This window comes from Pteronotus mesoamericanus, unplaced genomic scaffold (assembly GCF_021234165.1).
Source record: "Pteronotus mesoamericanus isolate MK-2021 breed Mesoamerican mustached bat unplaced genomic scaffold, CSHL_Meso_final scaffold_636, whole genome shotgun sequence".
Taxonomy (NCBI): Eukaryota; Metazoa; Chordata; class Mammalia; order Chiroptera; family Mormoopidae; genus Pteronotus; species Pteronotus mesoamericanus.
The window spans coordinates 3,741,632-3,803,755 of NW_026555324.1; the positions used below are offsets into that span (position 1 = coordinate 3,741,632).

General features: G+C 40.7%; 4 protein-coding genes across 4 annotated transcripts in view; 3 read left to right on the forward strand and 1 right to left on the reverse strand.

Annotated features, from left to right (window-relative positions):
* LOC129061511 (olfactory receptor 7A10-like) overlaps window positions 1-891 on the forward strand; it is a 6,421-nt gene extending 5,530 nt beyond the window's left edge. The window contains exon 2 of the mRNA XM_054562181.1: window positions 1-891. This exon is cut by the window's left edge and continues 49 nt beyond it. Coding sequence (XP_054418156.1) covers window positions 1-891 — 891 coding nt within the window.
* A 6,472-nt stretch (window positions 892-7,363) lies between these two features.
* Window positions 7,364-13,741, forward strand: LOC129061586 (olfactory receptor 7A10-like). The gene is made up of 2 exons (XM_054562293.1): window positions 7,364-7,473; window positions 12,802-13,741. The coding sequence occupies exon 2, from the start codon at window positions 12,818-12,820 to the stop codon at window positions 13,739-13,741; it is 924 nt and encodes a 307-aa protein (XP_054418268.1). The 5' UTR covers window positions 7,364-7,473; window positions 12,802-12,817.
* Window positions 13,742-22,858: 9,117 nt separating this feature from the next.
* Window positions 22,859-23,779, reverse strand: LOC129061585 (olfactory receptor 7A17-like). Its single transcript, XM_054562292.1, has one exon. It carries the CDS (start codon window positions 23,777-23,779, stop codon window positions 22,859-22,861), a length of 921 nt encoding a protein of 306 aa, XP_054418267.1.
* A 9,599-nt stretch (window positions 23,780-33,378) lies between these two features.
* Window positions 33,379-57,917, forward strand: LOC129061499 (adhesion G protein-coupled receptor E2-like). The gene is given in 19 exon segments (XM_054562160.1): window positions 33,379-33,409; window positions 34,297-34,347; window positions 34,611-34,630; window positions 34,632-34,734; window positions 36,367-36,519; window positions 40,619-40,765; window positions 40,959-41,005; window positions 41,127-41,204; window positions 41,578-41,755; window positions 43,829-43,873; window positions 43,876-43,938; window positions 44,132-44,355; window positions 44,568-44,747; window positions 52,278-52,475; window positions 52,741-52,976; window positions 56,004-56,070; window positions 56,466-56,557; window positions 57,518-57,686; window positions 57,771-57,917. Coding segments are annotated over 19 exon segments (2,229 nt in total).
* The last annotated feature ends 4,207 nt before the right edge of the window (window positions 57,918-62,124 follow it).

Sequence of the window (62,124 nt, forward strand, 5' to 3'; positions counted from 1 at the left end):
TTCCTTCTCCTGGGACTCTCAGAGGAACCAGAACTGCAGCCCCTCCTGTTTGGGCTGTTCCTCTCCATGTACCTGGTCACTGTGCTGGGAAACCTGCTCATCATCCTGGCCGTCAGCTCAGACTCCCGCCTTCACACGCCCATGTACTTCTTCCTCTGCAACCTGTCCTTGGCTGACATCTGCTTCACCTCCACCACTGTCCCGAAGATGCTGGTGAACATCCAGACACAGAGCAAAGCCATCACCTATGCAGGCTGCATCACCCAGATGTATTTTTATATACATTTTGCAGCGTTGGATGACTTCATCCTTACTGTCATGGCATATGACAGGCATGTGGCCATCTGTCACCCCCTTCACTACATAGTCATCATGAACCCTCGGTTCTGTGGACGACTAGTTCTTGTGTCCTGGATCATGAGTGTCCTGAATTCCCTGATAGAAAGCTTGATGGTATTAGATCTTCCCTTCTGCTCAGACTTGGAAATCCCCCACTTTTTCTGTGAACTGAAACAGGTGGTCCAACTCGCCTGTTCTGACACGTTTCTTAATGACATGGTGATGTATTTTTCAGCTGGGCTGCTGGGTGGTTGTCCCCTGGCTGGGATCCTTTACTCTTACTCTAAGATAGTGTCCTCCATATGTGCAATCTCATCAGCTCAGGGGAAGTACAAAGCCTTTTCCACCTGTGCATCTCACCTCTCCGTTGTCTCCTTATTTTACGGTACGAGCCTAGGCGTGTACCTCAGCTCTGCCAGTACACACAGCTCACAGTCAAGTGCAACAGCCTCAGTGATGTACACCGTGGTCACACCCATGCTGAACCCCTTCATTTACAGCCTCAGGAACAGAGACATAAAGGGGGCCCTGGAAAGATTCCTTGGCAGGTAGGCTTTCAAGGGCCAGCTGTACTAGGCTGAAAAAGTGCCCATGAGTGCAGGGTTCAAAACCTCAGAGCTCTTGCACACATTAATACAATCTTTGGACCCCACATAATTAGAAATTCTCATGCATCTCATGGGTTAACGTGAATTACTTTAGCCTAATTTATCCTCTTATGAGATATGTCATTCCAAGTAATTTGTCTATTGTTTTACTGGAAGAATAGTCATGAATTATACTACTCCTCTGGACTGAACCACACTCGGCTACTGAGGGCATTTACATGATTTTGTTGTAGAGGAACATGTGAGAGCACGGTTTTCACTTACATGTTCGTCATTATTTTCCTATAGCACTACCTTTACTGTGCTTCTTGATGCTGTAGACTTGAGCATGCTAGTAGGTTTTATAGCAGGGCTCCTGGTTTTACCTACTTCATCCTGTTATTCAGCTGTGTGTCCACATGCCTACCACAGCCACTGGCAAAAATCGACTGTCAAATAGATGTTTCCAAGAAGGGTCTACTAAGAAATATACATTTTACTAAATAGGCTGCTCTAATATGGTTAAGTAAGAAATGCCCTTAAATATGATGAAGCAAAAATACCCATACAATTTATTGTTATAGAAAAATATTTTTCACGCTGCACATCTACTGACTGAAGTTTGGAATATGATGTGCATGTGTAAGGAGTGAAGAATTGTGTGGAGGGTTTTGTGTTCTTTTTCCTGAACTACTTTCCTGTTTCAGCTTGAACACTTTCAACGTGCTCTCTATAAATGTGACTCCTTCTAGTGCTCTAAGTATAATATCTTCCCTGTTCTAAATGCTTTCAAATCCACCAAAAGGAGAGTGCGTGGCCAGTGTGACTATCATACATTGTATCTCCTTTACACGCAGGGATGTCTTCAGTCCATATGATCCAAGAATGAATCACCCAGGAGTTTAAATCCTGCCCAGTCATGTGAGGAAGGATCAGACATTTTTCTGCACAGACATGCATGTCCTGCCACCCTGTCCAGACTTCCTGGAAAGGAACCTTAATGGGCTCACTTTTACGCAGTTATTGAAATACATTTGAATAAAAGCATGATTGGGAATGCAGTCCTCCAATATTAGTAAAATGCTAACAGTAAGAAGTAGCAGATTATTACAATTTCCCTCAGTTCTGTTCACTTTCATTGCAGTAGCAGTTTGCTATTGCTGTGTACCAAGTCACCCTGAAAAACAAATAGTTTAATACAATTCCTTATTTTCTAATGGGTTTGTATAGGGGCGGGGTGTACTGGTCTCTGCCGCTCTCTCTGTTGAGTCTGCAGTCCGCTCTGGGTCAGCGGGGGTGTGTCTGCTGACCCTGGCTGGGCTTTGCAATACATTAGGGGCTCAGCTGTTGTGGCTGATCTAGGGAGGCCTTGGCTGGGATAAGTGAGGGGCATGGCCCCTCCTCCTCTGGAAGGCCCACCTGGATTGTTCACACGGCTGAGCCAGCGTTCAAGCGAGAGCAGCCAAAATGGCAAGGCCCGGTGCAACACGCTGCCACTTCCACCATATTTATCGGCCAAAAGAGATAAAGAATCCTAAATCCAGCCCAGATTTAGGGGTGGAAACATCGGCTCGGGCTCTGGGTGGGAAGAGCTTCACAGTCACATTGCCAAAGACCGGAAACAGACGAAGAAGTGGGGCCACCTCTGCAAACAGTCTACCACTTGTGTCACCTTCCACTCAGTCAAGTCTTATTTCTGAGTCACGCCCTCCCTACCAGCTGAATGATCTTAGAGAAGAAGGTGAGAGTAAAAATCTGTTTAATGAGCAGACGTGAAAGTTCGACTCTGGAGGGTCTTACCCCTCTGAATGTGAACACCCCCAGTCGTGCCCCTTGCCCCCAGCTTGCCATTTCTAGGCTGAAAAGAAATAAAACTTTCTTTTCAGATTTTTAGAGTCCAGGGTCTTAACTCATGGATTAACAGAGCTACGGGGCTGTTCCCTTCCTGGCACCATCTTCTTTGGCTTCCTCATGTAGACCGTGCTTTTCTTTTATTTCCCTGCTCTTAACATATTCATAATGATTTCCAGTCTGATCCTTGTATATGCTGGGGGTGGGGGCCTGTTTGGAGGAGGTGACATTTGAAATGCAGAGACAGCAGAGAAGTGGAATTTGAAAGAGGAGGCAGAGTTGCTGTTCCACTGTGAATATCCTGAATGTGTGGGTGAGGAGGCATGAGACTCTCTGGAGACTCAGGTGTCGGGCAGGGACGGCAGTGAGCTGGGGTGCAAGTGCCCGGGCAGCTTCCTTCTCAGGGGGCGGCAGGTTCTCTGACCACTAAGTATTTACCTACGGAGAGAAAAACATCTCTAATTTTTTAATCTAGTCTCCTTATGGCATTTTTTTGGTCTTTTCTTTCTTTATTGTTGTTCAACTATGGTTTTCCCCATGTTTCTCCTACACTCTCCCCTACCCACCCCCTCTCCCTCAATCCTTTGCCCCCTTTGCTTTGTCCTTGGGTTTTTTATACATGATCCTTGACAATCCTTCCCCTACTTAGTTTAATAATTATCTTCTGGAGGTCTCCTAATTTGTCAAGGCTTTTTAAAAAAAATCTTCTGCTGAGGATATGTTTATTGATTTTATAGTCAGAAGAAGGGGGAGAGAAAGAGACAAACATTAACGAGAGAGAGAAACATTCACTTGTTGCTTCTCTTTGTGACCCTACAAAGGATTGAACCAGCAACCTAGGTATGTGCCCAACCAGGAATTGAACCTGCATTTTTGGTGTATGGAATGACAATCCAACCAACTGAGGCTTTTGTTTGCAGCAATTACCAAAAATACAGATACGCTTATTACAATGGTGTGTTGAGTTCGGGATGGCACTAAGCTTCAAGTAAAGGAAAGTTCTGCCACAATAAATCCTTCAATAAATTAAAACTTTATTTATTTGCACTTCACGTGTGTAGAGTTAGGGATGGAGTTCAGGGCTATTCTGACCGTCTCATGATATTGTTAAAGAACTAGTCTTATTTTTTTATGCTCCATGATTCCCAGTGAGTGTCTTTTGCCCTTATGGCCACAGAATCGCTGCTCTACCTCCAAACACTCAATCTATCAGACACACAGGAAGTCTGGGAAGTCAAAATGAGGGATAGTGCTTAATAAATACAGAATTTCTGTTTGGAGTGATGAAAATGTAAGGTGGTGATGGTTGGACATTGTGTATGTACTTAATACCACTGAATGCACACTTAAAAGTGGTTATAATGAGAAATTCAGTTGTCTGTTTTTATTTTCTTGCGTCTTGTTGAGTATTTATGGAACTGCTCTCTTAAATTCTGTGTCATTTTCTTGTGTTCAAGTTTGCTTTCTGGAGATTTTTAAATATTCTTTCTAAGCTGCCTTGATACTTTGGTTAATCATGGTATTTTATGGGTCCCTTCTCTGTCAAGGCATGAATGTATGTGCGGCAGTTCTCTAGCAGATTACTAGGAAGAGGTCTTGCTATTATTTTCTATTAGATGGCACTGAATCCAAGTTTTTGAGCTCTGTGGAATCCCGAAGCCGACCCCCGTAGCTGCAGTCAGTGTAGCAGCAATGCTTGGTGGTGGGGGTGTCTGGGGTCAATTTGGCTGCCCTATTTGTTTACCCTCTGGGTAATGGTGAACTTGGACCTCCATGGGGTCCCCTCAGCGCCCCAATCAGGAATCAGTGACAGAGTACAATCTTTACTCAGGAGAAATAGTGATTCTATAGTAACCATTTTCGGATTTGCACATCAAGTGCTCCACAACCTGACACCAAGGGTGACAGAAGGTGAGTTTTGGGAGTCTCTAGCACAGCAGGGCTCAATGGCTTTTTTTCTTTGTCTGGAATGCCAACTGCTTGAGAGCTGCAGCTGAGCCCCTGTGCTGTGTTCTTTTCCAGGTCCCTCATCACTTCTCGCCTTCCCTGATTGTTCCTTTTGACCACCTTTAAATGCTTCACTGTGTGGATCTCGCAGGCATGCATGGAGATTGCACAGGGAAGCCTATGTTGAATTATAGCTGTTTAAACTGTTGAAATCTCTGGGGGAGAGATCAAGGTGATCTCTCACGCTTCCATTTCTCTGATGTCACTTCCCTTTACCCATTTTAAAGCCAGCAGTGTATTTTTACAGTGAAGCATTTTTAAACCTTGCTCTGATACCAGCTCTATATTTTTCCTTCCTCTTTCACATTCAGAGTACCACGGTGATTACATTAGCCTCACCTATGTAATTATCGCCAATTGTACCTTTTAAATTTATTTTTACTTATAGTTGACATACAACATTGTATTAATTTCCGGTATATAACATAGTGATTCAATATTTATATACCTCACAAGGTGTTGACTACAATATATCTAGAGGCACACGTCATTGTACATAGTTAAGACAGTATTACTGACTGTATTCCCTATGCTGTACTTTACATCCCCATGACTTAGGTTATAACCAGATGTTTATACTCCGAATCCCCTTCCCCTTCATCCTCCATCCCACACTTCTTCCTCTTTAGTAGCCATCAGCCTGTTTTGTGTATCTATGAATTTTTTTTTTTAGTTTGTACTTTGCTTTTTTTGGAAGAGATACCGTCTACCATTTCTCAGTGTGGATCAGCCACCTGAGCTCTAGATGTTACTCCAATCCATACATCGCTAGGCTTTTTTCCTGTTAAGGGATTTATTGAAGTATAATTACATAAGTGGAATATGATTAAAATATACAGTTTGATGAATAAAAACCATACAGAAATTAGAGTGCATACTTCATGTTTCCAGTTGTGAGTAAGTCAAGAAAGTGCACAATAAACTTTAATGGCTTCTCAATGTAATTGTTAAACCTGAGCCTCAATTTCTTTGTTTCTGAAAGTAATGTAGGATAAGAACAATAACTTCAGGTGAATATTTCAAGAAATAAATGAGATATATGGAAACATTTTGTTGAGTCCAAAACAACTGTTCAAAGTTAAAGTAGTGCCTATGTATATATATATTCATTCATGTACATTTTAATTTGAAATAAACACACATATACATACACACAGACTCATATATAATCTCATGTTTGAAAGGAAACTGAAGAGAAAGCTGAAAAGGATAAAAATGAAGTGAATGAATGTTTAAATTAACTAAAATTTAAAGATGTAGAAATTTAGACACGAAGATTTAAAGTAAATGGTAGTCATGGCCCGAGTTCAGTGGATTGAGTGTTGGCTTGTGAACCAAAGGGTCTCCGGTTTGATTCCCAGTCAGGGCACATGCCTGGGTTGTGGGCCAGGTGCTCAGTAGGGGGCGCACGAGAGGCAAACACGCATCGATGCTTCTCTCCCTCTCTTCCTCCCTTCCCCTCTCTAAAAATAAATAAATAAAATCTTTAAAAAAAAATAAAGTAAATGGTAGACATAAAATTAAATGAAATTCTTTTCTTATATCAATGTCTCAAAGGCATAAAATATGAAGCACACTGACACTTATGCAAGAAGAAATTCTCCAGCAGCCAGGGAGGCTCAATAGCTACAAACTGACTATACGTGTCTTCTACTTAAGGAGGCATTAGGAGGGATTACAATGCAAAATGCCTTTACCCAGGAGAGGCTAAAGGAATGAAGTGAGACACTTGATCTCAGATTCCTCAACAGAATTCCACTGGATAAATGTCTGTATTCAATTTTTAATGCTAACGTAAAATTACCACACTAGTGATTTAAACACATTTATGTTCTTACAGTTCCTGAGGTTTCATGGGGCCAAAATAAAGACATTTGCAGGGCTAGCTTTCTCTGGAGGCTACAGGGAAGAATCTATCTACTTTCTTATTCCAAGCTTAGATTACAATGCAAAAAAATCTAAATGCATTTCTTATAAGTAACAAGTATTTCATAGTGAGGGACTAGGTGACAGTTCTTAACCTGGGATGTGAGATTGAAATTCTGAGTTGTTTTGGCCAACGTGTCATGAGCTCAGTGTGTAACACTCAAGGTTTAATCAAAGGAACTTAGTTCCCCCTCTTGTTGATAAAAAAATAAATAAACAAATAGCAATTTTCTGTAGAGTTCAGGGGCTTTGCCCCTACCACAAGTCAGGATTTGGAGACTTGAGTTTCCTAATCCAGACTGGATCTTCAGTCTTAAATCTGGAAAAACTTTAAATCAGAGTTAGGATAAAGTGCTGGTAGGTTGTCTTCTGGAGGCCAACAGGTTTATGAGGAGGAACTAGTAAAAACTGGATTCACTGAACATCTAGCTGGCCTTTTGGGAACACAGAATCTCCAGGAGAACTTTTCCGTCTGTCTAGACCCACAGGGAAATCTTGTAATTAGATGTTGGAATAACAAGATGGAAATGCACCTAATGAGCAGACAAAGGGAGCTGCAAATAGCTCCTCATCTCCAGTCTCTCAGCGTGTGTGACCTTAGGCTGGATGGGACCGGCTTGTTTTCAAACCGTACGTTTGTCTAGGCGACCAATGCTTGTCTCCTTCCCGCTGTGTTGTCTGAGGAGAGAGCTTCAGTCCCCATCATCATCCATCCAGGAGGCTGGACTTTATTCCCTGGGAATACGTCCTCTCAGAGTTCCCAGTCAGGTGAGGCCAAGGGTGCAGTAGGTGCTCCAGGAAAGGGTCAGGGAGAGCCAAAGCCAAGCACGTTTACCTGAGTTCTCATGAAAACCATCGTCCTATGGTTGTTTCGTAGCCTGATTAACTAATTCATGATTTTTTTTTTCTTTTTTAAAAAATTATTGTTGTTCTGTAACGGTTGTCCCGCCTTTTTCCCCATTGCTCTCCCCTGTACCGTCCATCCCAACCCCCACAGTCAAGCCTCCGTGAGTCCTCTCTTTGTGTTCCTTGGCTTGCCCCTTCACCTTCTTTCCCCCTCCCCTCTGGTCACTGTCAGTTTGTTCTGTATTTCCAAGTCCCTGATTCTATTTGCTCTTTTATTTGTTTTGTTGATTACTTTCCCTTAGGTGAGACCATATGGTATTTGTCTTTCACCATGTGGCTTATTTCACTTAGCATAATGCCCTCTGTTCCATCCCTGCTGTAGAGAAGGGTTGGAGTTCTTCTTTCTGCTGCGTAGTATTCCTAAAAAGAGAAATAGAGATTAAACTCAGCAACACAGAGGTCATTGCTGACAACTAATTGATGGAAACCCAATTAGAGGTGGCAATGGGAGGCAGGAAGAATCTCAAGGAAAAGCAGACATGTACAAGGAGTTTTGCAGCTAAAGGGAGTAGGGAGTTTTGCAACTGAATAGAGTACTCGGCATGGAGAGGAGTCCAGCAAAGTGAGGGCAGGTCTTCTCTATTTCTGTCAGGGGGTATATTCAACACTGTTTCCATATCGATGAGACAGATCCGTATCCAACATACTTCTTGCAAATATTACCTTGCAAGTGTAGTCACGAGACATACATTTCGCAGTATCTTTTTTGCTCTGGGTATTTGAGTCACACGTGGAAGAATTTATTTGATAAGTAAAAGAAGGTGCACCAAATAGCTTAACTTTGCCAGTACTTCATTACCTGTGCCTGAATATGTTTGTGGGTTATTCATTTGTTTCCTTTATTGTAAGTTGTCTGCAAAGCCTGACATTTGCATAATGGGGTCAGAATGATTTCATTCCTGTTCTTAATTGCATTCTTCTGAACAAGGAATTAGAGGGGTTTTTCTCTAACTTTGTTGTTTGTCCTTGCGTACCTTTATGTATGCATATGTGGGGAATTGTATTTATTAAGAGTGTCGGCTCAAATCTATCACTCAGTCACATTGTATTCTCTCCATTGTTTTTCTATTTTTTACTTTTCTTACTGAAGAAAAATACAGCTGTTACTTTTATATTCTTCCCTTGTGAATCCTTGGTATAAACAAAAAAATGAAAGTGAATGTTCTTCTGTATACTTAGTGCTAATAAATCACCCTACGTACGTACTTCCAGTTTGTTCACATCTCTGTTGTTCTTTATTGTTCCTTTGGCCTTTTGTGATTAGCTCTGTTTTCAAAATTGTCATCATCTTCTACCATCCTCTGGAAGGCAATCTTTATAAAGATTTGACTAAAGATTACCTTTACCTTCCATAAGCTACATAACATTCTGTGGTGTTGCTGTGCTATTCACAGTTGAAATCTAATGTATACTTTCTCAATACATTGCTATTAGAACGATATATGAAAATACTTTGAGATTGTTACATTAAAACTCTGGTTCTCCACCAGAGGCAATACTGTTCCCCTAGGGGACACTGAGCAGTCTTAGGAGGCATTGTGGCTGTCACAAGGAAGGTGTCAGTGAAGTCCAGGTAGCTCTAAACATCCTGCAGTGCCCAGGAGAGACCCACCGCAGACAAAGACCTGGCCCAGGATGTCGAGGCTGCAGAGGCTGAGGAACTTGAGTTAGAGAACATAGTACTTGTAGTATTTATAGGTGCCTTCAGATTTGTTTTCCCAATGTTGTAACTCTTTATAGTTCTGCCAGAAAAAAAATATAGAGCACCGAATTGCTACCTGTTTAAAATTTCAACCCCAGTCAATGTGACACCTGTCTAAGATTGTTTTCCAGGCTGACAGGTATGAAAGAGTTTTTTTGATGTTTTACTGAACTTTTTCTGATTTTGATCAAAGTTTCATTTTGATGGTCTTTTTAATTAGAATATTATCCTGTGCTTATTATTCTTTCATTGTCAGCCTTTTAAATCATTTTCAAAAATTATTACAGTGGAGGGACGTAAAAGAGGGTAAAAGGGAGATAAATGGTGATGGAAGGAGACTTGACTTGGGCGCTGAACACACAGCGCAATGTACAGGTGACGTATTATAGAGCTGTACACCTGAAATCTACATAATTTTATTAAACAAAGTCATCCCAATTAATTTAATAAAAATTAAGAAAATATAAATAAAAAATAAAGAAAAATTGTTATTTCTCAATTGGCTTTGGTGGATGTTAGGCCATAAAAATGTTTTGCATTTTAGTTAGTTAAATATGATTGTCTTATTACTTCTGAGTCTCTTGACTGAATTAGGGTGGTTTGGCCCACCCATCAATATTAATGTGTAGTTTTCTATCTGTTCACCTGAAAAGGACTGGTTACTCTTCCAGTCACTAGGCAAGCCCTCAGATTTTATGTAACACGACTGAGGTAGGGGATCAACTTCATTTTCTTCCAGGTGGATATTTATTTTTCCACTTTTATTCAACAATCCAATCTTTCCGAGTATATTGAAAAGCAACCTTACCACGTGCTAAATGTACTTATATACAGAAGTCTAATTCTTGATTCATTTAATGAATAAAACTGAGCCTCTGCTCTTTGCCATAATGTCTAGGAACATTATACAGTGCCTTCTGTGTCTATGCCTTTGCCAGTTTAACTAGTAATGCATATTGGTAGTTATATCTTGTTTTCATCAGTTGTTGATGCTCCACTCAATTTTCTTTAACACAGTTGCTTTGAAATCACTCTGTTTAACCATGTTTTATTCTTCCTGCCATTCCTTTCATTTCATAACTTCACATTTACTTATATGTGTTCCTATGTAAGTGCACATATATACACACATTTGTGAAAATGTAAAGGTGAACAAAAGAGGTGAAGCCCTGCTTGTTCAGCTCTGGCATTGTGATGGGGAAAGCAGAGTATGGGGAAAGTGAACAATGTTTGCGTGACAATGTATTTGGCCTTAAATCACATGAAGACATTTACTCCGTGTAAAGGGACGAATTATCATGGCATATGCAGGCTTTATTGATCACATCCTGGGGAGGCTTTTGCCCATTGGGTGAAAACCAGTGCCTATTGGTTTGTCAAAAATGAGATGAAAACCCAAAGTCCAAGAAAAACAAAGAAACCACATGAGGAAAGTGAGGAAGGGATTTGTCTCATCTGCATTTAACCTTATAAAAAATGACTGGTCAATTAACTATAGAATAAGCACAGGAAAACCAGTCTTCCACTCGTTGATATTAAAAATATTTCCTTTTACAGACCTAGCTGGTGTGGTTTAATGGATTGAATGCCAGCCTATGAACCAAAGGGTCACTGGTTCCATTCCCAGTCAGGGCACATGCTTTGGTTGTGGGCTAGGTCCCCAGTAGACGGCTTGTGAGAGGCAACCACACACTGACGTTTCTCTCCCTCTCTCTAAAAATAAATAAATAAAATCTTTAAAAAATTTTCCTTTTGTAAAGTACTGGTTTATTTTGGTCAGTTTTCTCTTGGGATAGTCAATAAGGTGTTTCCATGCAGTATGTTGATAACTACTTTTGTGTTTTGGACAGATGTATCTTTTCTCCTTATTTTTTCTTGACTTCAAGGGTGTGTAATTAGGTTGGAAAGGTGCCAGAATCCAAAGACTTTTCTTCCTCATCTTCTCTCAGGGACCACCTGAGCTTGCTATCCATATATCTTTTTTCTTATCATGTCCACTTTATTCCTCTCTCCCTCTGCATTTATGTTTCTGTAAGTACAGGGCATAAAATGCATGGGCATTCCAACAGGGAACCCCAAGCTTATTTGTCCATGGGAGGCTTACCATAGGAATCTCGAGGTACTATGTCTAAATTCTTTTTGGAAAAGGAACTTGATTTGAGTTGTATCTACTCATAGCCTAAAAAGTGAGTGAGACATACAGGGAGACAACACAGATGAGGAGGCCATGGGGTGGGTGTGTGGGTGTGTGTATGTGCGCACGCGAGCACATGCGCTCTTGCCTCATACCCAGAGAGCAGTGCTCAGAGCAGGGGCACCGGGACTCATGTGTTCCAAGGTGACTTATAATACAGAGGTCAGGGCCCCATCAAGAGAAGGGACTAAGGAGGAGATCCTTTTCAACTCATGGATGCTTTTGCAACCACCTTAATAAAGTGCAAGTATCATTGAGTGTGTACAAGGGACCCTGTGTGACTTGAAGTTCAACAGCCAGGCAGGCCACCTTGTTTCTTATTATTTCTGATACCACCTCTTATTCCCCTTGACACATTGGCTCGCTGTGAGCCTTGATTTTCTAAAACAACCGTTTTTTTTCTGGGCGTTTGCACTGGCTGTTCCTTCTGCGTGGCAAACACTTCATTCTCCTTGGCTTTTCCCTTCGTCTTCTTTAAGGTGTCTGTTAAAGTGTTGCCTGTTGACAAGTCATGGCTAAACTCTATAAAAAAAGAACACCCTCAGCATGGATAGACTTGGAGAAACTTTATGCTAAGTGAAATAAGTACATCTAAGAAAGAAAAATACCACATGGTTTCACTTATATGTGGAAGCTATTGAACAAACTGATCTAACAAGCAAAACAGGGACAGATGGATAAGGAAAGAGGAGGATGACAGCTGTTGAGGGGGAGGATGGGGGCGGAGGGGTTGAGCAAAAAGGAAAAATGACTCATGGACATGGACAACTGTGTGGTGATAGTGGAGGGGAGGGAGATGTCGGGGGGTTAAATGGTAATAGGAAAATTACAATAAAAAATTGAGAGAAATAAAGAACACCCTCTATACTCTCTCCATTTAATGTGATTTACTTTTCTATATAACATGTGCACCATTGGATATGTTATATTATTATGTTTATATGATTATGTTCTTTGTCCATCATTAGTTTCTACAGGCTTCTGTTTTTCATCATTCCATACTCTGAACAGTGCCTGGACGTGGTCTAGTCAAGATACAAGTATATTCCTCAAATGCATGAACGATATTCTTAAAAAACAGGAATATGCATTGTGTTTGAAGAATGGGTTAATGGTAGAAAAGGAAATTCTAATGGGACATGGCACTAGACATGCCTTAATGGGAACCAGATATTACATCAAAATGGAAATTATTTTTCATATTCTAAAATATAAATGTAACATTTATTCTCAGTTACTAAGGCTTGCTAATGTGAAAATTAGTTATTCATCTTTTTCTATTTTTTTAGTAGTCACTTGTACCACATGGAACCAGGCAATGGTACACAAATTTCAGGATTTCTTCTCCTGGGACTCTCAGAGGAACCAGAACTGCAGCCCCTCCTTTTTGGGATGTTCCTCTCAATGTACCTGGTCACTGTGCTGGGAAACCTGCTCATCATCCTGGCCGTCAGCTCAGACTCCCGCCTCCACACGCCCATGTACTTCTTCCTCTGCAACCTGTCCTTGGCTGACATCTGCTTCACCTCCACCACCGTCCCGAAGATGCTGGTGAACATCCAGACACAGAGCAAAGCCATCACCTATGCAGGCTGCATCACCCAGATGTATTTTTATATACATTTTGCAGTGTTGGATGAATTCATCCTTACTGTCATGGCCTATGACCGGTATGTGGCCATCTGTCACCCCCTGCACTACATGGTCATCATGAACCCTCGGCTCTGTGGACTGCTGGTTCTTGTGTCCTGGATCATGAGTGTCCTGAATTCCCTGATAGAAAGCTTGATGGTATTAGATCTTCCCTTCTGCTCAGACTTGGAAATCCCCCACTTTTTCTGTGAACTGAAACAGGTGGTCCAACTCGCCTGTTCTGATACATTTCTTAATGACCTGGTGATGTATTTCTCAGTTGGGCTGCTGGCTGGAGGTCCCTTGGCTGGGATCCTTTACTCTTACTCTAAGATAGTGTCCTCCATACGTGCAATCTCATCAGCTCAGGGGAAGTACAAAGCCTTTTCCACCTGTGCATCTCACCTCTCCGTTCTCTCCTTATTTTACGGTACGAGCCTAGGCGTGTACCTCAGCTCTGCCAGTACACACAGCTCACAGTCAAGTGCAACAGCCTCAGTGATGTACACCGTGGTCACACCCATGCTGAACCCCTTTATCTACAGCCTCAGGAACAGAGACATAAAGGGGGCCCTGGAAAGATTCCTTGGCAGGTAGGCTTTCAAGGGCCAGCTGTACTAGGCTGAAAAGTGCCCATGAGTGCAGGGTTCAAAACCTCAGAGCTCTTGCACACATCAATACAATCTTTGGACCCCACATAATTAGAAATTCTCATGCATCTCATGGGTTAACGTGAATTACTTTAGCCTAATTTATCTTCTTATGAGATATGTCATTCCAAGTAATTTGTCTATTGTTTTACTGGAAGAATAGTCATGAATTATACTACTCCTCTGGACTGAACCACACTCGGCTACTGAGGGCACTTACATGATTTTGTTGTAGAGGAACATGTGAGAGCACGGTTTTCACTTACATGTTCGTCATTATTTTCCTATAGCACTACCTTTACTGTGCTTCTTGATGCTGTAGACTTGAGCATGCTAGTAGGTTTTATAGCAGGGCTCCTGGTTTTACCTACTTCATCCTGTTATTCAGCTGTGTGTCCACATGCCTACCACAGCCACTGGCAAAAATCGACTGTCAAATACATGTTCTTGTTCTTGGAACAAGAAGGGTCTACTAAGAAATATACATTTTACTAAATAGGCTGCTCTAATATGGTTAAGTAAGAAATGCCCTTAAATATGATGAAGCAAAAATACCCATCCAATTTATTATTATACAAAAATATTTTTCACGCTGCACATCTACTGACTGAAGTTTGGAATATGATGTGCATGTGTAAGGAGTGAAGAATTGTGTGGAGGGTTTTGTGTCCTTTTTCCTGAACTACTTTCCTGTTTCAGCTTGAACACTTTCAACGTGCTCTCTATAAATGTGACTCCTTCTAGTGCTCTAAGTATAATATCTTCCCTGTTCTAAATGCTTTCAAATCCACCAAAAGGAGAGTGCGTGGCCAGTGTGACTATCATACATTGTATCTCCTTTACACGCAGGGATGTCTTCAGTCCATATGATCCAAGAATGAATCACCCAGGAGTTTAAATCCTGCCCAGTCATGTGAGGAAGGATCAGACATTTTTCTGCACAGACATGCATGTCCTGCCACCCTGTCCAGACTTCCTGGAAAGGAACCTTAATGGGCTCACTTTTACGCAGTTATTGAAATACATTTGAATAAAAGCATGATTGGGAATGCAGTCCTCCAATATTAGTAAAATGCTAACAGTAAGAAGTAGCAGATTATTACAATTTCCCTCAGTTCTGTTCACTTTCATTGCAGTAGCAGTTTGCTATTGCTGTGTACCAAGTCACCCTGAAAAACAAATAGTTTAATACAATTCCTTATTTTCTAATGGGTTTGTATAGGGGCGGGGTGTACTGGTCTCTGCCGCTCTCTCTGTTGAGTCTGCAGTCCGCTCTGGGTCAGCGGGGGTGTGTCTGCTGACCCTGGCTGGGCTTTGCAATACATTAGGGGCTCAGCTATTGTGGCTGATCTAGGGAGGCCTTGGCTGGGATAAGTGAGGGGCATGGCCCCTCCTCCTCTGGAAGGCCCACCTGGATTGTTCACACGGCTGAGCCAGCGTTCAAGCGAGAGCAGCCAAAATGGCAAGGCCCGGTGCAACACGCTGCCACTTCCACCATATTTATCGGCCAAAAGAGATAAAGAATCCTAAATCCAGCCCAGATTTAGGGGTGGAAACATGGGCTCGGGCTCTGGGTGGGAAGAGCTTCACAGTCACATTGCCAAAGACCGGAAACAGACGAAGAAGTGGGGCCACCTCTGCAAACAGTCTACCACTTGTGTCACCTTCCACTCAGTCAAGTCTTACTTCTGAGTCACGCCCTCCCTACCAGCTGAATGATCTTAGAGAAGAAGGTGAGAGTAAAAATCTGTTTAATGAGCAGACGTGAAAGTTCGACTCTGGAGGGTCTTACCCCTCTGAATGTGAACACCCCCAGTCGTGCCCCTTGCCCCCAGCTTGCCATTTCTAGGCTGAAAAGAAATAAAACTTTCTTTTCAGATTTTTAGAGTCCAGGGTCTTAACTCATGGATTAACAGAGCTACGGGGCTGTTCCCTTCCTGGCACCATCTTCTTTGGCTTCCTCATGTACACAGTGCTTTTCTTTTTATTTCCCTGCTCTTAACATATTCATAATGATTTCCAGTCTGATCCTTGTATATGCTGGGGGTGGGGGCCCGTTTGGAGGAGGTGATATTTGAAATGCAGAGACGGCAGAGAAGTGGAATTTGAAAGAGGTGGCAGAGATGCTGTATCAGTTCCACTGTGAATATCCTGAATGTGCGGGTTGAGGAGGCATGAGACTCTCCGGAGACTCAGGGGTCGGGCAGGGACGGCAGTGAGCTGGGGTGCAAGTGCCCGGGCAGCTTCCTTCTCAGGGGGCGGCAGGTTCTCTGACCACTAAGTATTTACCTACGGAGAGAAAAACATCTCTAAATTTTCATCTAGTCTCCCTATGGCATTTTTTTGTTTGTTTATTTTAATAATTACCTTCTGGAGGTCTTTTAATTTCTGAAGTCTTTTTTTAAAAAAATCCTTACCTGAGGATATGTTTATTGATTTTATAGAGAGAAGAAGAGGGATAGAGAGAGAGACAAACATTAATGTGAGAGAGAAACTTTGATTAGTTGCTTCCCTATGTGTTCCAACCAACATTGAATTCGCAACCTAGGTACATACCCTACTGGGAACTGAACGTGCAACCTTTTGGTGTATGGGAGAATGTTCCAGCTAACTGAGCCATTTGTGTGCAGCAATTACCCAAAAAAAAAAAAAAAATACACTTATTACAACAGTGTGTTGAGTTAGGGATGGCACTAAGCTTCAAGTAAAGGAAAGTTCTGCCACAATATATCCTTCAATAAATTAAAACTTTATTTATTTGCACATCACATGTGTAGAGTTAGGGATGGAGTTCAGGGCTATTCTGACAGTCTCATGATATTGTTAAAGAACTAGCCTTATTTTTTATGCTCCATGATTCCCAGTGAGTGTCTTTTGTCCTCATGGTCACAGAATAGCTGCTCTACCTCCAAACACTCAATCTATTAGTCACACAGGAAGTCTGGGAGGAATAAGGGGATAGTGTTGGAGGGCACGAGAAGGGTTTTTCTTTTTTTATGTTTCTTGGAAGTGCAACATACATGTGGAAATTTATCATGTCAAATGTTCAACACACTCTCACAAACCTACTATATTCCTTGTAATTATAACCCAGGCCAAAAATAAGACATGTCCAGCCACGCAGTAGCTTCCTCTGTGCCTAGATCCAGTCACCTCTGCTGCCCACCCCCAAAGTTCGAACAGCACAGATTACTCCTTGCCTATTTTGAACTGCATGTAAATAGTTTCTGTGCCTGCCGTGTTTTGCTCAATGTTATGCTTGTATTGTTCATTATGTCAGTTTGTATTGAAATTTTTAATTAAAAATATTTTAATTAAAAATAGAGGATTTCCAAAGTTCTACCTCACAGACTTCCAGTGACATGTCTTTGCCAAAACTGTGTCACATACTATGGCAGGCAGAATCATGGCCTCCCAAAGACGTCCACCTCCTGGACCCCAACATTTGTGAATATCAGGCTACATGAATTAGATTGTGGATGAAATTAAGGTTTCTAACCAGCTAACCCTCGGTCAGGAGACTATCGTGGATTGTCTGAGTGGGCCCAAAGTAATCACGTTTCCTTAAGTGGGAGGGAGGAAGGCCGAAAAGTCAGCGCCAGAGTGGCGTGATGCAAGGAAGACTCGACCCGCCTTTGCTGACCGTGAAGACGGAGACGGGCGCCGAGCCAAGGACTGCTGTCGTCCTCCAGAACCAGGGAAAGGCAGGCAAGCACATCATCCTTCACTGCCCCCTGAAAAGAGCGCAGCTCTGCAGACACCTTGGCCTTTAATGAAATGAAGCATGTTTTGGACCCGTGACCTTAAGAACTGAACGATAATAAATGTGTGTGTGGTCCTTTTAGATATAATTGACCTTTAATATTATGGTAGTTTCAGCTGTACAACATAATGATTCACCAAGTAAGTCAAGTTACCATCCGTCACCATACACTGTAACAAAAAATGTTTTTCTCATGATGAGGACTTTTAAAATTTACTCTCTTGACAACTTTTGAATATACAGTACAGTGTTATTAAACATAGTCACCTTGCTTCCCATTATATCCCCAAAACTTACTGGTTCTATAACTGGAAGTTTGTGCCATCTGACCCTCTCCATCCATTTCTCCTATGTCCCCACCCCCACTATGGCAACCACAAACCTGTTCTTTGAGTCTATAAACTCTGCTTTTTAGACAGAGATAATATACAGTCCTTGATTTCTGCATCTGACTTATTTTCTTTAGCATAATGCGCTTTAGGTCCAACCATGTTGTCACAAAGAATAAAAATTCATTCTTCTGTATGGCCAAGTAGCATTCCATTGTATACATGTACCACGTCTTCTTCATCCATCGTCTATCAGTGGACACTTGGGTCTTGTTTTCTTATTCACTCAGCCACCCTATGTCTTTTGATCAGAGCATTTCATCCTTCTACATTTAAAGTAATTATTGATAGGTATGTAGTTACAACATCCATATCTAAAGAGTGGTGACCTCCTTCTTGGAGGAAAGAGGCCAAAGAGATCAGAATGCAAAGAGGTGTCCAGGACTAAATCTGGCACAAGTTTGCATTCTGTTTTTCTCTCCCAGCTCCAGGCAATTAAATCTCTTAGGGAAAAGCAAGACAAAAGAAGATTTCACTAAGAGGCACACGGGAATTCAGCTCCTGAAGCCGCAGAAACCCTTCAATGCTTCCATTAAATGCTCTCACGTGTACTCTACCAACCTCCGATCATGAGAAAACACAGTTGTGTCTTCCAGAGGTCTCATGGGTGGTCCCATCTCCCTGCCCTTTCTTGGAGTTATAACAAAGACACCCGACAATGAATGTTGTATTCCTGAATCTGCAGGAAGATCCTGGATATGCCAGAATATCCTCTTTCTCCCATCTGTCCTTTCTGGTGTTAGCCTCTGTCATGGGGCCTCCCTGCCCTTTCTGCACTGTTTCTCATTTCTCACTGTGTAGGACGTATCTGTTTACCTCACTCAACCATCTGTTTCTGTAGCCTCTACAAGTATTTATTAAGCCATTACTTTATGGTAAGCACTAAAATGTATTCTGGGGATGAAGAAAATAGTAAGATGTTCCTTCTCTGAAGCTCATAGTTTAGTCTTGGGCAAAGTCATGTAAGTAAATAAATGCAATGCTGTGAGGTGTTAGTATGATCTTGCTGAAATGAGCCCCAGGTAGCCGACTCTTCTTGCAGGTCAGTGAAGGCTCCCCAGACAAGCTCAGAGTTGCACTGAAGTGGGAAGGACAAGTGGAGTTATATTCCAGATGCAGAAGGAAAGAAGCACACAGCAGAAAATGCTACAGGAAAGCCATTGGGCAGTATAATGAAATGTTAAAGTGTATTTAGGAAATGAAAAATAGCTACTAGTACAGGATGAACAATGAGGGGCAGAAGATAGAAACTGAAACATGAGCCTAGTTATGTGGGTGGCCACCAGGTGACAGAGAGTCTTATATTCTGGTACAGGATTGTTGATTCTAAAATCAGTGGAGAGTGAGTGCAGGGTTTATGGCAAGTGACGTCCAGAATCAGGCCCACCCTGTGGGAAAGGTCATCCTAGAATAATGTGATGACCATATTATATCAAAGCCATAGATAAAATGATGAGGTGGAAATACTGTGATGGTAACAGGCAAATTCATAGAGAAAAGGAGATTATGGCAAGATGAGGTTACAGAAATGAGGGGTAATTGCTTCATAGATACAGAATTTCTGTTTGGTATAATGAAAATGTAAGGTAGTGATATTTGGACAACATTGTGAATGTACTTATTTGACTGAGTGCACACTTAATAATGGTTAAAATGGGACATTTTATGTTTTATATATATCACTGCAATAAAAAAAGAAAGAAAAACAATAGGAATATGTGGAAGAATTATAGGGGTGCATACTATCTTTGTGAATAAATATTTTAAAAATTTTCAAGTCAATATCCAGAATAGGGGTTGCTGGGTCATATGATGACTTTACTCTTAATTTTTTGAGGAATCTCCATTCTGTTTTCTATAGTGGCTGTACCAGTTTACATTCCCACCAACAGTGAATGAAGGTTCCTTTTTCTCCACAACCGCTCCAACACTTGTTTTTACTTGTCTTGTTGATAACAGCCATTCTAACCGGTGTGAGGTGGTAGCTCATTGTCGTTTTAATTAGCATTTCCCTAATAGCTAGTGAAGTTGAACATCTTTTCATGTATTTTTTGGCCATTTTTGTGTCTTCTTGGGAGATGTGTCAGTTCAGGTGCACCACTATGTTCACTGCAGCATTATTCACGGTGGCCAAGACATGGAGAGAACTGGAGTGTCCTTCGGTAGAGGACTGGATAAAGAAGGCATGGGACATATATACAATGGACTACTGCTCAGCCATAAGAAAAGATGAAATACTACCTTTTGCAACAACATGAATACGATGCACTTTGAGAATACCATGCTAAATGAAATAAGTCAGACAGAAAAAGTTAAGAAACATATGATTTCACTCACATGTGAGATATAAAACTGAAAGCAATGAATGAATAAACAAGAAAAAAAAAACCCCAACTCATAGACACAGACAACAGTATGGCGATTACCAGTGGGAAGACGGGTAGGAGGGTAGTAAATGTTAAAAGGGGTCAAATATACGGTGATGGAATCTGATTTGGCTTTCAGTGATGGGAACACAATGCAGTATACACATTATGTGTCATAGAAATATACACTTGAAACCTGTATACTCTATTAACCAATGTCACCCCAATAAAGTTAACTAAAATATAAAAGTCTCTTATCTTTTACTCCATAATTTGCCAGTCATCTTTTATTAGAAAGAAAACAGGGAAATGTTTTTATGGAATTTTGAAAGAATAACCATCCCCTCCCAAGATACACACACAATGTAAAGGAAGTTTGTCATCCATCATCAAGTCTACATGTTATCAGGGTGTGGGAATACGGTGGACTGACAGTCAGCACCCACTCCTCTCTCCCCTGGTCGGTGTACCTGCACTGCAGAGACACTAATTGGGGAAGTGTATCTGCACTCTCACTGGAACCCAGAGTTTTATGTGTGATTACTGGGTTATTTTTTGGATGTGCATACGGTGGACTCAGGAGGCAAAAGTGAGGCAGATTCCATGTTTCATCCATTCTGCGAATTGGAGAGATGATGAGTCATTTGAAAGGCGTGGAGGCAAATTACCACGTGAGAAGCTGCACGGGTGCTAAGAAGTGAGTGCCTGTCATTTATTCAACAAGCGCAGATCGAGCAGCACAGCAGGTCTTGAGCTGACACTTAGGGCAAGTACCTCCTAACACCTGGATTTCAGAAAACATGGTGTGTTCATGGAGTCAACAATTTCAGTGAAGTCCTTATGATTTCACCACCTTTCTGAGGATAGCAGAAAAAAGTCAACTTTCTTAGCTTGTCCATTTTATAATATTCTTCTGAGAGTCCTTCTATGTCATTGAAAAGTATACTAGCAGGCCGTGCGACAATTTTGTGAGCACATACAGAGATTCTGCTCAAAATCCTTTAAAGAGGTTTCTACTTAGAGAAAATAACCTAGACAGGTAAATGATCTGATACAAGAATGGACTGGAAAAGAAAACCCCATATCTTCCAAGATAGAAATCTGAGAACTGACATTTCAACCTGAAACACTGAGGACAATGGTAATGTTGTATTCATTGAAAAATAGTAGGCTAGTGGTCCACAGCTTTCAGTGCAAAATCTGTTGTATGATTTATCAACTGCAGTCACCCAGAAAGAACTGCTTATTGGATGTAAGATTTTGGTGTAGTTACGTGATTAACGATGTTGCTGGGAATCAGAATTTAAGAAACGTGGACTGTGCTCGCTCCTTTAATTGCACTAGAGAGGTTACAGAAAGAAAATGAAAGATAGGGATTTTAGAATCTCAGGTCAGGGAACAATCAGATAGGCAGGACATATACAAGACTGCACAGATCCATGCCTCGTTTCCCTCCTTACCTTACCCACTGGCAGTGCTGTGAGAGGGCTGGCCCATGACATTCTCTGGGGGCCCACTGTGCACATCTCTGTCCCACTCCTTGTTTATATTATGACACATTGGTTGCTTAACAGTGGCCACAGAGTACTCATACTGCAGAACCTGGCAACTGTTAGACATAAGTGCTTTTCTTTCTTTATTTTATTCTTACTATTTTTCATCATTTCTATTTCTTTCTTTATTCCATATCTCTATTATTCCTTTATTTCTCTCTCCCTTTCACCCATCCTTCCTCCTTTCCTTCCTTTTTTTATTTTTATTTTTGAGACGACTATTTAGAAAAGACAAAGTTGGCAATTGACAATATTTGCATTACTTTTATGATCTGTAAGTGAGGGCTATTATAGTAGGAGCTGACAAGGGATGTGTCCTAAAAGTAGTCCTGCCTATCAAAACATTAATAGAAAAGGAATAATGCCTATTTAGGGGGATTACATAGATTAGAGACAAAATAATAGAAGGGTCACAGATTGTAATTTTTATTTTTATCTTCACTGAATTTATGTTTTCAACCTGCCAGAGAGAGTTAGATCTTGGAGACTAAATGTGAATTACTATAGAGTTAATTAAATGCTGATTTCAGTTCCACATGTGCTGTCATCTTGAAATAGTTAACATTGACCTTCACTGTTGGTACACAGTCTTTGATATGGCAAATTATTTTTTTCCTAAAGCAGGTAATCTGAGAGGCAGCTGCTTTTGACAGGAGCAACAACACACTTTCATTCCTCCACCTTTCCTATAACTTAATAAGTACTCAGTCTCCTGCATTAAATATTTTACTGCAAAAATCAAGCATTAAATGTATTTTCTATACTCACAGAACACAATCAGGAAGCTCAACATTTTTCTAAAGTAAACACTGAAGAAGTGGTTATTTATAATGTATTAAAAAATAAGAATAGGCCATGTAAATAAGATACTCACAAATGCAGATATATTTCTACAAACTGATAAAATATTGTGACTTAATTCAAGTACTTTAAGCCATTACTAATGACCAACTCTCTAATCTGAAACAGGACACTGAACGCAGAGAATGTTTTTCAGCTGAAGAGTTTTTTAAGGGCCTGTTTTATGTCTTTGTTTTTAAGACTGTAGATAAAAGGGTTCAGCATAGGTGTGACCACAGTGTATGTCACTGAGGCTATGGCACTTGCCTTTAAATTTTGGGTAGCAGTAGAACCAAGATACACGCCAAGGCCTGTACCATAGAACAAGAAAACAACTGAGATGTGAGACCCGCAAGTGGAAAATGCTTTATACTTGCCTCCAGTTGATGAAATTCTCAAAACAGAGGTTATTATTCTGTAGTAAGAAAAAAGGATACCAGTAAGTGAAATAAAACCTAGAAGTCCAGCTGCAAAATTCATCACTAGGTCATTGAGGAAGGTGTCAGAACAAGCAAGGTGGACCATCTGGTTAAGTTCACAGAAAAAGTGAGGGATTTCCATCTTTGTGCAAAAAGACAGTCGCAGAGTCATTAAACCCTGTAGTAAGGAATCCAGAACACTCAGTACCCATGATGCCAGGAGCAGGATGCCACAGAGCCGGGGGTTCATGATGACCACGTAGTGCAGGGGGTGACAGATGGCCACAAACCGGTCATAGGCCATCACAGTCAAGACGATGGTGTTGAATCCTCCAAAAAGCATGTATAAATACATCTGGGTGATGCAGCCTTCATAGGTGATGGCTTTGCTCTGTGTCTGGATGTTCACCAGCATCTTTGGGATGGTGGTGGAGGTGAAACAAATATCAGAAAAGGACAGGTTGGAGAGAAGTAAGTACATGGGTGTGTGGAGGTGGGAGTCAGTGATAATAGCCAAGATAATGAGGGCGTTTCCAATGAAGGTGACTAGATACATGGATAGGAACAGACAAAAGACGAGTGTCTGCAACTTTGCCTCTCCTGAGAGCCCCAGAAGGATAAATTCTGAAACACGAGTTTGATTTCTTTGTTCCATGTAACTGATGAAACTGTTGGAACACAGACAAGAGCATCACAAGTTTAGCCTGAAGCAGTGATCAAGAAATTAAGAGAAATGATGTGATTGATGTTTAAAAAACATTTAATCCATTAACTATTACATATTTTTTTTAGATCTAGTGCCTTTAGCATATATGTCAGTGAACTGTACACTTAAAAATGGTTATAATGATAAATTTTGTATGAAAGATATTTTACCACAATAAAGAACATTAATGATATAACAGTAATTTCTTCCAAATATTTAAAAAAGAAATGGTACCAATTCTTGACAACTCCTTCAGAAAATAGAGGCAAAGGAAAGAAATATTTTCTAACTCATTCTATGAGCAAAACCAGGTAGAAATGTAAAGAAAGGCAAACTGTAAAATCATAGTTTTCATTAATGTAAATAAAACATAAAGTCTTCAACAAAATATTGACAAATTGAATTTAACAATGGAAGAGAAAACTATATACCATGGTCAAGCAGGATTTATTCCAGGAATGCAAGGTTATTTCCACATTCCAATATCTAATCCATGTAATTCACCACATCACAAGCTAAAGAAAAAAATTTATATAATCTTATAAATTAGGCAGGAGAAAAAACACTGAAGAAAACCAAACAGACATGATTCAAACTCTTAACAAAGTAGAAAAGAATCTCCTCAGCTTGATTAAGTATATCTACAAATGTCCTTCACATGTCATATTTAATAGTGAGAAACCAAACAATTTACTCCTACAACTGAGAACAAGACAAAGATGTCTCCTCTCATCACTCCTAATCTATACTGTACCAAAAGTCTTAGCTAGCACAGTAAGACCCTCCTCCCCAAAAAAGGAGATAAAATGAATACACATGTAGAAGGAAGAAATAAAGTTGGCTTTGTTCCCAGATGACATGAATATCTACATAAAGAATCCTAAAGATTAACCAAATAACTACTGGAAGCAACAATTGCAAGTTTGCAGTTTACAGTAGATGCACCAAAAATCAGCTGCTTCCTATTTGCTGACAATACTGATTGGGATAAGAAATGCAGGGAAAAACATTCTCATTTAAAATAGTACTCCCCAAAATATACATAAGTAGAAATCTAACAATATACACACAGAAAACTCCAAATTTTTAAGGAAAGAAATAAAAAGGGAGCTAAATAAATGAGACATATTATCCCATGTTGATAGTCAGACAATATTTTTAAGATGTCAATTCCTTCTATATATTTAATGCAATCCAAATGAAAATCCCAGAAAACTACTTTTGGATATTAAGAAACTGATTCTAAAGTTTACATGGAAAGGCAAAAGATCTAGAATAAGCAACAGAATACAGGAAAAAGAACCAAGTTGAAAGATTCACCCAGCCCAATTTTAAGACTCACTATAAATCTACAGTAATCAAGACAGCATCATACTGAGGAAAGAATAGACATGTAACTCAATGGAACAGAAAAGAAAGTTGAAAAGAGACCCACAAACACGCAGTAAACTGATCACTGGCAAAGGACCAGAAACAATTCAATGGAGAAATGATAGTCTTTTTATAAAAATAGTGCTGTGATAATTGGATATTCACATACAAAAATAAAAATAAACATAGACACAGACTATATATGCAGTTAAATATAAACTGCAAACTATAAAATTTCTGGGGAGAACATAGTAGAAAAAGTATGTTGTCTAGAATAAAAAGATACATTTTTGGATCCAACACCAAAAATATGATTTATTTAATTTTTTAAGGACCTTTTTCATTGCTTCTGGTGGGGGGTGAGAGAGAGAGAGAGAGAGAGAGAGAGAGACATCGACATGAGAGAGAAACATAGATTATTTTTCTTCTTGTACATGCCTTGACTGGGGATTGAACCCGCAACCTAGGCATGTGCCCTGACTGGGAACTGAACCCGTGACCTTTCAGTTTATGGGATGAAGCTCCAACCAACTGAATCACACTGGCCAGGGCAAAAACATAATTTATTAATGAAAAATTAATAAATTATTAATTTTACCAAATTTAAAAATTTTGCTCTATGAAAGACTCTATTGACAGTGTCAAAAAACAAGCCACAGATTGGCAGACAATGTTTGCAAAGCACATGAAAAGAGGGCCAAAGATCCAAACAGACATCTCACCAAAAATATATACAGATAGAAGATAACCATACCTTCTACACAGCTATTAGAATTGCTGAATTAAAAAAAGAAAAACAACCCTGATGATACTAATTGTTGGGAAGATGTGCAGCAGCACAAATTCTCATTCATTGCTAGTGGGAATACAAAATGGCTCAGCTGTTTTGAAAGGCAGTTTGGCAGTTTCATAGAAAGCTAAAGATGCTCCTACAATTCCAGCACTTACACTTCTAAGTATTTTCTCACCTGATTTGAAAACTTGTGTTCATAAAAAAACAAACAAACAAATAAACAAAATGACTTGCAAATCATTATATTAGCTTTATTCATAATCTTCAAACACTGGAATCAACCAAGATTTCCTTAAATAAGTGAATGGAGAAAAAAATATGGTACCTCTATAAAATAATTATGCAGAGTTAAAAAGAAATGAACTATCAAGCCACAGAAAGACAATGATAAATCTTAAAAGCTTCTATCTAAGTTATAGGTAAGCTAGTCTGAAAAAGTTACATAGTGTATATACTAATTATATATCATTCTAGAAAAGGCAAATCAATAAAGACAATAAAAACATCAGTAGTAGCCATAGAGAGGGACAGTTGAATAGATGAAGCACAGGGAATTTTTAGAGCAGTGTCATTATTCTGCATGATATTATAAATGTGGATACATGATATTAGGCATTGGTCAAGGAAACACCGAACTTTACAGCATGGAGTGTGAAAAAAATGTATGCAAACAAAAGAAATTATTTAGGCAGTTGCAGGGAGAGTCCCTAATGGAATGCAGAATGTGAAAAACAATCTCTCTTACAGATGTGTGAAACAACCTCGATGAAGGGGACAGAGGAGGAGATGCTGAACTATGACGTTTTGGAAATTGCTAGGGTTTGTAAAACTAAAGCCAACAGACACTGTAGGGAAGCAATACTATAGTTAATAGAGTTGCAGCCTAGGGGGTATTGTTAACCGTTTACATAAAACCCGCACTTCCTCTCCCCAAATTTCAGAATAAAATTTCAATCTTGTAACCAACATATAAGGTTCTTTGTTCATCTGACTGTCGCCTACCTGGCTAAGTTCATTTTTTGCTTTGCATCCTCCGTATCAGATTGTTGGTCAGATATTTTAAAATATCTGCAATTTTGTAAACATACCTACCTTGTAGCTTAACCCCACATTTCCTCATCTGCTGTCTCATCCCGGAGTGCTCATGCCTTTTGTCCACCCAGAACTTCAATAACTACTTCAAGACTCACTGCAATTGTAAGCTTGTCTGTGAAGCCCTCACTAACCTCACATTGAAGAGGCATCTCCTTTGAATACACTTCAGCAGATTTCAACTCAGGATATTGCATTTATTTGTCCTTACAGCTCTTGTCATACTACACAGTGAGTACCTTCAGAGAACAAACAATATCTTACTCATTTCTTTATGCCCAGAATAAAATTTACTGCCTACAATACATGAATTGCTGAAAAGGTTTGTTGAAGGACTAAAAGCACAAATAGTTGAATGAAGAGAAACAAATACTCCCAATGATGGGAAAGTAAAGACAAACGGAAAAACAAATAAGAATGCAGCTGAGGAATGGAAGACCAAATCTTTGATTAAGCACCCAAACCAAGGGAGGCAGATCAGAGAAACAAGATGTTTTAGTATCTCTAGAATGTCCCCCCAGAATCTATGTCTTTAAATTAACAGCACTTTTTAATGTATTAACCCTTTTGATGCCTTGATGCCTCCAAAGTAACTACCAGTGAAACGGGTTTCTCACTCTGTACCACATTCTCCCCACTCTTAAGAAGATGCAATGGCTCATTCAGATGTTCTTGGGGAACAGTCTGAGATCACTGATCCAGCTTCTTTCATGGATGGTTGATGAAGTTAGAAGTTATGCCCCCAAGAAGAGAAGGGAGACGGCCCTACTCATGAAGGCTTTGGAAGATCCAACTGTGTCTTCTTACAACTTGAGATTAGGAACTTAAACTTTCATGGATATAGCAGGAGCATTTAATTTGTATGGTTTTAGGGGCCGAATTCCCATGAGTCTCATTAATGAAATAGTCTTTTCTCTCTCTTTTTCCCTGAAGACACTTAGTTCTCTGGAGCAAAAAGAGAAAAAGCAGGGCAAACGTGTCCCAATTTTGCTCTTAGAGAACAGCTTCGGCGTCCCATGGTCACCCCTTACCCCGCTCAGCTTCGTTACCCCGGGAGGGGGTCAGCTCTGTAAAGTGCTCTCATCACTATGGCAGTGCCCCGCGGTCATTGTCCAATCCTCGATTTGGAAGAGAGTCTGGATGTCCAACAGCTCCTTTCCCCACCTGCATTCTCCGGTGTTGGCTCACAGCCACCAAAGCGCCCCTTCTCAACAGCGCTCCTCCTTCCCCCCGGCTTTTCCTTTCTCCTTCATTATAGGCAGTATCTGTTTAACATCACCTAACCATTTGTTTTTCCAGGAATTAGTGCCATGCGTATGCAGCGGTTACTATAGGGTAAGCCCTAAGCTATGCCCTGGTGATGGAAAAAAGTGTAAGAGAGTGTTCTTTTTGCTAAGGAGCTCACAGTCGAAACAGGGAAAGAGAAGTAAAAAGAGATGAATGCAATGGCGTGAGGTGCTACTGAAATGCGGTGAAAGGATCAAAATATAGTCAGTTCTTCAAGTGAAGAGTGTGCTTATAAGCTCATAATTGTACCAAGCCTTAAAGGTAGAGTAGGGTGTAAGCGCTCTCTAGGAAGAGGTATCAAGGAAATAAATGCAGAAGTTAATTAAACTGGAGGCTGTGCTCAAGATATTTCAAATAAATCATACTATTTGACCACCAAACTGGGATGAGAATGTAAATTAAAAGTTGGTGTGGGACAGGCAGACAGCATTTGAATAGAAAAGACAAATTTAGTATGGTGTCTCCATGAAAAAAAGTGACTGGCAGCTTAGCAAAGGCCTGTCCAATTTGTATAAAAACAACAACAACAAAAACAACAAAACAAACAAAAACTCCTCCAAACTCTAGTTCTCAGAAAGAAATACTTGACCTGAGTCACCAAAATGAAGAGCCATAATCTCTCACTTGACTCTCTGACCTGAGACAGTTTACTGACAACCCAGGTTCTCACATGATGAGGCCAGTCACCCTTGAGAAAAGACTGCAAAACTGCAACAAGTGCTTTCTTTACTCCTTTTCCAAACCTAACCCAAAGACACTAGGGCGCTGGGGTGCTGCTACTGGCCAGCTCACAATGGGTCATGAGGACTGTTTATGCTAATCCTGTCCCAGCTTCATGCTCAGTGAAGTGTATCGGTAGCTTGAAATTAGGTAAGTCGAGAAGAGTTATGCTATGGAAATTGGCAAATGCTATAATTAAGCACTATTCTTTATGTCCTTTGCATTTTCTTCCTTCTTTCCTTCCTTTCTTTTTGAGAGATACCTACCTAAATGTGTATCAAAATATTAGCGCTCAAAAGAGGCCTGTGGCCTTTTACCTGCATAATCATTAACTGGGTAATAGGAAATTGCTGTTACAGCATACAAATCAAAAAGCATATCACATCACAAAGCATATATTAGGTCCATATGCATCACTGGAGAAGTCGCAGCTGGCAATTGACAGAACACCCATATTGATTTAGGATCTGTGAGCAAGGGCTACTGTGGTAGGAGGTGCTGAGGGAAATTACCAGTGTCCCTGCCCATCCAACTATTAAAAGAATGGTAACAATGCTGCAGGAGACAGCACAGGAAGAACTCTGTGACCATGCTGCTGTTGTTGGCCAGAGGCTAGCATCCTGGTTCCCAAGCAATACCTTGGAACACTTGGATAGCATCTAGGAATGAGTGGCCAGAGGGGAAATAAAGGCAGGGCCTTCACCATTGCAATCTAGCAAAGAGCTTAATACAAGAGGCTAAAAGCAAAGGAAGACATGTTTCACCCACTGACCCAGTAATCCTGAGCCTGGTCCAATAAGGCTGCCAGGCATTCTGAACAACACAAGGAAACTGTGATAGTGCAGAGGGGAGCCCTTGGAAGTCTGCGTGTGTCACCTCCGCCAGCTGGGAAAACGAAAACCGTGCGACTGTGTATTCATCCCAAGGCCTAGAGGGGGGAAGGGGAGGGGTCTACTAACGTCATACAACATTCCTTAATACTTTTAAAGATGCGTTGGACCATCCAAGGAAGAGCCCAAGTTCATTGACGCTGTTTCGCTCATGTGTGATTGATGAAGTTAGAAGTTTTTCCTCTCACAAGGGCAGGCAGATAGACCCACTTTGTGAAAGAAACAATTCTGTTTTCTTATTACTTGAGATTAGGAAAGAAGGCTTGAATAGATGTAAGGTGGAAGCATTTTGAGTTTATGTGGCTTTAGGCACTGAATTCTCAAGAGCCTCATCAATGGAGATTCTTTTGTCTTTCTGCTCCCTGAGAGATTTGGTTCTCTGGAGCTAAAGAGGGAAACCAGGATGCCAGCTTGTGCCAGGTTTGGCTCTGGAAGCCTCCTTTGGAGTTCTTATCTCTCTGGACTCTTTCCTCCCATGGGGAGGTCACTTCTCCTTAGGTATTGTCTCTAGCAAGCAGGCAACCCCGCTAATAACTACTTCATTTATGATTCTAGAGGAAGATTCTGGATACACTAAAATATCTTCTTCTTTCTCCCCCCATGTCTTCTCTGGTATCGGCTTGCTGTCATGGGGCCTCCCCGTTTCAATAGCGTTTCCACTTGTTTTATTTCTTCTCATTTTGTCATCATGTTGGAATTATCTGCTTGTTTTACTCAACCATCTGGTTTTGCAATTTCCTACAAATATAAAGTAATTACTGTAAGGTAGGCACTAAAATATATTTTGGGGATGGATGAATAGTAAACCATTTTTTCTTCTCATAAGGAGCTCAGAGTCTAAACTGAGGACAGGACATAAATAAGGGCAACATAGATATAGCACTGCAATCCTATGACATGGATTCAAAAGTTATTCACCACTTCTTGAGAATAATAAATTCTTCACAGAAAAACCTATCATTATAGTGAATCTAAGAGGAAGATAGCAGTTATTTGAAGTGGAGAGTGGGTATGTACACACCAGGAAGAGCCCACAGAAGATTAAAAGTGGAGATTCATTAAATTGTAAGGGAACTTAGGAAATGAAAAATAGTTATTAAAATCTGAAGAAAAATGCAGGGCAGACAATGACTATTGAAACATGCGTCTGGCTATGTGGGCAGCAGCCAGATAACAGAGTCTTCTGTTTTGATTTTTCACTTTCATTTTATTTATTAAAAAAAAATTATTGCTATTCAATTACAGTTGTCCCCATTTTTCCTGCATTGCTCTCCCCTGTCCTACCCATCCCACCTCCTACATTCAGTCCTACCTCTCCTGCCATTGTCCTTGTCCCTGGGTCCTTTATACATGTTCCTTGACTTGACCCTTCCCCTTATTTCCCCTGTTACCTACCTCCCCTCCCCTCTGGTTACTGTCAGTTTGTTCTTTATTTCCACGTCTCTGGTTCTATTTTGCTCACTTGTTTGTTGATTAGGTTCCACTTACAGGTGAGATCATATGGTATTTGTCTCTCACCACCTGGCACTTAGCATAATATTTCACTCAGCATAATATTCTCCAGTTTCATCCATGCTGTCACAAAGGGTAGGAGTTCCTTCTTTCTTTCTGCTGTGTAGTATTCCATTGTGTAAATATACCACAGCTTTTTGATCCACTCATTTACTAATGGGCACTTAGGCTGTTTCCAATATTTGGCTATTGTAAATTGCGTTGTGATCATTGGGGTGCATACATTCTTTTGAATGGGTGTTTCAAGGCCCATTTTATTATTATTATTTATATAATAAATAAATAAATATTAAGGCCCTTTTATTTATGAATATTTTATTATTCACTTTCATTTTATTAATGCGATTTGTCGTACTGATTTTTTAATATTGGAAGGTATTTTTATTTTTTAAAACAACTTTCTTTTAGATTTAGAGAATTTTTTATTGTTGACGCTGTTACTGATGTCCCCATTTTTCCCTCCTTTGCCTCCCTCCACCCAGCCCCGTGCCCCTGCCTTCTGTGTCCATGGGCTCTGCATATATTCATGTATGTTTTTGGGCTAATCTCTTCCAGTTACCCCACGCCCCTCCCCTCTGAGACTTGTCAGTCTGTTCCATGTAGCTATGTTTCTGGTTTTATTTTGTTTGTCAGTTTATTTTGTTCATTAGATTCCGCATATGAGTGAGATAATATGTTATTTGTCTTTCTCTGACTGGCTTATTTTGCTTAGCATAATAATTTCCAGGCCCATCCATGCTATCTCAAAGCGTAAGAGTTCCTTCATTTTTACAGCTGCATAACAATCCTTTGTATAAATGTGAGACATGCAAATGTTGAACTGTTCTTGCATCCTAAGGGTAAACCCCACTGAATCATAGTGAATAATCCTTTTATTGTACTGCTAAATTTGGTTTTCCAGTACTTTAACGACAACTTTTTATCTATATTCATTAGGAATATTGGCCTGTAGTTTCAAGAAATATTTTTAACGATCAAATGGGGAGTTGTATAACTTACAAATTTAAAAATAAAATATAAGATTTTTCAGTGAAGTAAGTAGGATAGAAATACCAGCTCTATTTATCTTGGGAGTCTGATATGGAGACAATGAAACAATTTTATGGAACTTAAGAAAATTAAAAACAAAAATTAGATAAGGTAATATAATGTTGGTGGAATAGTGGAAATAACTAAATTTGCATGATTAATTGTTTTCACAAAGGAAGATAGGAAGGATATTGTTTTTTAGATATTTTAGTAGACCATATATTGTATCAGGAGCTTTACCTGTTTTATCTCATTGAATTCTCCTGACACCCTGGTGAGAATAACTATTCCCATGTGAAACAAATCTCAAAGGATGTGTCTGATATGATAAAAGTAGTAACTGGAAATTCTCTCACCTTATCACAACAAATGCTTGTTTGATTGGAATCACTGGAGTAAAAGCAATAGAGGAATGCAAGGATGAAAAAGAGTAACTCACATGACTCTAGAGCCAGGATGTAGAAGGCGCTCAGTGACTTTGAGCAAGGCAGTAGTCTCACTCTTGCTCAAACAGTACTGAATGGTATTATGGCCAGGGGCCAGCGTATTTTTTATATTATTTTAGAAAGACCCTATAAATACACTTGACATCAGTCTTTAATCATCAGGACTTAAGAAAAATCAGAAAGGAGGCTGGCAGTCCAAAGAGTAGTAATACTAAGCAAAGAATAAAAAGCAGAACAGAAAGTTCTGATAAGGCTAAATAGGTGGTGGAGAAAGGAAGAAGCATTCTGGCTCGCTCTTTCCCAAGTCAGTTCTTCTAAGCCGCATGTTATTTGCTTAAACGAGGAGGAGTATTGGTTTACAGCTCAAGATAAAATTCCCCCACTGCTCAGGCTTCATCTTGCTGCACAATGAAGAGCAGATATTGTGCATCATATACAAGTAGATATAATTGGGAAGACCTTTAATGAAAATCATTTGATTGTTCTTTATCTTCTTGCCGAAACGTCTGTGTCGTCTGTGTGATTACTAGCTTGCTGTTGCACAGTCCCTCAGAAGGGTAATAACAAGAAGGGTACTTTGTTTTGTTCTATTAGCCTCTTGGAGAAGAAAGTGGTTTGGACTTGTAGCCAAGGGAAAATTGGGGGCTTATTTTGGGACTTCTCAATTTCTTATCTATAATTTTTTGTTATTATTACCTATAAATATTTCTGTCCTTAAAATATATCCTGAGAAGTAATATGTTGCCTGTAATTTGCCTCCAAATAATCCAGTGAGGGGCAGGGAGGGTGTAGAGGTGTAGACAAAACAAAAGTTGGCGTAAGTTTATGGTTGTTACAGCATGGAGATTGATACACAGGGGTTCAATTGTCCGTTTTTCTACTTTTTAGTATGTTTGGAATTTTCTACTAACAGTAAACATTTTTTGAAAAGATCCTGAACTGTAAAGAACTAAGATTAGTACCTGAATAAGACAGCAAGATCCAAGGAGTTTCTTCATTAGATGTTTGTTGTAAAATGGGTGGGAATAGATGATCCGATAGGAGTGCCTATTCTTTTCTATTTATGTAGATTTTGATCCCTATACTAAAGAAGCCAGTTGCTTGCTACCGATGCCTTGGGAGGCTTCTGGAAGGGGAGAATCTTTGTCCCAGGGTCCTGTGGGAAAGTCCAGGAGTTCGTGCAGAGGGAAACACTGGGATGCTGCTAGAAGCTGTGGAGCCATAAGGGGTTGGGGGTCCACTTCACCAGATGGTCAAAGCTCTTTCTGTGGGTGCTCTGGATCTCATTTCTGAGCCATATCCACCTTCCCCCTTTCTCTGTTCTAGGGCTCTGTGTCCTATTAATATCGTGGGGAGCTCTTGCCCAGAAGTCTAGAAGTGAGTATGTTCGAATGAACCACACCCACCACCCGGAACCCCAGAAAAGAACTTCTCACAAACAAGGACTTATTCTTGGGAATGGTCTTCTTAGGCTTTGAGAAAGTGACTCTTCTCCTTTTCCAAACTTCCTGTCTATTACCAAGGGCTCTTCTTTGTATGAAGACAGGCATCTCTTCCTTCTCCTTCCTTCATCTCCTTTTCCCCAGCTGGCAGCTGGCATCTTCCAAGGGAGCTCAAACCTAGATGTCCGTTTCCCACAGCTTCCTGTGCTCGGTGCCCACTCCAATGCCCATTGTCTCAATGCCACATCCTGCCGCTGTGATCCTGGATTCACTCCTCTGTTCAGACAAACCATCTTTAGCAACCCCTCGGAGATCTGTACTGGTAAGAGGCTGATATAAAATAGAGGGGGACATCAGAAATTTGGAGACATCTAGAGTCCTCAGCCCTTGAAACAGCATTAAAATTCTTTGCCAAGGATAAGGGAGAGGAGTCAAGAAACAGGGTACTCAGTTCTCATGGTCAGGGGTACAGTGTTCAGAGGTCAGGCTTTGGAGCTGGACTATCTGAATTCCAGCTGTATGAGCCGCTGTGTGAGTTCAATCAAATTGCCTTACTTTGCAGCATCTCAACTTCCTTACCTGTAAATCAGGGACAATAATAATATCAACTCATCTAGTTCTTGTCTGCTTTAAATTAATTGATCCATATAAATGGAATCCATGAAGACAGAAAGCAAATGATAGGTACCAGATGCCGGGGGAAGAGGGGAATGAGGAAGGACTACTTAATGGTGATTTCTTTTGGAAAGATTAAAATGTTTTGGAACTAAATAGCATTGGTGGTTGCACAACACTGTGAGTGTACTAAATACAACTGAATTGCTCAGTTTAAAATGGTTGATTTTAAATAAATAAATTAAAATAAAATAAAATGGTTGATTTTGTTATGTGAATTTTCATTTCAATAAAAGAAGATAAATTAATAACATATAAAAACAGGATGCTGCCTTTCACTTGATAAGAAGTTGGTGCATTTTCTTGTTGACGTTGTTGCTGTACATTGGTTAAGGGCAGGGGCAGCTTGGCAAAGGAGGAAGCTCTTGCAGGGACCACTCAGCAGTCACAGCTTTGCGACATTCTACCAGCTCTAGCACTTGTTTGCAGAAAAGTCCTTTTAAGCCAAAATCTCACTTCTTCCATCCAAAAATAACCACTGTAACCTCTTGTCAATATGGCCATTTTCTGTCTGTAAAACATAATTTGTGAAATTAAAAGTGAACTTAAACCATGTGCTATCTAAATGAGTTCATACTATTATTATCCCCCACTCATAGGTAAGGAAATAGAGACTTTGGGAGGTAGCTTGCTCAGGCTCATCCAGCTAGTCATACACTGGAATTCAGATAGGGTTCATTTGAAGATGAGGAAGTTCTCAAACAATGTCCCGTAAGAGGCTCAGAGAAACCCCTTAAAAAGTTAATGCTGGTGCCATATTCTAAGTGAGAAAACTTGGGCCACGAGAGGTGAAGTAACTTGTCCAAAGCCACACAGCTAGAAAGTGGAAGAACATGGACCCCATCTCAAATTATAGCATGCCGAGTTGCTCATGAATTAGATGAAATAAGAAATATTCTTACTACGGAATATTCTATAGGCATGAAAATTATTTCTTATTTTCATATGGAAAAGTTGTCACAAGATATTTTATAATCCTGGAAGAATTTGCATAAACCTAAACTGTGGTCTGATTCCCTGGGAGGTGGGCATAGATGAAAAAGTAACACAGTTTTCATAATTGTTGAAGCTGAGCAACAGGTACATATCCTCCCTTTTTAAAATTGTTTCAGTGATTGCATATTTGTGTTCTTTGCATTTTCTGCTTTTCCAGTTTTCTTCTGTGAACACATTGTTTTGTTTTTAAAGAAAACACAAGGAGTAAAACCATTTAAAGCTGGTTGCTACCAATTCTGACCAGAAATTTGGTCCATCCTAGCAGTTCCTACTTGTGTTCCAGATATCAACGAGTGTGGCCCACCGTCATACAAGTCTTGTGGAAGCTTTGCAGAGTGTCATAATGTGGAGGGAAGTTACTATTGTGAGTGCATTTCTGGTTACGAGTTCATTTCAGGAGGCACCAAATTCAAAAATGAGAGAAATACTTGTCAAGGTGAGTAGTTTCCTGGGTCACGTGTTCCCTTCACCTGTCTCCCCATGATGCTCCCACACTCCAGTTCACCCAGCAAACTTTGAGACTGTCTTGGAACTGTTATTACTAAGCCTGAGAGCCCAGGAGAGGGCACACTTGGGTCTCTAAGGGGCCCATTCCTCCCACTTTCTGTTCTTGCTCAGGCTCACAACTCCATGTTAGGGTACATTTAGAAGGTTCTTTATTGTGACATAATATGCGATAGTTAAAGACTGGAAACAAATGACATGACATTCATTAACATATTATGGTAGGACCATACAATCAGAAATTTCAGAACCTTTCTGTGACTTCTTTTCTTCTTTTGGTGGACAGTCCTGTGAATTTTTACACATGTTCAGACTTCGGTTACCACCACCATTAGCGTCCAGAAGAATTAGTTCCATTATCCCAAAACACTTCCTCATCTTCTCCCTTTCTAGTCACTCCGACCTCTACCCCCTGAAAACCTTTAATCTGTTATTTTGCCTCTAAGATTGTCTTTTGAGAATATTATATAAAAACAGAATAGGACAGTGTATGTGAGTCAGGCTTCTCCCAGCCAGTGTAATGGTTTTGAGGTTCATCCAATAGTTCCAATAGTTCATTTCTTCTTATTGCTAAGTAATATTCCATTCCATGGCCATACCACACGTTGTTTAACCATTCACTCACTGAAGGACATTTGGGTCACTTCCTGTCTTTATGGATGACTATGACTAGAACTAAATGAGAAAGCTCTTGATAAACTAAATTGAATGATTTCCAAGTTCTGTTTTAAATGTTTAAAAATGCCGCAGAATTGTTCCGATAGTATGCCAGTAGCTTTTCTTCTCCCTGATCTCCCTTTTTTTCATCTCCAGCATTATTATACTTTATAAATATATGTTTATCTTAAAACTCTTCAAATCCCTTTTAGTAGTATTAAGACAATAGTTTCATCGTAGGTGTGGTTTGACTTCCTACCACAGCTCTGAGCTCTTCCCCAGGTCCTGCAAATAGAAGGATAAGCCCCGTCTCCTGGAGCCTTTCCTCCAGTGGTCGGAGCGACCTGCAGACAAGGGAAACATAAATCAAAGAGTGTGAGAAGGAGCAGTCCCTGTGCATAAACCACCCACTTCATGGGTAGACAATGCTCTCTCACCCCAGTATCCCAGTGCCTGGAACACGGAAGGCATTTAAGAAATGTGCATGAATGACTCACTTGAACGGGCTCTGTTGTTACAGTAATCAGAGCTGTGGTCACATGTTGGCCCTCACACTTGGTCTTGGTTTTTGCCAAGTATTTTGAGATCTCTGGTTTTGCTTTCTTCATGTATAAGTCAGGAATGATAATACCCACTCTTGAAGAGAATAAGTTTTTTAAAAACTGGATATTAAGTTGTTTACCCTATAGAATAGAGTTCAACACTTTTTATTGATTTATTTATTCTTAGAGAAGGGAAGGAGAGAGAAAGAGAGGAAGAGAAACATCAATATGTCGTTGCATCTTGCACGCCCCCTACTGGGGACTTGGCCAGCAACCTAGGCATGTGCCCTAACTGGGAATCGAACTGGTGACCCTTTGTTTTGCAGACTGGCACTCAGTTCACTGACCCACACCAGTCAGAGCTCAACACTTTTTATTAAAGTACAGTTAACATATATATTTTATTAGTTTCAGGTGTATAGCATAGTTATTCTACCTTTATATACCTTATAATGTGATCACCATACAAAGTTATGATATTATTGATTGTATTCCTTGTGCTGTGCACTGTATTCCCATGACTTATTTATAACTGGAACTTTATACCTCTTATTCCTCCTACAATCCTACCTTCTGAAACCATCAAATTGTTCTTAGTATCTATGAGTATGCTGCTGTTTTGTTTTGTTGGGCTTTTGTTTTTAGATTCCACATATAAGTGAGATGATACAGTATTTGTCTTTGTCTGACTTATCTCATTTAGCATAATACATTCTAGATCCATCCATGTTGTTGCAAATGGCAAGATTTCATTTGTTTACTGTTGAATAATATTTCATTGTACCATACAATACACTTTTAAGTAAAGCTTAACAGACTTAGATTAATTAATGACTTTTCAATGTATTAATCATTTTCATACTACCCATTTTTATTATTTATATAGTTTGAATAATGTTTTAAAATATTGGAAATAGTTTAGAGACAGGAGTGTGTAGTATTTACGAAGAGAAAAGTAGAATATTCACTCTTTCAACGGTAAGAAATGTGACAGCAATATATTTGCTTTAAAATGATTCCACTTTTTCAAAGATTTATGTAAATTTATTGGGGTGACACTTGTTAGTAAGATTATACAGGTTTCAAGTGTACACTTCTGTGAGACGTCATCTGTATATAAACGTCAATCTTGTTGGGAGCATTATCTATTAATAAGCTATTCACCGTCCCGGGAGGAGAGAAACCTCTGACCTTCAGGGCCTCCTCGTACTTCATTGTCTGGGTTAGAGATAGAAAAAGCCATAGTTAAATATTAACCAAGCTCCACTCCCCTGGTCTCTAAGTTAGCCAAAGAGGATCCAATTGCTCTCCTAATTAGCAAAGAGAGGAAGATGTGTTTGAAGCCAAATAAATTTGAAGACATCCACACTTACTCAACACTGTGACCACAGTCACATGGCTTCCTCATTTCTCACCCTCAAACTTCCCTGAGAAGAAGGAACGTCCCCTGCCTGGGGAGATGGCGGAAATGTCCAAGATGTTCTGAGGCCAAATAAATTCCCTCTAGTTGTGGCATTAAGGACAGACCTACCACCCACCCCATAGGCCGTGGGCAACCCTGAGGCTGCCCTGGGGCATAGAGCTGCGGCCGGAGCTGCAGGAGGTTGAAGAAAAGCACCAGCCAGTGGAGCTGACTAATTGCAGCTCAGGTCACCCATTGGACTCCTGAGGCAACGCTAAGAGCTGATGCCAGCACCACTTGGCTGGAAGCCATTCTCAGATTCCTGAATGGACCACTATATTGGTTTCCTATTGCTCATATAACAAATTACCATAAACGTAATAGTTGAAAACAAAATAAATATATTCTCTTAGAGCTTGGGAGGTCAGAAGTTTTAAATAGCTTCTTCTAGAAGCCCTAGGGGAAAATCTGTTTCCTGTCTCTTCTAGAGGTTACCTGCATTTCATGGTTCTAGGCTTCTTTCTCTCTCTTTTAAGCGAACAGCATATCTATCATCTCTTCATCTCTCTGACCTCCTCCCTCCCTCTCAAAAATTGGACCTTTGTGATTATACCAGGCGCACCCAAGTCCTCTAGAATAATCTCCCATTTCAATATCCTTAATCACAAAGTTTGAAAATTCTTTTGAATGAAAGGTAACATATTCATACATTCCAAAAATTAGAACTTGGACACTTGGACATCATTTTGTCTACCATACTCACCATTCATCAAACAACTCTGATCAAAGATATAACACACACACACACACACACACACACACCCCCTGCATGCACACACATACACTCACATTCACACTCACATAGTGCCTTCCTTGCCCACCTTGCTTGAATATAGAGACCAGAAAACGTCTTCTGTGAAAGGCCAGGTAGTAAATATCTTAGGCTTTGGGGACCAGAAGGTCCCTGTCACAGCTACTTAACTCTGCCATTATAGTTTGAAAACAGCCACAGACAAAATATAAATAAATAGGCATGGCTGCATTCCAATAAAACTTTATCTATGGATACTAATATAAGTTGAATTTTATAAAATTTTCATGTGCCATAAAAGATGGCTCGCTCTTTGGCATTTTTGGCCATGAATGTCAAATGGTTTTAAAAATATAAAAACCATTCTTAGCTCGTGGATTGTACAGAAACAGGCAGCAGGTGGGTTTGGCCTGGGGCTGTAGTTTGCCAGTGCCTGCGCTGAGGCAGTGGGAGAGCAGAGAGTGCCACCACAAGATGGTGCCCATTTCAGCTGTGATGGACTCCCTGATGCCCGGGCTTGAGGAAGATGGTGAAGGGTAGGAAGGCTGGGGCTGGCGGGTAGAAGGGAGGCCTTAGCCCAGCTGGGCTAGGGGACTGATCTCCTTTTTTATGTCTCCAGATGTGGATGAGTGCAGCTCGGGACAACACCAATGCCACAACTCCACCCGCTGTGTCAATGTGAGAGGCAGCTACAGATGTTACTGTCACCACGAATGGGTGGCTGTGTCCAGCCCTCTGAATGGTCTAACAACCACTGTCTGTGAAGGTATGTGGTACACACACACACACACACACACATACACGGACACCTGTGTGTGCACACACGTACATGTATCCAAACAACATTGGTGTGTGTGCACACGTGCACATTTATAAAAAGCAAGTACACACAGGCATGCATGCATGTGCACACCCACAAGATGCACATGCGCACATGCCCCTGCCTCTTTTCCTTGCAGAAGTCCCCCTCTCCTCATGGACACCACCTTCTGGAATCAAGAGTCAGGTGAGTGGAGGCTCAGCAGAAGACCAGGAAGCAGTGAGATCCTTGCCGTCTTTTGTCTCTATCCTCTCCCCAAGCTCCCTCTTCAGGATCTCTGACCAACCCCCATGGTCTGTCTTCCCAGAGCCTCTCCCGCTTCTTTGACAAAGTCCAGCAGTTATCTCAAGACTTCAAGCCAGCCTTGGCTGGGAACACCATCCAGGTAAATTCAGAACCAAGAAAGAGGCAAATATGGAAATCCCATAGAGACCTGGGTGGCTTTGGTAGCAGCTGGCCTCTCACCTGTGGTGGGGAGAAGGCTGGGGCACTCGGGTATCTAGCAGTACTTTTAACGTGCACTAACTTATGGTTCTTACCCTATTGCTGGTTTTGGACTTTGGGTTTATGTCATACTTGGAATTCCTGACCCAGGTTGACCTCTGCAGGGCTGAGATCTAGGCAGCAAAGGCCACCTGAGCTATTGTTACTCTCCAAACAGACAGTTCCTGGGGTCTGTTCTTTGGGGTTAAATAATCAGGGTCTTCATGCAGCCCCTCCGGTCTGTTGCCCATTGGCTTGTGTCCGCATCCCCCCAGAACCTCTTGCAAGAGGTGGGTGAGCTGCTGGAGACCCCCGGTGACCTGGAGACCCTGCCCCAGTCAGAGCAGCACTGCGTAGCCACTAACCTGCTCAATGGCCTGGAGGATGTTCTGAAAGTGCTGAGCAAGGACCTACCCAATGAGCCATTGACTCTGCGGGCTCCTGCAGGCACAGGTGAGCACCTGGCCTGCCCCAGGCTCCTGCTCCACCTGTCTGCCATCTGATTCCTCCCTCTCCCTCGAGACTGCCCCGTTGGAGCCAAGTGACCACACTCACATCTCAGGGTTTTATTTAAAATAAAACATTACTCATATAATGAAATAAAGCCCTATGAAACTAAGTCCTTCATTTGTTTCAAGCACAAAGCTTAAATTAAAAAAAAAATGAGAAGCAAAAATAAATATATGCAAACATCAATGATAAGTATATAGTTATATTACTTATATAATTATAACAAAATACCTGCAATTATATTCATAAAAATAATGTATTCAAAAATAAACACTGCATGCAAGTGAAGAAAATGCAATTACTCTTGAAATGTTGAAAATTACATAATATTTTATCTGTTTTAAGTATGACCTTACATAACATTACGTCAATGTTTCTGCTGTTGAAACATGTCATTTTTGTGTAATTTTCTCAGCTCTCTCAACACCTATACTGCCCAGGAAGTTGGTGAGAGAGGATTAAACACTGGTTACAAATATTTCCCTCTGACTCCTTCATCCTCAAATAATCTGGTCATTGCAATCATTTTATTAACAGTTCTATTTGTAACTCAAAGAAAGCATTCCCAGGCTTTTTTTTTTTTTTAACTTCACCATATGCAGATGGCAGTTACCAAGCAGACTTATCTTGATCAAGCGTGTTTTTTTGACAGTGTTTTTAGGATATAAATTACATACCGGGAACACGCCCTTTATAGTGTAGAATTCAATGGTTTTTAGCATAATCACGAAGTTGTGCCACGCAATAATTATGGGACACTTTTATCACCTTAAGAGGAAATGCCATACCTATTAGCTGATACTCCCATTCCTGGAACCCCTATTCCGTGGCAACCACTGATTGGCTTCCTATCTCTACAGATATACCTACTCTGGCCATTTTGTATAAATGGGATTGTATAATACGTGGGCTCATGTAATTGGCTTCTTTCCCTCAGCATGATGTTTTTGAAGTTCTCACATGTTGTAGCACATACCAATACTTCATTTCTTTTTATTGATGAATAGTATGCCATTATGTGGTTATATGCATTTATCTAGTCATCATTTGATGAGCATTTGGGTTGTTTTTGCTTTTTGTCACTTATGAATTAACATTCATGAACAAGTATTTGTGTGGATGTATGTTTTCAATTCTTTTGGTTACATAAGTAGGAAAGGAATTGCTGGAGCATATATTAACTCTATATTTAACATTTTAAGAATTGCTAAACTGTTTTCCAAAGTGGCCGCACCATTTATATTCCACCAGTAGTGTATTAGGGTTCCAATTTCATCACATTGTTGCCGACATTTGCTATTTTTTGAGTTTTTGATTGTAGCTATTCTACTAGGTATGAAGTGGTATCTCATTGCAGTTTTAATTTTAGTTACCTAATACCTAATGATGTTAAATTTCTTTTCATATGTTTATTGGAACTTTCTATATCTTCTTTGGAGAAATGTTTATTCAATCTTTTACCTAATTTTAAACTGGGTTATTTGTCTTATTATTGAGTGGTAAAAACTCTATACAGGGATGGGCAACTTACAGTTGTGAGTACATGAAACAGAGTTTATTCTTGTATTATTATTTATTAATTATTGTATTATTATTACTAATCTACTTTTACCGGCTCCTGTATATCCTGGGTACTAGACCCTTGTCAGACTGTGAATTGCAAATACCCACACCAGATTTAAAAACATTGTTGTATATATTTAAATTTTTAAAATCTTTGAATTAGAATCAGAATTGTCATTGCAACAGAAACCTTGTCTTGTTCAGGAGCCTTTTCCTTTTCTTGAGATAGATTACACAGTCTTAGCAGAGTGTTTTCCTAAATAAGTGCAATTTTGGGAGATAGTTTGGTTTTAACCTTTTAAAAATGCTAAAATGACAGTCTTAAACCAGCCACACTACCCTTCCTTTGTTACTTACATTTCATGCCATTTACCAGCATGCTGAAAAAGCGAATCCCAATTGCAAGAAATAACCTGACTTCTCCCATCCTTCATGCCATCACCACCACTACAGAGCTGTTCCTGAAGGTGCAGGAGGAGCAAGGGCTGGGAGACGTCACCTTGGACAGAGCCAGGCGAAGATGCAGTTGGACTGGGGTGTGGTGCAGAAATCCAGTGACTCGGGTAATGACTGAGGTGGGGAGGGGAAGGCCACTTAGTCCTTGCCACGGGACAAGACAGCCAGCATGGGACCCAGAGAACTAATAAAAGTTAAAAAATAAAATATAGGGTGGGGAGGCCCACCAGGTAGAGCTCGTATGAGAGGAAGTTGCCCTGGTGGGCACGCTAAGATGTCAACCTTGGCCTCGTTCTGCAGGCCCTTCTGTGGTGGGCCTCATCTCTACTCCAGGGATGGGCAAGCTGCTGGCTGAGGCCCCCTTGTTCCTGGAGCCTGAGAACCTGGCAGTTTTGCATGAGACACACAAAGGCTTGCTGCAGGGGGTCTCCACTGTCCTGTTCTCGGATGTCAACTCCGCCTTTCTGAGCAACAAAGACACCCAGAACCTCGGCTCCCCAGTCACTTTCATCTTCTCCCACCATGTAAGTGCTGGTGGGACTGGGCTGCAGGTGCGGAAGGAGCCTGAGTCCTGGACACAGTCTTGCCGTTCAGCTCAGGTGAGGCATTCAAGGGGCCTCCCCAAATAGGTGCATCGTCTCCCCAGGAAAGTCAGCCTGTCCAGGGTCAGCTTTGAGTCAGCACCTCTGAGCACGTGAACCATTAACCGGCTCACACCTGTGCCCTGTTCCTACAGCCGATGACCCCCGGACCAAGGGAGGAGGTGCTCTGTGTCTTCTGGGATCGTGGTCAGGACGGATGTGGTCACTGGGCCACCAAAGGCTGCAGGATGATGGGCACCAGAAACACCAGCACCACCTGCCAATGCACCCACCTCAGCAGCTTTGCCGTCCTCATGGCCCCGTACGATGTGCAGGTGAGAGACCTAAGAGGAGCCACGGGATAGAGATGCCTGGAATGGCAGAGACCTGAAAGAGATCCAGGCAGAGGGCAGCCAGTGAGAGCAGCTGCATCAAGGACCAAACTGTTCTCTCTGGCCACACGACACAGTTACTTCTTCTAGGGGATCACCAGGAATTGAGATTCACCCACGTGACATCACGAAATGAAGATCCACATGGAGATAAGGATGAAAACTCTTTTTAGCTATATGGATGGGCTTCATGGGCATTCAGAAAAACCCACCACTCCCCGAAACAATGTGTTCCTTGCTGCCACTTTGCTCTAGAATAGAATACATTGTGCAAGTTTTCTAATTTACATTTTTGAAGAGATAAAAATATTTAAAACTCAAAAGTAACAGAAGGGATAACATTGAAGTCCTTTCCCCACCCATGTTCCTCAGTGATCAGGGTCCTTCTTGAAGGAATCTCAGAAATCTCAGTTTCTTCTGAGCCCTCTTAGGGATATTTTATGTATAAATAAGCACATGCCTGTAATGTAGTTTTGTGTTCACTCACACCCTTGCATACTATGTTCACTCTCATGCATTTTTTTTTTTTATCCAGAGAGAAAAACACCAATGTGAGAGAGAAACGTTGACCAGTTGCCTCACAGATGCACCCTGAGTGGGGATCGAACCTGCAACCTCTTGGTGTACAGGACGATGTTCCAACCAACTGGGCCACCCAGTCAGGGTTGCATTCTTCTCACTTAAAATATTTGAGAGATTCTAAACCAGTACATAAAGAACTTTCTCATTCATTTTTACATCTATATAGCTTTCCATTCTATGGATGTTGTACACTTTAACAAATCTCTAATGATACCTATTTTCTTTAATATTTTGCTTATGTGGTGTTACAGTAATATCACTGGGGGAATTTGTTGTAATTTATATAGATATTGCCCCATTTCAACACATTTCTGTAGCTGCCCAGTAAATACCATTAAATTTTTAAGTTTGGAAACCATACTATCACTCTTGGATATTCCCCCTCCCACCCATGCAAGGTGTTTCTTTTAAGTGTATAAATTCAACTTTCTTTTATTTTTGAAAACTATGTCTTTAAATCTCATTTACAGTATTTGCTCTCATCATCCATTTGGTTTTCTTCATTGACTATTCCAGTTATGCATTTTGTGGCTCTCCATTGTCTAGCTTCCGTATTTCTTTTTCCTCTTATTCTTTTTTTTAACCTGTTTTCAATGTTAATTTTACTATTTTTTCCATTCTCACTCTCTATGTCCCTTAAAGTGAGTTTCCATCAGGGTTCATTCTTAATGCCTCCATAAACTGTGACTTAATTACTTGGTGGGTTTTTTCCTTTCATTTATTTAATGAACTTTTCTAATGCACAATTTCACAAGCCCTCCCTTAATGAGGTCTTGCATCTTTGCTTTTGTTTTTTTTGTTTTTTTTGTTTTTTTTTTTTTTTGCTTATAAAGGCAGTGTTTCCTTACCTATTGTGATTTATGGTCAGTAAAGTCACAATTTTCATTAGCTCCGTGTTAACAGTTATTTTGTGAGCCTTCCTTCCTTGAATTTTTTTCTTTTTTCCTTGTAATATTTTGTACAGATATTGTGTTTATTCTTTTGATTACTTATCTTGAAAGCAGATGATTTTTCCTGGGGGGGGGGGGTTATTTCCAAGGTATTTCTGTAAAAAAAAAGGTCAGGGTTGTATTACAGAATATCACAGAGATTTTATATGGGGTTTTAAGATTTATCCAAGCAAATGGAAAGGTCAGCAGTGAGGCTTTTGTGTCCAAAATATGCATTTACCTCCATAGCCGGAGTCAAATGTTTTTCTGCAAATATGGCCTATTTGTACAATTACACACTCAGCTTCAACTCCGCTAAATCTTTAAACTAATGAGTGTAAAGGAACTCCTACCCGCATCATCCCCACTATTATAGTCATGAAGCAGATTATTCAGATTTCCTCCTCCATGTACCTCTATTCAATGTTCCCTGATTTTAGCACCTCTTCCAATTATTCTCTAGCTTCATGGAAAACTGAAATGGTGCTGTTGTTTTTCATTATACTTGTGGCGCTTGGATTATTCCCAAGAAGAGGAGTGTGTGCATGTGTGTATGCACGCATGTGCATGTGCAAGCTATGGTTCACCATCTTCAATAAGAAAATAATTGACTTTTTCTTTCAGCCAAGGGTGTCCTTTAAAACCTGAAAAATACTAGGATTTGGAATGGGGAGAGATGGGAGAGAAGCAGGAGGGGGATACAGATAAATATATGTGCTTCGTGGTCTGTCTTATTGTTCACAGCCAGGAATATTATTCTTTTTTAGCTGACCTCATACAAATATTCATGAAGGTAACCTCAGGTAGTTGGGTGGGTAGGAAATGGTGCTAAAATTGAGCGCCACTTCCAGGAAAGCAGCATGTAAATGTTATAAGCTTACTGATGCATAAATTGCAGGATCAAAATACAATTATTATACAGGTACCACTGAGTAGAATAAGCAGTTCACAGGAGCTTTAGCTCCCTTTTAGACCTCAGACCCTAAAGGAATTAATTTTTAAAAAATCTTTATGGGTGCTTTATTCAGATAGCCAGTGATCTGAGAAGATGGCAGGTTATGTACCTAACAGACTGTCTTACATTCATTTCAAACTGACCCTATTTATAACGAGAAGAAAAGTGTAGGTAAGAGGTTTGGAATTCAGGGAGAAGGTTAATCAGATAAAAGCTGCGGTCCGGCAATATTCCGAGCATCCTTCCGTCGGTTGCGCGGCGATGCCTGATCTGTGCCCTGGGCGATGGGCGTCTCTCCCTGGGGCACCGTGGCTCAGATGCCACCTTGGCTGCTCGCAGTGCTGCGGGGCACACAGGCGGGGCTGCGGTGGCCTCCTGAGTGTGGGGGGGAGTCGTACCTTCAGTTCCTGCAACAGTAGCTTTTCACACACATTGATTGCTAATAACTAGCACATAAAAACGAAATTTCCCAGCGCGTGGGTCCCACCACCATCCTCCCGCTGTTAATCTGAACTCTCTCTGCTGCATCAGTTTCGTGGGGAAGTGCTCACTTTGCTGTTGAGCCTGTGTCTGAGCACCCGACCGTCTGGCAGGGGGTTCAGGGGCACAGTTAACCGCAGACCCACGTAAGGGGCACAGCGTGTGCAACAACAAGCTGTGATGCTGAAAGAGAGGGGAAGAGTGAAAACAACAACTGCCTCTCTCAGACCAGTCATGCTAGGCAGCCGGGAGGTGAGCTTAGACCGATCAATACCAAAGACTTCTTCTCTTTGTTTATATCAGGTACCACTTCATTTACTTCCTTTAATTTATACTCTATGAGCTGTGAATTATTGTCAGGTTGAAACAGCGGAGTGCTTTAAATTCTTCGCATCCGTGATTATGTCTTTAAAGGAGGCAGTCTACAGCTGCGCGATTTTCTAATACCATCTCTCTAAGTTGTCCTAGTTCTGCCTGATGGCTTGAGAGGTGGCATTCAAGGCTTTTGCCATAGCACAGGCTAATCTATTTATTTCTACATTCAAAGAGGTTACCATGGCTGGCATTACAAACATAGTCAAAGATACATGTTCAGCGGGGCTAAAAAGGTGCAAATCCCTGTTGCCATCAGGTGCCAGGGAGAGTTCCCGTCAAGCCCGCATGAGATGGGGTTTCTGAGGCACAAACACCGTCAGTCTTCCCAGGGAGCGCGGTCCCCCAGAGCTGTGTGCTGGGACACAGGAGTAAACAGTCCTTCCACATGTTAGAAGCCATCCTGCGGGCAATTTGAGGTGACCGAAGGCATAAGATACATTAGTGGAGCTGTTGCAATTTATCTCCGCATCTGGTAAAGGAACAAAATAGTTTTTAGTGCAGTTCTTCATAACATGGGGTTAAACAAAAAGTAATGAAAGAAAATAACTCACCGTTTCCTTTTTTTAAAGTATATTTTATTGATTATGCTATTACAGTTGTCCCATTTTTTCCTCCCCTTTGTCTCCCTCTGCCCTGCCCCCTCCCCCACCAGCATCTCCTCCCCCTTAGTTCATGTCCATAGGTCGTACATATTAAGTTCTTTGACTTCTCCATTTCCTATACTATCCTAACCTCTTGTCTATTTTGTATCTACCAATTATGCTTCTTATTCCCTGTACCTTTTCTCCCCTTCTCCCCCCATCCTCTCCCTGCTGATAACCCTCCATGTGATCTCCATTCCTGTTCCTGTTCTAGTTGTTTGCTTAGCTTGTTTTGGTTTTCGTTTTTTTAAGTTCAGTTGTTGAGAGTTGTGAGTTTGTTGCCCTTTTACTGTTCATAGTTTTGATCTTCTTCTTTTTCTTAAATAAGTCCCTTTAACATTTCATATAGTAAGGTCTTGGTGATGATGAACTCCTTTAACTACCTTATCTGGGAAGCACTTTATCTGCCCTTCCATTCTAAGTGATAGCTTTGCTGGATAGAGTAATCTTGCATGTAGATCCTTGCCTTTCAAGACTTTGAATACTTCTTTCAAGCCTCTTCTTGCCTGTAAGGTTTCTTTTGAGAAATCAGCTGATAGTCTTATGGGAACCCCTTTGTAGGGGACTGTCTCCTTTTCTCTTGCTGCTTTTAAGATTCTGTCCTTATTCTTGAGTAATTTAATTATGATGTGTCTTGGTGTGTTTCTCCTTGGTCCAATTTCTTTGGGACTCTTTGAGCTTCCTGGACTTGCAAATCTACTTCCTTTGTCAGATTAGGGAAGTTCTTGTTCATTATTTTTTCAAATAAGTTTTTAATTTCTTGTTCTTTCTCTTCTCCCTCTGGCACCCTTATGATTTGTATGTTGAAACATTTAAAATTGTCCCAGAGAGTCCTAAGCCTCTCCTCATTTTTTTTGAATTCTTGTTTCTTCATTCTGTTCCAGTTGAAACTTTATTTCTTCCTTCTGGCCCAAATTGTTGATCTGAGCCCCGGTTTCCTTCCCTTCACTGTTGGTTCCTTGTATGTTTTTCTTTGTTTCACTTTGCGTAGCCTTCACTTCTCCCTCTATTTTGCATCCATACTCAGTCATTTCAGTGAGCATCCTGACTACCAGTGTTCTGAACTCTGCATCTGATAGGTTGGCAATCTCCTAGTTGCTTAGTTCTTTCTCAGGAGTTTTGATCTGTTCTTTCATTTGGGCCATAGTTCTTTGTCTCAGCGTGCCTGTTATGTTGTAAGGGGAGGAGCGTTAGGTATTCGCCAAGGTGGAGCAACCCACTTTGCTGGGTTGTGGTGCTCTATGTGGAGGAGGGATCAGAGAGGGAACAATGCCACCCGTTCGGCTCTTGCCCCACTTTCAGTCATTTCCCCTGCAATCCACGAGCAAATTAGGCCTTTCTGGTGCTGATTCTCAGGTGGGTGGTTTTGTATATGTTCTAGGATCCTGTGGGTCTCTCCAGCAGACTCTCCTGTGAGGTTTCTCCTGCCACCATAACCCCCACAGGTTTTTACATTCAGGGATTTTTGAGGCTTTAGTTTCCTCCTCTGGAACCCTTGGTTGCATGGTCTGTCTCTCTCCCCAGTTGTTCCTTCTGGCTTACCTGCACGAAATTGTGGGACTGCCCTGTCTGCCATTGGACGCCTCATCCGCCAGCCACCGCCTTGCCATCTTGCCTCCTATCCTCTCCACTCTGGCTGCCTATCTCCATCCCTCCTACCAGTCTGGATAAATGTTCCTTCTTTAATTCCTTGGTTGTTGGACTTCCATACAGTTCAATTTTCTGGCCAATCTGGTTGTTTTGGTATTTAAATTTGTTGTGTTGTTTTGGTTGTGCAAGAAAGCAAAGCATATCTACCTATGCCTCCATCTTGGCCAGAAGCAGTCGTTGTTTTTAAAAGATGACTTTCAGGTGTTCTTGTGGTTCAGTGGTCCATTGCTCTGCAGTGCTTTCTTTACTCACATGTGATGAGTCCAAGGTTTTATTCCTACCAACTTCACCATGGTTGGGGGAGGGGGTGAGGGACCACCCAGGGTCCAGTCCACTTTTCTTCTAGTTGGCTCTCTGGGGATCCTGTGATCCAAGTCTTGAGTAGCACCTTATCTCCAGGCTAAAAGGAATGTAGGGAACCTTTGTTGCTCAGTTGGTTGAGCATTGTCCCTCAGAGTAAAGTTGGAGGTTTGATGCCTGGTTGGGGCACATGCCTGGGTTGCAGGCCAGGTCCCTCGTTGGGGCAACATAGTAGCCTGAGAAAAGGACCATGGCTCTTCTTGTCATAGGCTGAAGTGACAGGGACCATTTCCTAGTCACCCCAGCCATCTCAACAGCACTTTTCCCACAGGAGTGACCTTAGGCTTTCAGTCATCAGTTTGGTGGTGAATCTGGGAAGGGGCATGGCCCCTGGCTGGGCTCCCAGAGCTCATGCTTTATTCAAGGATAACACACTGGCCTGTGTCTTAAAGCCCCTTGCCATGCTGTAGACCTGCCAGCAAGAGTCAGGGGCCCAAAGGCAGCTGTGCAAGGATGGCTGGGGTGCCGGGGACCATCGCCATCCCCTCCTTAGGGGGCAGGTAGCACAGCAGCCACCGTGTACTGCAGGAGGTGGACACCACTGAGCAACTCACACAAAGAGCAGGAATTCATTTCTTAATTGACTTTATTGGAGTACAATATATTTGCAATAAAAATCAGATGATAAACTATACAGGTCATAAGTTTCGACAACAGTAAACACCCTGTGACTGCAACCACAACTGAGACACAGACCCTTTCTATAGCCTCAGAAAGCCTCTCATACAATCTCAGTCAATGCTCTCATGCCCACACCCAGGAAACCAGGATCTGATTTTCTTTTCTGTTTTTTAATATAAAACAAGGTATTTTTTCTTTATTTTTATTATTGACACTATTACAGATATCTCTATTTTCCCCTTTTCTTTGCCAGCTCCATCCAGCACCTGGCCCCGCGTTCCCTCTGGCCATCATCACGCTGTTGTCTGTGTCCATGGATTATGCATATATGTTCTTTGGCTAATCCCTTCCCCTTTATCACCATAGTTTACTTCTGTCCATTCCAGAATTAGGCAGTAGAGTAAAATCATTCTCTCTCATGCCTGGCTCCTTTTGTTCAACATAATGTCTATGAGATTCTCCCTTGTCATATTGTCTGTAACCATGTTCATTCCTTTTTAATGCTCTAGAGCATGCCAATGTATGACCACCCCATGATTTGTTTATTTGTTCTCTAGCTAATGGACCTTTACATTGTTCCCAGTCTGGGCTGTTATGCATAAAGATGCTACAAATATTCTTAAACAGTAAATACTGAGATATGAAATTTCTGGGTTATGTAGTAATTGTATGTTTATAAGAAACTACCAAACTCCATTCCAAAAGAGGTTACCTATTAAATTCCTACCCAGAAGTGTATAAGAGTTCCAGTAGCTCTGTTTTGCCCACACTTGTCAGTATTTTTTGTTTGTTTTGCCATTTTAATCTGTATACTTTGAAAAACAAAATTGTACCCCAGAGCAGGAAAGTGTGACTGTCGTCTCCACTTTGCTGGTCCCAGGAGGAGGATGCCGCCCTGGCTGTGATCACCCAGGTGGGGCTGAGCCTCTCCCTGCTGTGCCTCCTCCTGGCGGCCCTCACCTTCCTGCTGTGCAAAGCCATCCAGAGCACCAGCACCTCCCTCCACCTGCAGCTCTGCATCTGCCTCTTCCTGGCGCACCTGCTCTTCCTCACGGCCATCGACAGAACCGAACACAAGGTACTGACGCCGTCCCAGAGGACCCTCTCACCTGTCCAGGGGATGTGGAGTTCATGGGGCCATGCTGTAACCCCTTAATAAAATGTCTTCGGGCCCTGGGAAGGTTAGAGGGGCGAGTAGCCACTTCCACACTGACTGATCCAAGAGAATGACAGATCCTCTCTTGACAATTCCTTCATAAGCAGAATTCTCTTTGATGTATAGGAGAGGTCCTAAGACACTCCATCCTGACAATGCTGCCTGGTGACTCTAACTTCTCCCCCAGGTGCTGTGTGCCATCACCGCAGGTGCCTTGCACTACCTCTACCTGGCCGCCTTCACCTGGATGCTGCTGGAGGGCCTGAACCTCTTCCTCACCGCACGCAACCTGACGGCGGTCAACTACTCCAGTGTGAGCAGGTTCATGAAAAAGTTCATGTACCCTGTGGGCTACGGAGTCCCGGCTGTGATTGTGGCCATTTCTGCAGCTTCCGGGCCTCACCTTTATGGCACATCTGCCCGGTAAATTAAAGTGCCCACCTGTCTTATCTTCTCCACATGAAAGGTCATTTTTTCCAGATGAATAGCCAGCAGAGATCAATGTAGCACTTTCATTTCACAAGAATATGATAAACAGAGGAAAACTCAATAATTACCCTGAAGATGTCTTTTTGGCAGAAGACTGGTCATTAAATTAACTGCTTTTATTACCTAGAGATTTAATTGTTTTAAATGTGAATTACATAGTATGTAAATAATTATATATTCACATAGTATTAATTGTGTATACTATTAACAATACACTAATACATTTATGATTATTAACAATTATAAAGTAATATATAGTTAAAATGATTGAGGTATTTTCTGATCATTTAGATTTATTTATGGTAAATATTAATTACATATTATATTAATGAGTATTTATTGGTATAATATTAATTGTACCTTATAATTAGCAAGTGTGTATGAATATCATAGTCATTGCATTAATTGATGAGACTGAGGTTTTTGTTATATTTATTTATTTAAGTATAGTTGATATACAACATTATATTAGTTACATTAGTTTCAGGTTACGATATAATGATTTGACATTTTTATACCTTACAGTGTGATCACCCCAGTAATTCTAGTAATCGTCTGTCACTGCACAAACTTAGTACAATACTATTGACTATGCTCCTTTTCACCCTTTTCACTCATTGTCCCACTGAGGGGACTGTTTTAAATCTTCTAGAAAGCAAAATTGGAATGAAGGAATGACATTGGCTTGTGTAATCCACTTCCCCTAATTCTAAAAGAAATGGAGGGTGATTTCAATGAAGAAGTAATTATTACTCAAAGCAATATTTATAAATAAAATTGATACTTATAAATTAATGTTTTTAAACTTCTGAAATGCAGTTGCTGTTTTAATATGTTTTATGTGTGAACTCAAATCATCCTCCCAACAACCTTCTGAGGTAGAAACCAGAGAAATGTGAGTTTCACAGATGAGGAAATTGAGGCACAGAGCTGACTGGCCATGGCCACACAGCTCAGCCGCTTGGTGAGAGCTGGGATCAAACCCAGACAGCCCGCCACTCGCAACATTCTCTCACGCTGACAAAATGAATGAGGGTTCACCTCCCTCAGAAGAGCCCTGGCCAGCTGGCCTTCCTACATAGCTTAGCAGAGAAGTCAGCAACTTTTCCTGTAAAGGGCAAAAGACGAAATCTTTTCAGCTTTGTGGCCACATAATCTCTGTTGCAACTACTCATTTCTGCTCTGGTAACATAAGTGCAGCCATAGACAATATGTAAGGGAATGAGTTTAACTGTGTCCCAGTAAAACACATTTGCAAAATCAGGTGGTGGCTCCAGGTGGCCCACAGGGTGCAGTATACCAGCACAGCCTTAGTGGTGTTTGTTTTGAATCCTCTGGTAGATCCATTTAACTCCATGGTCCTCACACCTCCCGAGTCATTCACAAGCATCTCACTTGGCCTTGAGTTACTGACTTTGTTTCCTTAAGCATCAGATGCCTGACCTGTCATTACTTGAATCTGTATGTTGTCATGAGAAATAAATTATGTGATGTACGTGAGCCCTGTCTTAGTACTGTGTAAGGTTATAGTTATCATCTTTTTTTTACCATCATCTTACATGTCTCAAATTTTCCCACCTTCTTTACACCTGCTCATCCTTCATATCTCAGCATAAACACAATCAGTTTTTTGGGGGGACCCTTCCCAGCTACCTGAACCGCCTATACTCCAGGCTAGGCTATTGATCCAGCTATGTGTTCTCACAGCTCCTCACACTTGATCACAAAACTTATCACCTTGATTGTTTCTGCTGTTTAATTGGTGACCTTTCCACCCAGCTGGGGCCTTCCTGAGGACTGAGACCAGCCTACCTTTTATAATCCTCACCTGAGGATATGTTTATTGATTTGAGAGGGAAACATTGACATGAGAGAGCAATATAGATCCGTCCCTCACCCTGTATGTCTCAACCGGGGATCGATCGAACCCACAACCTAGGTATGCTCCCTGACTGGGGAATCAAACCCACAGCCTTTCGGTGTACAGGATGGTGCTCCAACCAACTGAGCCATGTGGCCAGGGCTGAGACCAGTCTATCTTAATTGCAATTGGATCTTCAGGCCAAGCAGAAGTCCTGATACTGAGGAAACACAATATTTGTCCAATAAACCATAAATTTTTTAAATTGAATTTATTGGGGTAACACTGGTGAGTAAACCTATGCAGGTTTCAAGTGTACAGTTCAATAAAACATCATCTGTACACTGCATTGTACACTCACTACCCAAAGTTAAGTCTCTTTCTGCCACCATTTATCTCCCCTACGCTCACTTCCACCTTCCCCCAACCCCATTCCCTCTGGCTATTGCAATACTGTTGTCTGTGTCTATGTGCACTATATATATATATTTTTTTTTTATTAATTCCTTCACCTTTTTTCATCCAGTTCCCCAACGCCACTCCTCCCTGACAGCTGTTAGTCTGTTCTGTGTATCTACTCTTCTGTTTTTATTAACCATAAATTAATTTATCAATTCTTTTAAGAGCTTATATTTATTTCTGCAAGCACTTCTGGGGCCCAAGACTTAACAGAGTTTTTAAAAAAGAATTAAAAAATTTAAAAACCACTTTATTAAGATGTGATTGATGTATAAAAAGTTGTACATGTTTAATGTATACAACCTAATGAATTTGGGGATAAGAATACACCCTCAAAACCATCACCACCATCAAAGGAATAAAAAGGTTTCAATTATGAAAGACAAACAAGTTTGGGAGATCTATAGACCATACATAGATTTGTAGTGTCTAGGGCTAACAATATTGTATTGAATACTTACAATTTACTAAGAGGGTAGATCTCAAGTTAAATGTTCTTAAGGAATAATAATGATAATAATAATAATAAAATAATAAAGGAGTCATGGAGAAACTATGGGAAGTGAGGGATATGTTTATTTATTGATTGTTTAGCCACAAAGGTAAATAGGTTCTTCAGTCCTTTTCCATCTCTGTCCTAGATGCTGGCTCCATATACAACAGAGATTTGTATGGACCTTCCTTGGCCCCATCTGCACCATCATCTTTGTGAGGAAAGGATGACATCAGAGCATCATTCCTGCTCAGCTGACGGTCAAAGAGCAGGTGTATAAGGAGGGCTTCAGGCAAGATGAGCAATCAGTTTCTCCAGGACTGAGGGGTCTTCCAAGAGGGACAGTTTCAGTTTTAAATCAGGACAGATGATATTTTTAAGACATTGGACTTTTGGTGCTAAAACTTAGAAAATTGGGATGATTTGGTCAACCCAGTTACTGGACAAGAATATGCCTAATTTACTTGTTTGGCTTGTTTTACTTATGTGGTTTTATATGACCACTATGAAATATGAAAGCTTCTTACCTGCTGAGTTAGGTGTTCAGTGAGCTAGGAGGACACTATATAGATGTGGACTGTATTCAACGTGCCTCGTGGTGTTTCCGCAGATTAGCTTGGCTTTCTTCCTGGTAACCATCTGGATTCTGAAAAGCAAGCTCTCCTCGCTCAACAGTGACGTCTCCACCCTCCAGAACACGAGGTGAGATAATCAGAGGGGCGCACTGCCCCTCATGAAGCAGAGTCCAGGAACAAGGCCCTGTGGTTCCAATTCTGAGGGGATTCTGAAGGGGCAAGAGGAGAAAGGTGCAGCCACCCTCTCTGGAAACCTGCTCAGATCCTGCAGTTTGCTGTGAAACGCAAGCCAAAAGCATTTCATTTCTCTATAAATCCAGCATGAAATTACCTCAGCTACAGAGAGATTGGCTTTGTTCTGTTAAATGTAGGTCACTTCCATGGCCCTATGAGAATACCCAAAGAATGTCTACATCTTTATAAATCTCTTAGGAAATCACCTACCTGTGCACCTTCATGTCCACACCTCCATGGAGGCTCTTCCTTTTCTCCTCTCCACTCCTACACCTGCTAAGATCAGGCTCTTTATCCAGATATCACATCTCCTGAAAGGCTAAGGGTGTCCTTTGCTTTTCTCAACCTTGCTCAGAATGAGTGGGCTCTATATGGAGCAAAGCATACCTGGGGGCAGCTCATAGAGAGTGAGAAGACAGGACAGGTACTGGATGGGACCCAGGCTGAGGTACCTCACATGTCACAAATATTATAAGTGACCGTTTGTTTTAGCCTTTGTATGAGACTGTAAGATATCTGAAAACAGAAATTGTGTTTGTTATTTTTAAACCCAAGACCCAGCAGAGTCAGGCACATAAAACATCCTCAGTGGTATCAGTTGAATGAAATTAGGCACATTGATGGTACATCATGATCTTTTTGAAAACCACATAATGAGTTATTACTACTTCAGTCCAAGTCAAAATGCCATCTCAGTTCCTGATAGCACTTTTTTTTTTTTTTAGAGAACCACTGAGAGGAAAATTCAAAGTTAGTCACAAATTAGTCACATGCATCCATGGGGTGGAGATGACAGTGGCCTTGATTCTGTTGCTCTGGGTGCACCACGGGCCTCCCTTCTCCTCCTCCCCAGGATGCTGACATTTAAAGCAATGGCCCAGCTCTTCATCCTGGGCTGCACGTGGTGTCTGGGAGTCCTGCAGGTGGGCCCAGCTGCCCGCGCCATGACCTATCTCTTCACCATCATCAACAGCCTGCAGGGCGTCTTCATCTTCCTGGTGTACTGCCTCCTCAGCCAGCAGGTACCACAGTCCGACCCCCACCCACAGTCTTTCCATTCTCACCGCTCTCAGTGAGCTGACTCAGGGCGTGCTTTGCCTCTGCAGGTCCGGGAGCAATACAGGAGATGGTTGGGAGGGGTCAGGAAAGCCAAAGCGGACTCTGAGAAGCACACCTTATCCAGCAGGGCCATATCAGATGACCCTAAATACAGTTTGGTAAGATCATGCATTGCTCCCAGAGCACTTCTCTAACTGATTCATTGAGCTTTCATGTCTATCACACTAGACAGCTTGGGTGTATAGCAGGAGATGCCCTAAGATATCCCACTCTGGGTTTACTCCTACGCTCTCTCAAACACATTTTCCTGTTATGAATGGAAATCTTTCTCTATGTTCACTCACTGTGTTTTTATGCTCATCTTTACCCTTGTACATGACTATCTTCTCATTCCCCATGTGTGTAGAGAGCCCACTTGGTGTGACATTGTACATGTGGTTTTTAATCTTACTGAGTGAGAAGGCTCAAAACACTTCCTCATCAGCAGAGAGAAAGAAACTGTGTCAGCTCAACAAGTGGGAACTAATGGTGTGAAGCTTGGTGCTCAAAGTGCACAGTCACAGCACCGCAAAGGTCCCAAGGCATTCTGTGCTCACCTCTATATAAAGAACAACAAACGCATGGTATCCGTAGTCATACAAGTTAATAAAATAAGGATTAAGTTGGACTTGACTTCCTCTAAAAGTCTGCGATCGTTCCTGATACTATCAGCACAGACATACTTGGGAAAGTCAGGGAGGGTATTCACAGAGGGCGGAAGAGAGATACTGGCTGTGTGTGTGAATCCTGCCAAGCATTTTTATGTTTGGGTTTACAGATCTTTTTTCATATTTTTTGTTCACATGTTTTTCACATCTACACTTGAAGGTAAGTATTATGTTTCCTTTTGCAGATGAAGAAAGTGAGACCCATGGGGTTCATATGAATTGTGCAACGACTTCAACTTTCCCGACTTCAATGCACCCACCACACTGCCTGGCAAGCCTTCTGCACTTTTCTCATCTACTTCCTTATTCACACTCTAGAACTACTACTTCCCAAACTCTCTCCTCCTCCAAAGTCTCGTCCTTCTAACTTCTTCCTTTTTCCAGCAGATGTTTCTATCAGCTTCTTCACAGAGAAAATATAAGTCAGCAGGGTGAAACCAGGTCAACTTTGTGCTCTCAGAAACACCTCCTGTTTGACATCTGGTTCATTCTCTTCTCATTCCATCTTATTACCACAGACACAATGTGCTTCCTACTTTTTAAGGCAAATTCTTCAACATGTGCTTTGTTTCTCAACCCTCCTGATTTCTCAATAAATTTATATTATTGCTTTTGCAATCTGTCTATTTTAATCAGTCTCATGCTCTCAACAGCATTGTTTCTACTTTAATTGCAACACGTTAATGCTCTCATAATAAATTATTAATATTTGATTCCTCCCTCCCTTCCGCTACACACTCAGAAATGGGTTCTATCTTCATTATTCCTCCCAAAGACCTCTCTCTCTCTTAAGCCTCCAATAACCTCCACTGACAAATATCTTTCAGCCTTCTTAGCAGTATTAGATGCTCTGGTTCCTGCCTCTATTTTAAATACTCGTCTTGTGCCCCCAACTCCTATGTCTCAACACCTCCTAGAATTATTGCTAGCTCTCTAGCTAGGCTTTTTAAAAAATCTCCTTTATATTTCAACTATACCATCTATCTTGTTCTGAAAACATTTCTATTCTAATTTATACTCTCCCCTTAGGCAATCTTGTCCATAAGGCCTCAATGTGTCCTACAGAAAGAAAGAATGGCCAAATTTTTTTCTCTAGCACTAAATTACCTATGAGCTCCAGACCACTATTTTTCAATTGCCTACTTCACACCTCTACTTAGATATCTCAGAGACAGTCCAACAGGGACATAAACAAACATCATTTTTTCACCAACCTAATCCTCTTCAGGGTTTCCCCATCTCAAGTGCATCTCTTTCCTTGCACCTGGAACATCATGGACTGGAAGCATCTTTGACATTATCCTGTCCCTACTCTGTTCCACCCCAAGTCAATCCATTGCTAAATCAGACAACAATTTCCTTTTCAGTAGTTCACAAACTGGTCTTATTGACATCGTCTCTATTACCTTCTCCCTAATTTCAGCTGGCATCTTTCCTTGGTTGGATTGCAATATCCTCCTAAGGGGTCTCCCGATTTATTCATCTCCCACCTCCAATAGTTTCCACATAAAAATTCTCCAAATGATTTTCCATTGTACCTAGGAGCAACACCAAAATATTTGAGGTTCCAATTTCTTCCACATCCTTCAAAAACTTGTCAATGTTTGTCTTTCTTATACCTTAGGATGTGTGAAATAGTTTTTCATTTTGCTTTTGACTTGCATTCCCTCATATATAATGATGCTGAGCATCTTTTCATGTGGCTATTATCTATTTGCATATTTTGGGGGGACCATCTAGTCAAGTCCTCACTAATTTTTTATTGAATTATTTGTCTTTCATTGATAAGTTGTAAGAATGCTATATATGTCTGAATTATTTGTCTTTCATTGATAAGTTATAAGAATGCTGTATATGTCTGAATCCAAGTCCCTTGTCAGATACATGATTTTCAATTATTTTCTCCCATTCTGTGGTTTTACTTTTACTCTCTTGAAATGTCCATTGATACACAAAAGTTGTTAATTTTGATGAAGACCAATATATCTATATTTTTATTCACTTGTGCTTTGGGTGTCTAAAATACCTAAATTACTTAATATGAAGTAAAAAAGATTTAAAGACTTTTTCCCAATACTTTTGTAGTTTTAGTTATTATGCTTCTGTATATGATTTCTTTGGAATTTTTTAAATGGTGCAAGGTTTTAAATACAGCATGAGGTGCACATTCTTTTACATATGATATTCAGTTGTCCTATCATCATTTATTGAAAAGATCGTTCTTTCCCCCAGTGAGTTGCCTTGATACCTTGTCAAAATTAATTCAGCATAAACATAAGGGTTTACTTTTGGACCCTGGATTCTCTTCTATCATCTATTTCGATCACTGTGGCTTTGGAACCAGTTTGAAACTGGGGAGCTGATTCTTCAGATTTGTCTTATTTTTCAAGGTTGTTTCAGCTCGTTTGTGCCCCTTGAAGTTCCATGTGAATTTTAAGACGTGCTTGTCAATTTCTGAAAAAATATTTAACTGAGAAATTAATAAGGATTGTGTTGAAGTTGTAGATCAGTTGGGGAGGGGATATTGCCATCTTAATTATATTAAGTCTTCTGACTCATGAACATGAGTTGTTTTCCCATTTCTTTAGGTTACTTTGCTTCTTTGGACAATGTTTTATAGTTTTCTGCGTACAAGTCTTACACTTTTTAACACTATCATTTTTACATTTTCCTTCTCAGGAATAATTATAATGAGCAGCTAAAGTTGACGACCTTGACTACTGGAAAATGAGGAACATTATGAACTGTTATCCTTTGGGCAAAGAGTATAGAAAATACTTTTTTGTGTCTGTTTCAAGTAACTCTTCTTGGCACCATTGTAGGAGGGCGTATGCAGGACATGTTTGACATTCAGGTGCTGGAAAATTGGAATTTTCTGGCCTACATAGCATGCTCGTTCACTCCTGGAGCAGTTGAGGATCTTTAGTTGCCTTGGATTAAGTCCTTTGCATCAACCACTTTTCTACAAAGGTGTCCCTCAAGTTGAAGATATTTAATAAGGAAAATCAAATGACTTTCTTAAAATAGTATAAAAGAGATAAGTAATGTCCATATGCCTGCAGATAGGGCAAACAATTAATCCCAGTTCCTCAAGACTTTCCTGGTTTTAGAACCAAAAATCCTACATCCCAAGAAACACCTGAGTTACAGGCAACTAGGCAGTTGGTCTCCCTATCTACATGCCTTAATTTATTCACTCTTCATTTCTAAAGGATTACTAATTTATTCACTCAAAAATTATATTTTTATTACTCACTATGTGTTGCATTTAGATCATAACAGATCTAATTCCTGATTTCACAGAGCTTACATGAAAACGAAATAGAGTAAAACCATTAATAGAGTATATGCATCTTTACATTTTATAATGCAGTCTGTAGTAAAACGTGTCTATTGCTACTACTCATTTTGTAACATGTATTTATACAAACCATATCATTTCATCTTCAGAACGTGGGGTAGGCAAGATCCAAATCTACAGCAGTTACAACTAAAAGAAATTCCCTGTGGGACCCCACTGCCCAAATCTGTACCAATTGAACACCAGAAAAAGTACTATAAATAATTACAATATATTAAATAAAAATGCATGATACCTAAAATATAAGCCTGTAAATGTAGAAGATATGCTAGGATAAGAAAATCATGACTTTTTAAAAAAATATTTGATATGGCCACTAAAAACATAGGGTAT

Bases quoted from the DNA above. Each gene is read 5' to 3' on its own strand.
- LOC129061586 (XM_054562293.1), top strand. From the start codon at position 12,818: ATGGAACCAGGCAATGGTACACAAATTTCAGGATTTCTTCTCCTGGGA.
- LOC129061585 (XM_054562292.1), bottom strand. From the start codon at position 23,779: ATGGAACAAAGAAATCAAACTCGTGTTTCAGAATTTATCCTTCTGGGG.